Source organism: Narcine bancroftii, chromosome 1, assembly GCF_036971445.1.
Source record: "Narcine bancroftii isolate sNarBan1 chromosome 1, sNarBan1.hap1, whole genome shotgun sequence".
In the NCBI taxonomy this organism is placed as follows: Eukaryota; Metazoa; Chordata; class Chondrichthyes; order Torpediniformes; family Narcinidae; genus Narcine; species Narcine bancroftii.
Genome location: NC_091469.1, coordinates 11,310,174 through 11,382,262, shown reverse-complemented (window position 1 = coordinate 11,382,262; position 72,089 = coordinate 11,310,174). Strand labels below are relative to the sequence as shown.

Sequence of the window (72,089 nt, the reverse complement as noted above, 5' to 3'; positions counted from 1 at the left end):
ATCCAGATCTGTGGACTGGGCCACAAAAGGCTGAATTTTTACATCCATGTCCACATTAACCACAAACCGATACGGATGGAACTAGATGCCCCTTCTCGCTGCATTTGTGGCATTTAGCTTTTTTGAAATAGCAATTATTTGGACTGTAATTCATCTTCCCGCAGCAAAATCATTTTTGGCGGACAGATTCCAGGCGGGAAGAATCTTGGTGCCAAGATTTATTGATAGCCAAGTCTCTCTTCTCTGGCATACATCTGCATTGCTTGCTGCTGTCTCGGCGGCAGTAGCAATGTTTAACGCCAGTTCAATGTCAGATTTCGTGTTGCAATTAGTTTTTCTCAGGTAGTTTGTTCAACTAAACCCATTACTAATTGATCTCTTAATGCACTGTCTCTGAATTGTCCAAATGCACAGTATCGAGACAGGGTTTCCCTAATGCCCAGAACAATGAAGGAGCGCCTGCTACTGCACGCAAAGATGCTCTAAACCAGGGATGTCAAACTCAAATTCACAGAGGGCCAAAATTAAAAACTTGGACTAAGTCAAGGGCCGAACTAAATATTTATTGAAAATTTTCAACATCTGCATGTTTTCTTTTTCAACATATGTAATGTTAAACATTTCTTATTAAAATAAATGTTTAATAATAGTTTTGGATAAACTCTTTCTAGAAGCATTAACAAATGAGAAATAAAATATTCAATAAATAATATTTCTCTATAGAGGATTTGTCAAATGTTGCTAGTGTGCTGTCGAATAGTAAAATCTGAGGGCTATTGAGAATGTGGGAGAATAACATGATTCCTGAAACAATCAAATGGGTGACTGATTGTGGGCATGAACTCTAGCAGGGTTATTTGCCATGCCCTTTTTCCATTGGTACAGATATCCTTTGATTTACACACTTTTCAAGTTTTATGCCTAATGAGCTTGTATCCAGGTGCAGGACCATTTTTAACCAGGAATATATTTATCACTGTGACATGAAACTATTGGAAGATCGTTTTATCCTGAGATTAAAGTTCATAATCCTTACTCAGGCCTGCGTGCGGGAGGGCGGGGTTTGCGGGCGATCGGGTTGGACAACGACAGTGCGGGGGCATCGGCTCTCGCTGCAGGATGGCATCTCGGCGGATCAGCGGCCCCGTCACCGTGAGTCGCGGGTCAGCCTGCTGCAGAGAGGGGGAGTGGGCAACGGTCCTGGCGAGGTCAGGCCCCCCCTGAGTTTCTGCCGGACCCCCCTTGACCTGCTGAGTTTCTCCCGGACTCCCCTTGACCTGCTGAATTTCTCCCGGACCCTCCTTGACCTGCTGAGTTTCTCCCGGACCTCCCTTGACCTGCTGAATTTCTCCCGGATCCCCCTTTGACCTGCTGAGTTTCTACCGGACCCCCCTTGACCTGCTGAGTTTCTCCCGGACCTCCCTTGACCTGCTGAGTTTCTCCCGGACCCCCCTTGACCTGCTGAGTTTCTCCCAGACCCCCTCCCCTTGACCTTCTGAGTTTCTCCCGGACCCCTCCCCCTTTGACCTGCTGAGTTTCTCTCGGACCCCCCTTTGACCTGCTGAGTTTCTCCCGGATCCCCCTTTGACCTGCTGAGTTTCTCCTGGATCCTCCTTTGACCTGCTGAGTTTCTCCCGGACCCCCTTGACCTGCTGAGTTTCTCCCGGACCCCCTTTTCTTTCCGTGCCAGTGTCCCAGGACCTTTCCAGGGCAGTCTCCACACTCAGGACCGCACTGGGATCCCAGTCAGCGGTGGAGGAGCAGGTGAGCGCGGCTAATCCCGATCCAGCCCACGCCACTCCCGAGATTGGCGGGGGTTCCACCCTACCTGCCCGACCAGCCTCGCTCTCCACGTGTACTCCAGACACCCGCCGCTGGTCCGGTGGGAAGGCGCAGGGCGGCCGGCGGCTGGTGCCCCCATCGCCCGGCAGGGAGCCCCAATCTTCCCTCCGGCGTCCTGACTCCATCTGCAGCTCCAAGAAACGCTGTGCCACTGGGGTTTCAGGCACTGGGAAGCGGCCTTGGCTTCCCCTGACACCGACCAGGCCGCGCTGCGGTGGGGGGGTGGGCGGGGGGACACGACAGCATGTTTATAAAACCACCCACCATTACTTTTCAAGGACCAGGATTTTTCTCTCTCTCTCTCTCACCCTGGGACACAGCGGTTACTGTGCATGTGCTATACTGGCGCGGTGGCCAGCGGGCCACCTCTAATACATTTTTGATATGATCTTGCAGGCCAAATATAATTATATCACGGACCAAATTTGGCCCGCGGGCCAGAGTTTGACATGTGTGCTCTAAACAAACACCATCTTAAAAACTTACGGGGAAGGAAATACAAGTTTTTGGAAAGTGCAATGTACACTTTAAGTACAAGGATCAATTTAACCAGTTGCCCCTCTATATAGTGGATACCAAGGAGCCAGCATTGCTCGGTCACAATTGGTTCAGCAACCTTCAGCTGGATTGGCAAGAAACAGGGAAGATAATCAGCCAAAAGAACAAAAAAAAGTGGGATGAACACCTGCAGCAAACCACAGACCCCAAACTGACTTCAATTTTAAAACATTACGGGACAGTATTCGAAAATGGTTTGGGAAAAATTTGTGGAGTATGAGCCAAATTACACGTGAAACCCAAAGCAGAACCCAAATTTGCAAACGCAGAGCCGTACCTTTCCCAATAAAGGAAAAAAATCGAATCAGCACTTAAAAGAAAGAAGGGATATTTAAAAAAATCCAGTACTCCGAATGGGCAACCCCAATCATACCAGTACACAAGGTAAATGGAGAAATATGTATCTGCGGTGATTACTAAGGACCATCTATCAAGCACTACAAATTCCAGAACATCCCATTCCAAACATTAACTGGAGGACAAAAATTCACTAAATGGGACCTGTCACAGGCCTACCAATGGGTGGAGTTAGACTACAGCTCCCAGAAATATGTAACCATAAACACATTTGGGATTATTTGCAATATAATCGTATGCCATACAGAACATCAGCAGCACCAGACATATTCCAAGCAATTATGGACAAGTTACTGCAAGGACTCAACATAGGCCCCAAGCATCTAACTACCCTAGATATCGTTCTGAATTGACTACAACAGGCAAACGTCCGACTATGAAAAGACAAATGTGTTCATTGCACCATTGGTGACCTATTTAGGTTTCACCATCAATAAAGGGCCTATCTCATTGGCCTGGAGACTAGGTGGCGACCTGTTGGCGACTCGAGTCTCCGCTGGTTGCGGAGACTAGACGGGTCTTATGGGAGTCGCAGGAAATTCAAACATGTTCAATTTTTTTGGAGACTTTTTCCAATTTCCAGCAGGTCTCGGAGACGTTGCAGAGACTAATTTTGTCCGCGACTGGGGAGACTGAGGAGACAATGTGGCGACATCTCTGCAATGCTGCTTAACTTAGAGACCACATGACTGAGCGCGTACTGGCATCATCGAGACGCCTTCACTCCTGGTCCAAGTCACAGGTACATCTCGCTTAAGGCCTTCATCATCTGGTACTTGTTCCTGCTGCTGCTGCTGCTCCTTGTACTGCCTTGGAAGAGGCCCCACCATCTTGTCTTGCCAGGGGACAGCTCCAACTCCAGAGTAGTACTGTCCTTCCACCATGCCACCCAAGGGCAATGGGGGCCAGAAGGGCAAGAAGAAGGAGAATGAAGGAGTTGTAGCAGCTTCAGCGCAGTTTGTGGATGCTGAGGCAGCAGTTGATGCTAGAGAAGATGAGAAAGATGGTTCCAGCGGCGATCCAACTAGAAAACAATATGATTGGAAAGAAGGGCATCAAGAGGCAATGGCTGACTTCTGGGAGGATCATCCGAAATTTTACGATAAATTGCATGCAAGATACAAAGATAACCAACACAAGAAAGCAGCGGTTGAAACCTTGTTGATATGCAGAACATCTTCGAGGAGATCAAGAAGCCCCTACCTACATGTGAGTGTATATTTAAATTACATTGAATTTATCTTTAATTACATTAAGATAAATACATGCAAAAATATGTTAAAAATGTAGCGAAAGTAGTAGTGATGAATATGTCTAATATAATTGTTGTAATACTGTTATTTTTTCAGATGTACAGTTCCCAGCACACCTGCGGAATATGAGGACAAGATTCGACCAATACACAACTAAGAAGTCAGGGCAGCCTGCACATACCATCTCTGCCAAGGAAGCCTTCATTATAGAGAGGTACAAATTTCTGCGGAAATTGAGGGGTATAGGCATCTCGCGCACGAGACTCATTCAGTAAGTACAGACATGAATTGTATTTTTTTCTTATACCACATACAGTCCTGTGTTATGTGATGCAGAAGATCATTATTCATAATTACATTTTCCTATTTTCTTCTACAGTTTGGCAGAGGCCCCACTCCAGAGAAGAGGAGGATGATGATGATGTCATCAGTGTCGGGTCAAGTGTGGAATCTTCTTCGCCACCTGGACCAGGCACAAGCACCAGTTCTGCTACTACCACTTGCACCAAAGGATGGAGGCAGAAGAAGATGTGGAAGGAAAGCGGTGATGTCTCCAAGGCAGAGGTAACACCCATGCTAAGTGTATTGTCATCTTGTGTGAATTGACGTTCGGATTGCTTTTTTGGAAATGCCATGTTTATATATGATTTGCATTGTCATCTTCTTGCCATCTGATGCATCCCCCCATCCTTTTTTTTTGTACTCTGTTCCACCAGTTTAATCTAGCGTGTTGAACAGTACTGATGTCTTTGTCCACCTTTTTAAAATCTTCTTTCTCCATTTCCTTACACTTGACCTGTGTGTTGCAGCTTTTGGACAGAATCTTCTGGGGAACATCAACCAGCCTCTGTCAAACCACTAGAAGCGTGTCAAGGAATTTGTGAGATTCCTTGAAACAGAAATCCTCCAGGTCCCAAAGCATCAATTTAACAACTGTAGTCTGGAGGTCTTGTTCCTGGTCAGGAATTATCAGGTATGTAAAAAAAAATATGAAGGATTTGTGACTTTTGTGGAAAAAGTTCACAAGTTCACACTGCTTTTTTGAAAATGTCCTATTTCTATAGGATGTGTATTTCTTTTGTAGGCCCATGGTGGTCGTCAAGGGAACCAAGTCATGCAGAGCAGGATGAACCAGTCCATGGGAAGGTCCAACCAAGTGGAGTCTGGGGGAAGGTCCAACCAAATGCAGCCAGTGGGAAGGTCCAACCAAATGCAGCCAGTAGGAAGGTCCAACCAAATGCAGCCAGTAGGAAGGTCCAACCAAATGCAGCCAGTGTGAAGGTCCAACCAAATGCAGCCAGTGGGAAGGTCCAACCAATTGCAGCCAGTGGGAATGTCTATCCAAATGCAGCCAGTGGGAAGGCCCAGCCAAATGCAGCCAATGGGAAGGTCCAGCCAAATACAGCCAGTGCGAAGGTCCAACAAAATACAGCCAGTGGGAAGGTCCAACCAAATGCAGCCAGTGGGAAGGTCCAACCAAATGCAGGCAACAAGCCAGGGGATGCACCAGATGCAGTATGCGACACAAGTAAACCAACAGATAGGAAGGGAAGCATATTTTTTCAGTGATCCTAAAGTCACTACTATACATGTGAGTGGATATTTAAACTGCATTGAGTGACATTCTTCTTATAATACTGTTATTTTTTTAGATCCACAGTTATCTTTTTTTTCTTCCTCCTGCCATCCTCTTTATCTTCTAAAATTATGTTCCTTTTCCTACAGCCCATGTGTAATGGAGGATTAAAACCATGTACCCAGATGCTTTTTGCTTATGTGGAACTGACGACACTGGGTCCACACGCAGGTCACCTTACTTTCAGAACTAGCAGATGTAATTAAACTCAGCCATGGGGACTTATCTGAAGATACATTTTGAAATGGAATTCCACTGTGAGGCCCAGGGAAAGCAGTTGTCAAATGCAACACTCTGAAATTGACGAATTGGTCACAACCTGTCTTGCTCGAGAAGTTTTAATAAGTCTTTGTATCTACGAGATAAACCAGGAAATTATAACATCCTGGTTCCATAATAATTAATCTTCTAAATTGTAGAATGTAATGTTCAGTTTTGATTTTGACTGACAAATATTAGAAGGAGTAGGCGCATGATTAATTGTTTTTGGGGTATATAAGCCTGTGGTCCTGCTGCTGAAGTTTAGACTCTCCGAGGGGTGGGAACACCCCTTGTCAAGAAGGAAGAACAGCCAGAGTCCGAGCAACGTCCCGGTCGGGGCAGGTGTAGAAGCTGCTACCAGCGCCCTGACAACCTACTACAAGTGTGCAGTCGTTGCCTCGCTTCGGCAGTTGGGACCAGTCCAAGCGTTGATAAGTATAGTTGGGAAGGGCTTGCATATTGTAGTGTGAAATCAGCTTTTGAATTAGTAATAAACATTTGTATAAACTGAACTGCTCTCGGTGTGTGTGTCTATTTTCTTTCGGTAGCTCAAACTCTGTGACCAATCTAAAATGAACAAAATGAGAGGTATAAGTTTACCCAAGACAATTGGCGCTGCGAGCAGGATTGGTCTCAAGATGTTTCGCTGAAAGAAAGAGGTGAGCCCTGAGCAGTTCTTGATTCCTGGATGGACTTCCAAAGACGATGGGTTTGGCATGTTGGCCAATACCCTGTCTTTGTTGGGACCACCCATTAGTTGGGATGAGAGGTTAGACTCATCAAGTGCACCTCTGGGAGAGCGGGTTGCCACTCTCCTTCGAGAAAGTAAATTTCCTGATAAAAAGGGAACGCTGACGAATGGTTTTTGGTTGCTGGCCACAGCATTACACCACTCCGTTCAGCGTGAAGCAGAATTAATTCAAAGAGAAGTAGAATCTCAGTGCAAAAGAAAGCAATTAGAGGAGGAGCTAGAAGTCCTGCGACAATGCTGTTCCATGATGAGCGAGATTGTTCGCACCAGTCAGGACAGAGCCAAAGAGTGGGAAGATAAGCATGTCCAAATGATTTGCCGTAATATTAAACTCCGGCAGCAGCTCTGTGCAGATAAGGAAAGGCATGGAGTAGAACCCAATCCATATCGTATTCATGCCATGATAAGGAATGGTGACGATCCTGATGTAATTGAGGATTGGGATGGGAATATCTGGAATGACAATGGTAATAATGCAGATACTCCTCAGCATGTGTCTAACATACTACCCTCTCCATCTGCTGTTCACGCACGCCCTATAAGGCAGCAGATTTCCCAAACAGACAGAAGGGGGGATGATGTAAGGGTAGAGATGGAAGGGATAGATACCCCGGTTTCCCATGTGGACCCAGGGGAAAATACCCAAACCCCTGCTTATGCTCTATGGCCTACTCCCTCTGTTGGATGGCCTCCACCTCCTCCCCTAGACTGGGTGGAGGACCCTGTGAGCCAAAGTGGGAACAGGGGTCGGAAGGAGTCAATGATCCGTGATTTCTCTGTAAAAGAGCTGGCTGCCATTGGAGATCGATTTAGGCAAAAAGCAGAGGAACATCATTCCCAGCTGCTGAGTCCTCCTGGCCCAGCTGTGCTTTCTGCTCCCACTGCTGCTTCTATCAAGCTGGCTTCTCCTGCTCCAGTTACTCATGATGAGGTAAAACAATGGGTTAAACAGGCTCTTAAAGATAACAATAGCATGTGGTCCTGGAAGCCCCCGAACCCTTCTGAAGCCTGAAGGTGTGGGCAGGATTCCCGTGTCTACTCCATCCAGACACGGCGCACACACGGGGATCCGCAGCCCCACATACCGTTAACAATCCACTGGGGTGGGGGTAATGATCGCCAATACTTGGCTTTGGTCGACACCGGTGCAGAGCACTTGGTGATTCCTGGTAATCCCGACCTCTGGACTGGACCGGCCTTTCGAATAGAGGGGTTGGGAGGAGCGGTCACCCTGGCAAAGGAAATAAAAGTCTGTGCCATGGTGGGTGATAGCCCTTCCCCTGTCTGGTTACATGCCCTGGTGGCTGCTACTGACGAGCGTATCCTGGGTATTAATATGTTGGCCGGTATGGCCCTTAATACTAGCCAAGGGGGATTTGAATTTGGAATTCGAACTATTACAAAAAAACTAGTAGTGGGTCAGGCTAAGTGGGATCCTGTGATGGTGCCAGCCCCCATGAAACCAGTGTGCATTCCACAATGTCGTCTCCCTGGGGGGCAGGAAGAGTTTACTGCCACCATCGATGCTCTGCAAGAAGAAGGGGTAGTGAGGCCCGCAACGTCGCCCTTTAATAGCCCTGTTTGGCCGGTCCAGAAGCCGGACGGCTCCTGGAGAATGACAGTTGATTATCGTTTTTTGAACAAACATGCCCCACCACTTGCTTCAGCAGTTCCGGACATTGTCACCCTTATTGAAAACATTGCTACTGGGAACTCAGGAACATGGTATGCTGTCATTGATCTCGCTAACGCCTTCTTCAGTATTCTTATAGCTGAGGACTCACAGGATCAGTTCGCCTTTACCTGGAAGGGGCGCCAGTATACCTTCACCCACCTTCCAGTATCGCCTTCCCTCTCAATTCACCATTATATTGATGATGTGGCCTCCTGGAGCCTCTGGCAGAAACAAGAGGGTCGCCGAGTCCCACTGGGATTATGGTCATGTACCATGCCTGAGGCTGCCACTCGTTATTCTGTTTTTGAACAACAGTTACTAGCCTGTTACTGGGCCCTGCTAGAGACTGAAAGAATGACAGGTGATGCAGATGTTCAATTGCGACCTGCACTTCCTATAATGAATTGGGTCCTGGCTAATGATGCTAATCTAAAGATCGGGCGGGCTCAGCAGTCTTCTATTGTTAAATGGAAGTGGTATATTCAGAGTCGTGCGACCAGAGGGCCTGAAGGGGTGGGCCGCGTACATGAACAGGTGGCTTACCATCCCAGGTCAGGAACTCACTTATCGGAGGAGGGGGATGGTGGCTCCAGCCAGTATGCTGAGTTGAAGGCAGTCACTTTACCACTAGATCCCCATGATCACCCTCTTCGCCTGTTTACTGATTCCTGGGCTTTGGCTAATGGACTTGTTGTATGGATGCCTGATTTGCAAAAGAACAACTGGATGATATATGACCGCCCAGTATGGGGCAAAGAGTTGTGGCAGCTGTTGTGGGATGCTTCCCACCATCGTGAGATAACCGTTTATCACGTTGATGCCCATACCAATATGGCGACTAACATGGCTCAACATAATGCAGTAGCAGATCAGCTTGCCACTATCAGCTGTGCTGATACCGTCCCCCTGGCTCGATGGGCACATGAACAGAGTGGTCATTTGGGGGAGAAGGGATCAGCTATGTGGTCCCGTACACATGCTTTATCCGTCCATCAGGATGATGTCCGCATGGTCGTACGTACATGCCCAGAATGTCAGCTTGTGAAGTTCCATACCGTTCCACCTGGTTCGCATGGCCGAATAAAACAGGGTGCTCACTCAGCTGCGGTCTGGCAAATTGATTACATAGGCCCCATGCTAGACTGTATGGGTAAATATTACGTCATAGTAATGGTTGACACCTTTTCGGGCCTGGTTTTTACTTTTCCCACCAAGACGGCTGACCAAGCTAGCACTATCCAAGGACTAAACCATTTGATTTATCATTATGATGTTCCAGAGGAGATTCACTCTGATAATGGCTTGCACTTCTCCGGGAAAGCAATCTGTGATTGGGCAAATGACAACGGTATTTTATGGGTCCACCGAATTCCTTACTACCCGCAGGCTGCCGGGTTAGTTGAACAAATGAACGGCTTACTGAAGGAACAAATTTGTTTGTTAACACCACTGGGGAACCTGAAGGGGTGGTGCCATGTGCTGCAGCAGGCAGTTGACAATTTGAATCATCGCCCTTTAAAAGGAGGTACACCTTTCCACCGACTTCTTCACGCTCCTGAATTACAGCCTATTCCAGAGGAAAAACAGTCATTGCCCCCCATCCCCGAACTAGAGAATGTTGGACAAAAGGTATGGGTGGCACCACCAGGTAGTGGCCCTCCTGTAAAAGGGGAAATAATGACACCTGCCCAGGGTAACACTCGGTGGGTAGCTATTGAGGGACAGGATGATTTAGTCTGTTTAAACACTGAACGCTTATGGTATCGTGAGTGACATGTGTCAGGCTTCTTTGTTCCAGGTTCTCCATTTTACACTCCTGGTGATCTGGCTTAACAGCTGCTTTGATGCCAGCAATTGGATTTGTAATGTCGAGGATGTTCCGAGGGAGTTCCCCGTGGGAAACACGGTGCGATGCATTACACCAAGGAAGTCCTCGGTCACCAGCCTCAAGTGCAGCTTATATAAATATGTTATTGTTCAGCATGTTTCAAAATCTGTTCGTGAGCTCCAGTATCTGGGTATTGTGGCCAACAAGGATAATTTGAGCCTTGGTTGGAATCCTTTCTCATGGCTAACTGCTACATTTGGGGGAGTGGGCCACACTATCCTCTGTTGGTTGCTCGCGTCGTTGTTTATCTTTGTAATTGTTGTTTTGATTTCTCTTTTTTCGCTCCCTCTGTACTCAAATACTGGTTAGGCCTCGCAAATGACAGATTGTGACCAAGGGGTGGAATGTAATGGAGGATTAAAACCATGTACCCAGATGCTTTTTGCTTATGTGGAACTGACGACACTGGGTACACACGCAGGTCACCTTACTTTCAGAACTAGCAGATGTAATTAAACTCAGCCATGGGGACTTATCTGAAGAGACACTTTGAAATGGAATTCCACTGTGAGGCCCAGGGAAAGCAGTTGTCAAATGCAACACTCTGAAATTGACGAATTGGTCACAACCTGTCTTGCTCGAGAAGTTTTAATAAGTCTTTGTATCTACGAGATAAACCAGGAAATTATAACATCCTGGTTCCATAATAATTAATCTTCTAAATTGTAGAATGTAATGTTCAGTTTTGATTTTGACTGACAAATATTAGAAGGAGTAGGCGCATGATTAATTGTTTTTGGGGTATATAAGCCTGTGGTCCTGCTGCTGAAGTTTAGACTCTCCGAGGGGTGGGAACACCCCTTGTCAAGAAGGAAGAACAGCCAGAGTCCGAGCAACGTCCCGGTCGGGGGAGGTGTAGAAGCTGCTACCAGCACCCTGACAACCTACTACAAGTGTGCAGTCGTTGCCTCGCTTCGGCAGTTGGGACCAGTCCAAGCGTTGATAAGTATAGTTGGGAAGGGCTTGCATATTGTAGTGTGAAATCAGCTTTTGAATTAGTAATAAACATTTGTATAAACTGAACTGCTCTCAGTGTGTGTGTCTATTTTCTTTCAGTAGCTCAAACACTGTGACCAATCTAAAATGAACAAAATGAGAGGTATATGTTTACCCAAGACACCATGTTCCACCAGTCCTGGAAGAATGGACAGGACATTGCATCGTCTGGTGGCCGCACTGGGATGGTGATTTTCCCCCTCTACATGTGGGACAAGCAACCTGAGTGCACTGTTGAGTGGGGCTTTAAGCACCAGTATTGACTGTGAGGATTCATTCCAAGTTTCTGATACCACCTCCAGGTCCACCCTCACCTGACCCCCACCCCCTTAAAGCTTCATCTCCAACATCGTTCCCACAAATAAGACTTTCCAGGCACACAGAGGCTGAATAAATCGTAATGTGTGTGTAGAGAAAAGTCTGTATTTCCTTGCATGGAAATTTGCACCATGTTCAATGCATTGGAGAGAGTATCACTACCATTTTGCACTTGTGTACTGATGATCACAAAGATAAGCGCCGTTGTCATACCCACACTCCTGTTCGGCTCCGAATCCTGGGTCCTCTACCGGCATCACCTACGGCTCCTAGAACGCTTCCACCAGCGTGGTCTCCACTCCATCCTCAACATTCATTGGAGCGCTTTCATCCCTAACGTCGAAGTACTCGAGATGGCAGAGGTCGACAGCATCGAGTCCACGCTGCTGAAGATCCAGCTGCGCTGGGTGGGTCACGACTCCAGAATGGAGGACCATCGCCTTCCCAAGATCGTGTTATATGGTGAGCTCTCCACTGGCCACCGTGACAGAGGTGCACCAAAGAAAAGGTACAAGAACTGCCTAAAGAAATCTCTTGGTGCCTGCCACATTGACCACCGCCAGTGGGCTGATATCGCCTCAAACCGTGCATCTTGGCACCTCACAGTTTGGAGGGCAGCAACCTCCTTTGAAGAAGACCGCAGAGCCCACCTCACTGACAAAAGGCAAAGGAGGAAAAACCCAACACCCAACCCCAACCAACCAATTTTCCCCTGCAACCGCTGCAACCGTGTCTGCCTGTCCCGCATCGGACTTGTCAGCCACCAACGAGCCTGCAGCCCTCCATAAATCTTCGTCCGAGAAGCCAAGCCAAAGAAGAAGAGACTGATGTACCAAGTTTCTTGTGCCTTTATTGTCACATGAAAAATGTATTTGATATTTGCTGTACAAAGTTGTGTAGTTTTTATTATTTTTCACAATAATAAAAATACAAAGTTTAACTTTGAAATATGTTGTTTCATGCTACTTTTAATTTAACAATATTAAAGAATAAATTTATTATTTGCAATCAAATTTACAATTGAGAACAGTACAAGCAATATTTTACAAATGTAAACAGTACAGTTTACTTCAAAGCAATATATAAAAAATCCCAATAGAATTTCATACAGTTTGTGCAATGACACAATTCCATAGAGTACAGTATGCAGCATGGAAAATAGTCCTTCACTCCTGGTCCAAGTGAGGTACATCCCGGTCAAGGTCTTCATCATCTGCTACTTGTTCCTGCTGCTGCTGCTCCTTGTATTGCCTTGGAAGAGGCCCCACCATCTTGTCTTACCAGGGGACAGTTCCAACCCCAGAGTAGTACTGGGCCAGGTACACTCTCTGGTTCTTGGCAACAGACGGCATGTTACTTCCTCTTCTCTGCATCCCCTCCAACTGGTTGGTATGCTGTCTCCACTCTCCAGGAGCAACTTCATGGGTGTGTGGGTCCTCTCTGCCAGCTGAGAGTCTGAGGTCTGTCATCATGTTGTGGAGCGTACAGGCAGCAAGGACCACCTCTTCAAACGTCTGTGGGCACGTCATCATGGTGTGGAAGGATCTGAATCTGGAAAGATAAAAATAGAAGTAAAATTAAAGTCATTGTATTTTCTGTGTTTACAATCTGGCAAATATGACTGTCTGTGTGGCAGGAAAAAATAAATAAATAAAGTGCTGCACACCTGTTTGCCAAGATGCCAAAGCTGTTCTCCACAATAAGCCTGGACCTGGACAGCCTGTAGTTGAAGATTCTCTCTGCAAGGGTCATCTGGCGCTTGGAGTATGCCTTTATCATCCATGTCCTCAGGGCGAATACATCGTCACCAACCAAGAAGTAGGGGACATCTTGATCTCCACCAGGAAAGGGTTCAGGAGGTGACAGATTGGCTTGACTTTCATCCAGTGCCTTGAACAAACTGCAGTCCCTGAAGATGCCAGCACCTGAGTCAGCCCTAGGAGTCCCCATGTTGAGGTACATGAACTTATAGTCAGCATCTACCAACACCAGCAAGATGATGGAAAAGTAGCCTTTGTAGTTGTGGTTGACGCTGCCTGGCCCTGGAGGTTCAAGAATTCTGACATGCTTCCCATCCAGTGCACCACAGACGTGATGGAAGTTCCACTTTTCGGAAAAACCCTTGGCCACTTCCTTCCACTCCTCTGGTGCAGATGGACACTTGATGGCCTCCTCATGATACTCATCATAGATGGCTTGGCACACCTCTGGGACAATACTGACAATAGTGTGTGCAGCCACACGGAAGCCATAGGACAGGCTCTTGTAGGAGTTTCCTGAAGCAAGGAACTTCAGAGTGATGTGAACCTTCAAACCAGGGGGCAGGGCCTTCCTGAAGTTAGTGTTTTCTGGATCCTGGGAGTAAAGTGAGCCACCAGCTTCATGAACATCTCTGGATCCACCCTCAGGAAATTCTTGAAGGACCTCACATCCCCTTCTTCCAGATGTTTCATTAGCTTCTCATACCAGCCATGGTGTTGCCGTTGTAGGAGCCACTCTCGTACCCACACTGTCTTTGCCTTCCTGACACCCTTTCTGGCCCTAACCCTAGCCCTGGCCTTTGCCTTTTTCATGACCAGAGCTATCAGCACAAGGGCAAGGCCTCCTTCTGCTCATTCTCTAGGTAGAGATCCTGCTCCAACAGCATAACAGCCTCATTGCAGATGTCCATGGTGAGAGTTCTTGGCTGTCTGATGTCTGAAAAGTGAATGATAGATCTAGTTGTAGATCTAGATATATATAGACAGGGAGAAGTCACGGCGACATCTCTGCAACCTTGTAGAGACCCATGGTGACATCGCGGTGACGTTGTGGAGACATTGCTGGGACTGCCAGAGATGTCGTGGAGACATCGCCGCAACTGAAAAGACATCTCAGCGACGTCTCCACGATTTCCGGGCGAATTTGTTGTCACCTTGTCTGGAGATGTCTTGGACGTCGCCCTGTCATCACCTTGGTGAGAGTGCAAGCCATTTTTTGGTCTTCCGAGTTGCCATGATTGATCAGTCGCGGCGACGTCTCCGCCAATGAGATAGGCCCTTAAGGAAGGGATACAAATTGATAACAAGGGTACAGAAACTGTACAGAATGCTCCTTTCCTGAGTAACAAAACAGAACTACAATCATTTCTGGGTCTAGTAAACCATTATCGCCGACACATTCCAAACATGTCTGTTATGTAATCCCTTGAATGAACTACTGAAGAAGATTCAGAAATGGTACTGGAACACAGAAACCAAATGAGCTGTGGATGAACTAAAAATAATTTTAACAAGCAACAATGATGTCTTAATTCATTACAATCCAGACAAAGAACTAACACTGGCAGTAGATGCATCGCCCATGGGATTGGGCGCCGAACTGTCACAGAAAACTGAATAGGGAGAACAACCCATGGCATATGTCTCCCGATCACCAACTGCTTGTGAGCGAAATTATGCTCAATTACAAAGAGAAAGACTAGCCATCATCTTTGGGGTAAAAATATTTCACCAATACCTGTACGGACTTAAGTTTGCACTGGTGACAGACAACAAACCACTGAGTTGAATATTAGGTTCAAAAAAAAAGGAATATTGATAGTTGTGGCAACCCGAATTCAAAGGTGGGTGATGCTATTGGCAGCATACGATTTTGATTTAAAACACACACCAGTGCTACAGAATAATCACGTAGATGCCCTCTCCCATTTACCACTCCCAGATACGGAGCAGAACGAAACAATCGTAAAATGGACATCAGAAGCAACAGAAATAAATCAAAGCCAACTGAATCAACATCTGATAACAGCAAAGGGAATCAGTAAGGAAACCCAGAAAGATATAATACTGTCCAGAGTATTCTATTTCACAAACAATGGCTGGCCAGAAGATCTGGAGATGTCAGAAGAAATGAAACCCTATTACACCGAATGTGGCGAACTGTCCTTCCAAGAAGGATGCCTACTATGGCGAACCTGGACCACCATTCCCAAGAAGTGGCAGCAAATTGTCCTGGCCAAACTACACAATAACCATCCAGGGATAGTCTGTATGAAAGACTAGCCAAGATGTACATCTGGTAGTCTTCCATAGGGGAAGATACCGAGCACACAGTCAGAAGGTGCAGTACACGCCAGGAAGCACAACCAAAAGCAGCTCAGGTAGAAGCAAACCCATGGAAATTGCCATCACAACTGTGCCATTGGATCCACATAGACCGTTTGTAATCTGCATGAAAAAATGATTGTGGGTCAAACCATTTTTGCATCATATAGATTACTCATTGAAGTTGTCTCTGACAACGGCCCACATTTGATATCAGCAGAATTTAAAGCTTTCATGCGCAACAATAACATTCGCCACATACTGTCCGCATCAGACCAATGGAGAAGCAGAACATTTCATACAAACTTTCAAGAAAGCCATGAAAATGAGATGAAGTCCGGACTCTTCGTAGTCACTTAAGATCATTGATTTCCTGCTGAGTTACCGGAACACACCACACTCAGCCATCAAAAGAACATCGGCAGAGCCAAAGTTTGGGAGAAATCTAAGGACCAGACTATTGGCAATACATCCAAATATCAGCCTCAGCCTGCAACAGTCGGGTTCCGCTAAGAGAGACCCAAGATCGATTGAAGTGGAGGAACCAGTGTTGGTGCAAGACTACCGCATCCACAAAGCTCCATGGGTGCGGGGAGTAGTCCTAAAAAAAATCAGCCCATAATCATATCATATCCTAGTGGAGGACATGATATGAAAAAGACACATCGACCAACTAAGTTCAGTGGACGATGCAATGACACCCAAAGCCGGAAAGGATGGTGTGTTCAGTGAGGGCGCCAACCCAGCTACCAGTAGAAGTGTCTCCACCTCACGTCGACACAGACACAAAGAAGGGCTGAGACCACCGATCGAGGAGATACCATCAAGAAGGGCACCTGAAACTAGAGATCAGGCGAGCAGCCTGCTGGGTCTTCGCACCCCAACTCTGAAAAGACCGCCAAGATCATCTTCTCCACCGCCCAGTTATATCCTGACCAATGAACTAGAACAGATCATTCCTAGAGCTCCTTTACAACAACGAAGTGCCCCGACCGATACCACCCCTCTGTAGATCCAAACGAACAACACACCCACCGGAACGTTTTAAAGACTATGTATACTGGGTGGGGGAGGGGGAAGAATGTTGGATATGACATCATTACGTGTACGCAATGACGTGGAGAACTGATTTATACTGAACACTTCGTAGTAATGCTTGTATTATGTAATTAGTAAAAGAATTGAGTTAGTCTGCACTGACATTGTGGTGGTCATTATTCACAAAGGGAGGGGGGGGCCTCAAACATAACAACCCCCATACCAGGGTGTGTTGCAGCTGGTCAGCACAATTTTCACTATACATCTATCGAAGTTTTCCAAGGTTTACAACTTCATACAAAAGCTTTGCAAACACCTGAGAAAGTAGAAGTGCTGATGTGCTTTCTTCATGATGACATTGAGATGTTTGGTACAGGAAAGGCCCTCCAAGATAATGACTCCCAGGAGCTTAAATTTTCTCATCCTCCACTTCTAATCACCAAATATTCACTGGATCTTACACCTCTGGTTTTCTCTTCCTGAAGACTACAATCAATTCTTGATTTTGGTGACATTGAGTAAGAGGTTATTCTTAGTGCACCATTCAGCCAAGTTTTCAGTCTCCCTCCTGTATGCGGACTCATCGTGGCTTTTTATACAACTCATTACTGCGGTATCATCACCAAATTTGTAGATGTTGTACTGAGCCATGCAGTGATAGGTTTAATGTGGGTAGAGCAGGGGGGATATGAATGCAGCCCTGGTATTGATGGAGTTTGTGGAGGAGATGTTCTTCCCAATCCTCACTGATGAGGGTCTGGAGGAGAGGAAATCCAATTACACAGTGGGGTATTGAGGCCCAGGTCTTGGAGTTTGCTGATCAATTTGAATGGTGTTGGATGCTGAACTGTAGTCAATAAATGCATTTTTGATATTCAAGTGTTCCAGGGTTTTGTGTAGGGAAAGCTATTTTTATATCTTTCTTTTAAAAAATGCATTTGGATTTGGCAAAAAATACATTCTCATTGCTGAACTCCTGAAGTGCTTTCAATTTTTGGCGATCTTGCAGTACCATTCTACATATTGCAATTGACAATCAATTTCCATTTAATTCTTGACAGATCTATCGAATAAATGAACATTAAGGGTGATTCATACATAACAATTTACTAAAAATCCTATTTTCCTTTAATTATGTTGTTCATTTTCCAGGCTGGGAAAAATGTGATTCCCTGCAGAAACAAGCTGAATAGAAGAGCATTAATTTTTTGAATTATTTCATCTTGGATTGAATTTCAAGTCATTTAATTTGAAAGGACATATTTAGCTTTAATAATTGTTCTTTCTTGTTAAGAGATTGAATCCAACAGGCTGAGCACATTTCAGTGTAGCTTCCAGTCTGAAATAAATTGACCTATGTGGATTTTAAATGTTATCAGCCTTCCATTCAGATTTCTCTTCGCAAACTGTTCCATTTAATCAGACTTTTCTCATGTAATTTGTGTGTAATTTGGAAGAAATTACCGCTGGCAGAATAATTTCTAATTGAAGTAGCTCATTTTGAAACCAGGCATAATCCTTAATTATTTTAAAAAAAACTATGATACAAACAGGTAAAGTTGATAAGGCTTTCGATGTGAATTACATTGCCTTCAGTTGCAATGGTTGCAGATTGTTTAAAATTCAGACACTGCTTCAGAATAATGCCATGTTTATAAAAATGTTAGGAGGTTTGGTGGAAACATTTTATCAAAAAAAGTCAATATTTGAGTTAGCTTCACTTGTATGTAGTTTCATTTATTTTAATGTCACTATTTAAATGAAAGTTAATGTGCAGCCCAAATGTGTAGCCCAAATATCCTAATTAACTAACAAGTCCTGTATGTTTCAAGAGGAAACCCACGAAGACACAGAGAGAACTTACAAACTCCTTACAAACAATGCTGATTCAAATCCAGGTCAGTGCTGCTCTAATAGTGTCACGTTAACCATTACGCTAACTGTGCCATTCGATTAGATTATGCAACTTGTTTGTATCAGTTTTGGAAGTGCTATTAAAATATGGCTAATTGTTTTCAAAGTACATCTGAAAGTTTTAGTCAACTTTATAAAATAATATTATTAAAGGCCAACACATTTGAATGTAACTTGAAGGGAAGGGGAGAGAGAGAAAGGGGAAGGGGAGGGGAAGAGAAGAGCAGGTAAGCAAAAACTGGAAAAGTCAATGTTAATGTATCTGGCTGGACAGTCCACACCAGCTCTTCTCTTTCCCTCCCTTTCTCTTCTCCTTTCTAGTTCTCCCCCTCCCTTCACCGAGCCATCCCTCCTCCCCTTGATCTCTGCTGTCCCCTCCTTCCTTTCTCCACCAATCACCTCCTGCCTTACGACTACCCACTCTTTTGTTTGGATGCCTACCACATTTTCCCATACCTTGATGGAAGGCTCAAGCCCAAAATGTCAGTTATGTATTTTTACCTTTGCTATGTAAAGGACACTGCTTGACCTGCTGAGTTTCTCCAGCTTTGTGTGTTTTTACTTCAAGCACAGTGTCTACAGATCTTCATGTTTTACTACTCCTGTTAGTAGTTGTATAATCTCAGGGGAGAACAGTGCTGCAGGACCAGAGAGCAAGAATAAAATGTGAAATCATTAAAAAGAATCAAAATGATGAAATCTCAAGAAAATAACAACAAAAAATTAAAGTAGCATCACCTGTAATTGTCATATTAAATGCCAGTTAGATGATTGAAACCAAGGCTTCCCAAGTTTTTCACAGAAGTTACATCAATCAGAGGATATTGATTTGAAGACGGGTTTTTGCACCTCTTATTCTCATTAGGTAATTTGTTCCTTCAACTTGCCATCAGATGGAGGAAAAACCCAACACCCAATCCCTACACACCAATTTTCCCTTGGAACCGCTGCAACCGAGCCTGCCTGTCCCACATCGGACTTGTCAGTCACCAACGAGCCTGCAGCAGACGTGGACATTACCCCTCCATAAATCTTCGTCCGCGAAGCCAAGCCAAAGAAAAGAAAGATGGAGTACTTAACTAATTATTGAAGATTGGTGTTTTCTTTTTTTTTGAGAGCCAAGAGCACTCTTGTTCCAAAAAAAAATCATTTGTGGGATAGCATAAACTGTAAAAATTGAATTCTTTGTTGAAGGAGAAAAGAGGAAAACAGCCTGCAGTAAAATTATTCTCCAAAGGTATAATTGATCGCTTTAAAGAGTGGCTGTGATGATCACTTACAGACAAAGGTGACATCTTTGAGATTATTAAAAAAAGTACCATGTAATTTTAAAAATATAGAAAAGTTTAATAACGAATAACTTTGAATAGGTCTAGGCTACATTATCCAAATATATAAGTGAATATTGCAGACTGACAGTTTGGGGGGACTTGCTTTCTTTTCTGAAAATGTATTAAAGCTTATCTACCCCTTCACGTGTACATAAAAGTTCCCATGACTCTTTATTGCAAGAGACACAAGAATGCATTCTTTCCAATATTTATCCCTGAATCTACAGAACTAAAAAAAAAATATTGTAATGCTTTGGGATATCCTTGAGAAAGGTGCTAAGTACATTCAATCATTGTTTAACCATCTCCATTGGGTTTGCACCATAAATTATTTGTTCAAGTACAGCGAAGCAGTGGTTCTCAACCTTTTGTTTCCACTCACATGCCACTTTAAGTATTCCCTATGCCATAGGTGCTCTGTGATTAGTAAGGGATTGCTTAAGGTGGATGGAAAGAGAAAGTTTGAAAACCATTGTTTTAATTGTACCTCATTGACTCTTTATGTGCATGGTTTCAGAACTCCAAAGGAAATGGGCCAATGACAATTTTTCTCAAGCAAAATATTTCAGTAACAATTAGGACCAGAGCAGTGATTCTCAACCTTCCCTTCCCACTCACATACCACTTTAAGCAATCCCTTACTAATCACAGAGCACCGAAGGCATAAGAATTACTTAAAGTGGTATGTGAGTGGAAAGAAAAAGGTTGAGAACCACTGAGCTAATGTTATAGTGGGAAATATTTTTAGGGTCCAGTCTCTTGTATCTTTGCAAAGGGTAATAACTTTAAAGGATCCCCAAGATGATTACCTATTGGTAAAGCCAAGTTACTGCTCTTGAATCAAACTCAAGAGCCGAATCAATTAGTAAAATCCGAATGCTTGAATTATTCAGCAGGTTAGGGAGCATTTTGTGGAAAGAGAAACCAAGTCAATGATTTTTCATTAAAACTAAATAATCTTAGCTTCCTTTGGCAACTTGCAATCCATATGTTATTGTTGCCTTCTCAGGACAAGGGAGAGACAAAGATGAGGAGAATGATTTGCGAAAATTGAGAAGTTACCTTTCAGATGCTGATAATTTTTTTTAATGCACTACACTAAATAAATTAGACAGTCTGTTCTTTTCCATTTCACACACTGTGCATTATTTCTGGAATTTTACGCAGTTAGTTTAAAAAAAATGGGAATAATGTGAAAAATGTTGACTCCTATTAAGATGCAGCTACACATAATGTTCTATAATTTTTTGTTGATGGAGCATCACTGGGTAATTCAGTATTTAGCATTTATCCCAAATTGTCCTTCCAAAGTTAGTGGTGAACTGCTTTTTTGAAGTGTTGCAGCCCTTCTGGTGAACATATTCCCACTGTATTATTAAAGAGAGAATTCAAGGGCTTAGACTCGGCAACAAAGAAGAGATTGTGATATACAGTATTTCTCAGCCATGATGATGTATAACCTGCAGGAGAAGCTGAGTGTGCTAGTGCATTGCCTCTTGCCTTTATCTCCCTTGGTGACTGATTCATTTTGTTGATGGTACACATGTATCTGTTGTGTCCTCTTGATGGAGGGAAGGAATATTAAGATAGGGGATGTGGATGGTTCTTTGTTCTGAATAGTGTTAAATAAGGAAGTCTTCAGATGCTGGGGTTGAGTGCAGTACACAAAAGCACTGGAGAAACTCAGCTGATCATGCAGCATCCAAAGGAAGTAAAAGGTAAACAATGTTTTGGGCATAGGCCCTGTCCACAGGAAGTAAAGAGTAACCAACATGACTATAGCATGTTTGTATCTTGCATTGTTCTAACTGTGTTGCATTGTTCAGACTGACCCCTTAAACTCATATTCCACTTTAACCAATCCCTTTGCCATAGGTGCTCTGTGATTAGTAAGGGATCGCTTAAGGTGGTATGTGAGTGGAAAGAAAAAGTTTGAAAACCACTGTTTTAATCGTACCTAATTGACTTGTTATGTGCACAGTTTCATAACTCCAAAGGAAATGGGCCAATGACAACTTTTCTCAAACAAAATATTTCAATAACAATTGAGTCTGGAGTAGTGGTTCTCAACTTTCCTTTCCACTCACATACTACCTTAAGCAATCCCTTAATAATCACTGAGCACCGATGGCAAAGAGATTGCTTAAGGTGGAATGTGGGGGACAGTTTGAAAACCACTGTTCTAAATACAGATAGTATCAAATTTCTTTTAGAAACAGACAAATTACTAGGAGTAGGGAACCTGGCTCCACCATTCAATTACATCCTGTATTCCCACCTACCCAAGGTCACCTTTCAACCCATTGCTTATAAGGAACTTGTCTACATCACTCTTTGAATATCATTGAGGTAATGTTGTCACTGATCTGTGAGGAGGAGAGTTTTAAAGACTCAGAGGCCACCAAGAAAATACATCTTTATTGGAGATCACTAATTTTTAAAAATTATGACCCCCAGATCTAGATTGTTCCCCAAGAGGAAACTTCTCCACATCAAGTTTATTCAGAACCAATGAGTGTGGCTGGAGCCACACTCATCCGAGCAAGTGGGAAGTATTCTGCCATAACGTATTCCATCTGTGTAGATGGAGGAAAGGCCTTGAGGTGTCTGTTGGTGAGTCATTCGCCACAGTATACTTGATTTGCTATGGCTAGTGCAGTTGGGTTCTGCTCCATGGTGACCTTAGGATGTTGATGGTAATTCAATTGAATATCAAGGGTACGTGATCAGATGAGGTGGGAAATTAGATTAGCAGTCAGGGAGAGGTAATGATAATGGGGCTATCTATAAGGAGATGTTTTGAGTGAGAGCTCAGATGTGGGGTAAACATGTAACTCAATGAGACGACCCAAAGCATGTTCCTTGCTGCAGACTTAACACCCAGGAAGCTGATTGGACAGTTCATTGTTAGCACACAATGAGTTAATTATTTTTTTAAAATTTAGAGATATAGCATGATAACGGGGCCTTCTGGCCCATGAGCCTGTGCGGCCCAAATACACTCATGTGACCAATTAACCTATTAACTCCATACATCCCTGGAACATGGAGGAAACCCACACAGACACAGGGAGAACATACAAACTCCTTACAGACAGTGGTAGGGCTTCCCTTTTATGAAATCTATCCAGTGGTGAGTGTTTGCATGGTCTGTGTTTCTGGTGATGTTGAACAAAAAGAAGCACTGATCCATCAGTTCAGAGAGGGTAATGGGGAGTTAATCAGTATGGAGGATTCTTTACCCAAGCTTTCCTTGATAATGTAATACACTATAGTGCTTCTCAACCAAAACAAGACTGGGTATAAATCAATTATCCTAAAAAGCAAAAACACAGTGGTGTCCTGTAGGAAGGGACTGCCCATAGATCCTGCACCCCCATTCAAGTATGTGACCACAAAGTTTGTCAAGATCTCAAGACTTGAATGGGGTGCAGAATTGAAGGGCATTGCTGTGTTGTGTCTGCTGGACTGTTTTCCCGACCAGTGGAGTAGAACATCAGTGAGGGAATGCTGCTACTTGCACATTACAGGCTGCATGAGAATGTGCTGAGGGATGGGTTGAGGCTTGGAGTAGCCAATATGAGGATGTTGTGACGAAGGACCACAGTCTAAACTCTTTCCATCACTGGGCATTGAAGGGTTGTGAGACTGAGGGGAAATCCCTCAAACAACAAGGTAATAGAATGGTAATAGAGAGCAACTATGTACAATAATGTGAACGTATAGACATGAAACTAAGGGTGAAAAGAGGCTGAACAGCTTTCTTTTTTTAAACAATTAGTTGTGAATAAAGTCTATCTTTGGGGGTAAAAAAACAATATGCTCAGGAATGAGTGACATTGGAAGAGCTGGGACTGACAACAAGTTATGATTCTAGGGATGACTAATGCCAGGCCATTGCTGGACTAGTCTGTGAGTCAGTTCAGCTATTCTTTTTAAGCTGCTGTGTCTGACTAGATGACCAAATAAATAATTTGAAATGATTTTTTTTTGTCTTCTGTGCCATGTGAATGTTTGTGGTACATGTGCATTCTATCTGCAGAATTGACTGAGATCTCCTCACAAAAATCTCTTTTAGCTTATGGCAGGAGAACATGATGAGGTGAGAAATTATTGTCACATACATAAGTATAAAGTACAGATGGGCCAAGTTTTTTTACTTGCTGCAGCCATACAGCCACCAACTACAATAGAATATATTAAATTACCACAATCTGCCAAGGCATAAAAAGATAATAAAAATATAAGGATAGATAAAGCAGTTGAAATCAGTGCAAGTTTCAGTAGTGCAGACAGATCTTTCAGTGGTCCCAGTGTAGTTTGTGGTTAGGATAGTAGGGAAGTTTAAGAGCCTGATAGCTGTTGTAGAAATAAAAAACTATTCTTGAACCTAGAGGCATACGCTTCTGTATCTTCTGCCTGAATATAACTGTGAGGTGGGGTAATAGGATTCTTTATGATGTTGGCTACCTTCTTGAGGCAGCACCTCAGATCGATGTCTTCAGTGAATGGGAGATCAGTGCCTGTGATAGACTTGGCTAAATAGTGTTAACAGACATAAAAAAATGTTGGATAACCCAGTAAGGAGTCAAGGATCATTAATGAAGCTGTCAACAAGCAGCTAAATGACAGTTAAATCATAAGATGCAAAAATAATTTGGAAAATTTAAGCAATTTTATACAACAAACATTGTCAACAGATGTATGTGATGTGATAGGCATGGGGTTAGACTGCAAATCCCTACTCTCCTCGAAAAAGTCAAGAAAAATGACTTAAAAAAGGTTGAAGAAGATAAAAAAAATGAGGAAAGGGTGGAAAGTAATTTAAAATGGCACCAAAGTAAGAAAAAAACAGCTGTAACTACACAAGAAGCTGAACAAAAAAAAGAACAAGATAAGGAAGTCAGGCCTACCTTGAATAAGGATCCTGGGGGGGGGGGGGGGGTTGTGGCAAGATGGCGTAGAAGAAAGACATGTGTTCCACCTTTCCCCAGCTAGATTTTTAAATACCCGACTTTAAAAAGTATAAAAGTGGTTAAAAATAGTATTTATATTTCTTTGAATAACAGTGATTCATCATGGCTACTAATGTGAAGAAATCTAAAACTCAATTTCAGTAGAAATTACCATATAAAAGAATAGACAATTTGAGGACTACCTGCACAGCTGAATCCACGGACTTGTTGTTGGGAGTCTCCAAACCCCAGAGGATTCCTGCCCGTTCAAGTTTGACTTTGGCGCCGATCCTAAAGTCACAAGATGACACCGGCATTTCAGTGAGTTTGGCTGTAGCCGACCCGTGTGCACATGAAGCCAACAAAAGGGCTCGTGAGCCCATGACATTGGGGTGTGGCCCGGGGATGCGCAGTGTAGCGTTGGAGGACGCGTCTGGCGGTTTTGCTGGGCATGCGCGGAGCATCCCAGGTCCGGGACCTTTTGGAAAAAGAATGGGCTGTGGGGGAGTCCGAGCACCAGCGTCGGGTGTCCAGACCTGTAGCCGCACAGTCAGAGGACCTATGGTGACTGAAGGTGAAGACGAATTTGCCCAGGAGGAGGAGCCTGTACTTATAGAAGGTAGACCTCAAAAAGTGGTTATGAAATCTGGATTACACTCAGTGTTCACTGTTTTGGAAGGGATTGCTTTTCAAATGGATAATATGTCAAAACAAATGTTAACTCAAATAACCCAGGGAGTTATGGATATGAAAATAAAAATGAATACTTTGTGTGAAGAAATGACAATTATGAAACAAGAAATGACTGTAGTTAAGAGTGATATTAATAGATGTATAAAATCTGTTGATATTGTACAAGATAATTAAAAAAAAAATTGGAACAGCTTTTTCTGAATGTCAAAACAAGTGGAACGTAATAAAGAAAAAAATGGAAAAAATGGAAGGTTCTTTTGTAGATTGGGGGATTCAAAGAAGGAATTTATTGAAGAAGATTGATTCTTTGGAAAATCAAAGCCAGAGAAATAATGTGAAAATAGTTGGTCTTCCAGAGGACTTTGAAGGTTCTGACCCAATAAAAAATTTTAAACATTGGATCCCACAGGTATTGGGTAAAGAGTTTTTTCCTGAAGGTTTGGAACTGGATCGGGTCCATAGAGCATTGAAGAAAAAACCACTTCCTGGACAAACACCGAGGGCGGTCTTTATTTATTGTTGGAAGTATCAAGATAGAGAAATGATTTTACGAATGGTGGTACAGAAAGCGCGACAGAGTCAATCCCCGCTGATGATTCAAAACAATAGTGTTTTTTATGCTGATTTGAGTCAAGAGGTTATTAGAAGATGACGGAATTTAATTTGGCTAAAGATGTTTTATGGCGAAAAGGCTATAAGTTTGCTTTGCGTTATCCAGCAATTTTGAAGGTTTTTAATGGAAACTTTCAATCTCAATTTTTTTAAAACAATCACGAAGCCTTGGTTCTTGCTAATTCATTGCCAGAACTGTGAAGAAATGGCTGGTCTTCACCATTGTCTCCTAAGAGGAGGGTAAATGGAAATGGAAATGGGAATGGGAATGGGTTTGGAAAGAATGTTAAAAATGGAAAGAAAGAAGAACTGACACAAAGTCTTCTTGACATTGAGGATCCGGAACAATCATTAGGTTGAATATATTTACTATATTTGATTGTTTTTAATTACATAATAAATATGTATCTGGCTGGGGAGGTGGATGACACTGAAAGCTTTGACTGTCATCTACCACTAGTGGGTTTTCCACACTCAGTTTTTTAGGGTGTTACTACCTTTTGGGTGGTTTTTATTTTTTGGGTTTTTTTTTTAATTTAAAATTTTCTTTGTTTATTGAGGGGTGGTTTTGTGTTTTCTTTTTTTTGGTGTTTTTGATGAATTATAAATGGGAGCGTTATTTTATAAAGTGTAAATATATTAGTAGTTAGTAAAAATGTCTACTTTGAATTTTGCAACTTTTAATGTTCAGGGATTAAATAATCCAGTTAAGTGAAAGAGGGTATTGGCTTATATTAAAAAAAATGAAAATTGATATTGCCTTTTTACAAGAAACACATTTGACCAAAAAGGGACATTTGAAACTGAAAGGAGATTGGGTTGGACATATGTTTTTTTCTTCTTTTAATTCTAAGGCAAGAGGGGTGGCGATTTTGATTCATAAAAATTTATCATTTGAATTGGAATCTTCAGAGGGAAATGTAGGTAGAGTTTTATGGGTGAATTGTAAAATCTTTGCTGAATCCTGAACTTTGCTTAATCTTTATTCACCTAATGTAGACGATGTTTATTTCAGAAGCTTTTTTATTATTAATTCAAGCTAATGAAAATAGCTTTGGGGAGATTTTAATTGTGTTTTGGAACCTTTATTGGGTAGAAACTGAAGAGTATAAGGAAATAAAAAAGAGCAATATAGATCAAAGCATTGATGAAGGATTTAAATCTGGTAGATATTTGGAGAAAGGTTGATCCTACAGAGGAAGATTTTTCTTTTTATTCATCACGACATGATTAATTTTCTAGGATTGATTTTTTTGGTATCAACACACCTACAGGGTAGAGTATTGCAAGCTGAATATAAAAGTTGAGTTCTATCTGACCATTAAAATTATTACAAAATTAAAGTGTACAAATAAAATTAAATATTTGGGTGTGTTTGTAGGTGTTAATTATCAGTCATTATGTCAGTTAAATTATGTGCCTATATTAAAACAGATTAAAACAGATTTGATTAAGTGGAAAGATCTTCCATTAACTTTGATTGGAAGGGTCAATTGTATTAAAATGAATATTTTCCCTCAAATTCAATATTTATTTCAGTCAATACCTTGTTTACTTTCAAAGGTTTTTTTTTATCAGGATTTAAATAAGGTAGTGTGGGAGTTTTTATGGAAAGGTAAATTAGCTCAAGTGGCATTGTATAAACTTACATGGAAATATGCTGTTCCGGATATGATTTAGTGGACTTCAGTTACCACATTTTCAAAATTATTATGAAGCAGCCCATTTGAAGTTTATTAGCAGGTTGATGGATTTAGATTATCCTCCTAGCTGGGATAAGGTGGAAATGGCATGTATTTCTGAGGTTAAGGTAAATTAATTTATATTTCGTTGGAATTTGAATTTGTTACAGGAATATAATATGCTGGTATTGAAACATTGTTAAAGATCTGGGTTTTAAAAAAAATAGGACTTTGGGATCAAAAGATAATTATCAATTTTAATTCCATTGCATAATAATCACCTTATTCCTTTTTCAATGTTTAATAATTATTTAAAAAGTTGGGATTTTAAGGGATAAAGACAATACAGAATTGTTTTGAAGAGGGACAGTTTCTTTCTTTTAATCAATTGAGAGAAAGATTTGATATATCTGTAAATTCTTTGTTTGTGCATTACCAACTTAGAGCTTTGCTAAAGGATAATTATGGTAGAGAGATGAATTTACCCACTTTGTCGAGATTTGAGTCTTTGATTTCCTCTGTACCAAAGAAGGGTTATATTTTGGTTATGTATAATTTGTTACAAGATAATATGGATAAACCGGACTTGGAAAAATCTAAACTTAAATGAGAGAGTGATTTAGTGTATATTTTTCCTGAAGATGATTGGGCGGATATGTGTCAGGACAATGTAATCAAATTCATAAATGTAAGATATGGAATGGTTAATTATAATTTTTTACATCAATTATATTTGACTCCAGAGAAATTGAAAAAATATGGGTTTAATAACTCAGATTTATGTTTTTGATATGATTCATGTATTGGAACTTTTCTACATGCTGTTTGGACTTGTGTTAAAGTTCAACCATTTTGGCAAGTAGTTTTGGAAAAATTGTATAACTTTACATTCCATTAGATCCAATGATTTTTTGTTGGGAAATTTGATTTCGTTGAGGGGATTAGGTTTGGATAAAATTCAAATTGCTTTTGTACATTTGGTGTTGTCAGTAGCATGTAAATGTGTGCGAGTACTTGGAAAGATAATACAGAGATTAATATACTATGTTGGCATAATGAATTGAAAGCTTGTATTGTTATGGAAAAAATTACTTATAATTTTCATGATAATTGTTCCCTTTTTGTTAGTAAATGGTCTCCGTATTTGAAATATATGCATTTAGATATACTTTGAATTGTTTTCAACATTTATAATTTTTTAAATTATATATATCATTTATATTTTTGGCTCCCCTTAAGGGAGTTGGCTGAAGGGGTGGGAGGGCAGATTTGGGATTAATTTTGTAAAATCAATTTTTGATTATTGGATTGTATGCTATGTTTTTTAAATCTTTAAATAAAGTTTGAAAAAATAATAAGTTACACTTCTAAAATAAAGAAATATTGAAATTAGAGAAAGAATAATATGTGCAAAAATTAAATGGGCTTAATTCCAATTATTCTGATGTGTTTCTGATGTAATAGGGAAATACCTTTGTAAAGGTGGAAGGGATCTGGAAAGATTTGAGTATATTACTAGGACAAATTATGAAGAGAAAGATACAAAAAGATCCAAGAATATTTCTACTTGGAAATATATATGAAACAGGTATAAAATTGAAGTCGGATAAATATCAAGAAACATTTTTGAATGTAGCAATAGCGACAGCAAAGAAATGTGTTGCAATAACATGGAAAATGGAGAAATTTGTAACAATAGACAGATGGAATACTGAAATGCAAAATTGTTTTCCATTAGAAAAAATTACTTACAGTTTAAGGAATCAGATTGGGAGTTTTTATAAGATTTGGCAATCGTACATGAATTTCGTGAATAAAAGTCCCATCCACATCATCCACCTTACTAGTCCCTCTCAGCTAATAATTAATAAAAGATAGTTAGTAAATATTAATTATGATAATAATAATTAAAGTATAGATTTAGGTGTTTTCTTTTATCTTTTCTTTTTTCCTTCTTTCTTTGGGGGTAGGGGAGGGGGGTTGGGAGAAAATAGAAAAATTTATTGTATCATTTTTTATTATGTTGTTACATTGAGTTAATGTTTGCATTGACGTAAATGATAAATAAAATTTTAAAAGAAGATGTATGAGAGCATGTTCAATATCAACAATCTTTATTGCAAATTGACCACTGACCTATCATTGACCCGATATGCTTGAAAATAGAATGTTAATATGTCAGAATATCTCTGTTCCACTATTCCCTCTCCAAATCCTCTCAAAGTGTGGCAAGCCCCAGAATCTGATGAAAAATAATTCAGAGTGCATCCTGCAGTGAAATGCCTGGAACGAGAACTCTCATACTGTATCTGTTCACAACATCAGCAGCAAAGCTGTTGAAGCATTAGCGTACAGCAGGTGGCAGTATAAACAAAGCTGAGAAACTGTTACTCGATAACATTTAACACTGAGCCTTCTTTCTTCTTTGGCTTGGCTTCGCGGACGAAGATTTATGGAGGGGGTAAAAAGTCCACGTCAGCTGCAGGCTCGTTTGTGGCTGACCAGTCCGATGCGGGACAGGCAGACACGATTGCAGCGGTTGCAAGGGAAAATTGGTTGGTTGGGGTTGGGTGTTGGCACTGAGCCAAAGAAAGAGATATTGGATGGATGAGGACAAGCGAGGTCAAAAAGTTAGGTTGTGAGCAGACTATAAATGAGAGAATGACCGAATGGCAGAGCCACATTGTGTTTAATAACACATTTGCAAATCTTCAGCACTGCTGCTGGCAAGTGGGACTGGTCAAGATTAACCCATTGCTTAAGATAAGTGAAAGTGAAAACTAGAATCTGTAAATCAGAAAACTTGACATCAACCGTTGGGAAAATGCTGGAACCCACTGTTAAGGAAGTGATAAAGATGAACCTAAAAATCCATCAACATGGATTTGTGAAAGGGCATTCAGAGTTCATCTGGGGTGCAACCAGCAGAATAAATGAGAGTGAGCCAGTTGTATATTTGCACTGTAAGAAAACCCTTCAACAAGATATTACACTAGAAAGTACTTAACAATACACATATACTGTCAGGTATTGAATTGTTTATTGCACATGTACCAAAGTACATGAAAAACTTTAGGTGTTACCCAGATACCCCAATCTATACATTATGCAAATAGTTATGCAAAATGTAAGGGATAATATTACAATAAAACAAAAGGGCAGGGCTGGGGTTAAAGACTCAGTATAAGTTCAGTGAAACAGTGCACGGCATCATTTTTTACTAATGGAGTCTGATAAACAGCAGGAAAGAAACTGTCCTTGAATCTTGTGGTGCATGTTTTCAAGATGGTATATCTGCTTGACTGAGGTGGAGGGGGTGGGGGGGGGGGGTGGAGAGAGTCTGACCAGGATGGAAAGTGTCCCTCAATATGATGTTGGCTGCTTCCCTGAGGCAGTGGGAGGTGAAGATAGAGTCAGTGGAAGGGAGGTTAGTTCGCATGATGCCCTGAGCTGTGTTCACAATTCTCAATGGCTTCTTGAGTTCTTGGGCAGAGCAGTTCCTGTCCCAAGCTGTGAGACATATGATCAGGATATGTACTATGGGGGATGTATAAAAACTGGGAAGGGATAATGGGGATTTCTTGAATTTCCTTAGGCTGCTTAGAAACCAGTGATGTTGGTGCACTTTCTTGGATATAGTGTCAACATGGTTGGGTCAGGGTAGGTTGTTTATTTCTAAAAATCAGAAGCTTTCCATATCAGTATTGTTTTGTGTGCGGCATGTCATGCCTTATAACAATGATGGTTGATGAAAGCAGGGTGGTGGATGTTGACTTCTAGATGGACATTTGGAATGCATTTGACAAAGTCCCTCATGGTATGCTGACTCAGGAGGTAATTGATAATTTGGATTCTGAATTGGCTTGCCTAAAGAAGGCAGAGGGTAGTGGTGGAAGAATGTTACTCTTGTTGGAGATCCATGACCAGTGGTGTTCTGCGGGATCAGTGCTGGGTTCTTTCTTTTATGTGATTTATAAAAGAATTGGATGAAAAAATAGGTTAGGAAGTTTCCAGATGTCACAAAGATTGGTGGAGGTTTTGACAGTGTAGTGTATATCAAAGGATACAGTGGGGTAGAAACAGTTACAGACATGGGCAGAGAAATAGCAGATGGAGTTTAATTCAATGACTTTGAGGTGATGAACTTTTGTAGAAAGTAAAGAGAAAGTATTTAATTAATGCAGGACTCTCAACAGCATTGATGTTCAGGGGGATCTGGGGGCGGGGGTCCAAGCCCATCATTCTCTACATGTGGTCATGCAATAGAGAGGGTTGTAAAGAAGGTTTATGACATGCTGGACTTCATTGGCATTGAGTACCAGGATAAGGAAGATAGATTGTAATTTCTTTGCAATTTGGGACACCCATTGCAGGAAAGTTGCAGAGGTTTAGAAGAGATTTACCAGGATGCTGTCTGGATTAGAGGATATGAGCGCAAGAGAAAGTTGGATAAACTTGGGTTATTTTCTCTGGAGTGTAGGAAACTGAGGGGATACCTGATAGAAGTTTATAAAATTGTAAGAGTCAGAAAGTTTTTTCTCCAGGGTAAATATGTCCAAAAAAACTAGAGGACATGCTTATGAGGTGAGAGAGGCAATGTTTGAAGGAGATGTGTGGGGCAAGCTTTTTTTTAAACACTGAAAGTAGTAGATGGTCTGGACTGCCAGGGTAATCGCGGAAGCAGATATAATAGTTCTGTTTAAGAGACTTTTAGGTAGACATGTGAAGGTGTCAGGAAAGCACAAAAGTCTGCATACTCTGTGGTTGTAGTAAAAACACAGAGATGCTGAAGGTGCTCAGCAGGTCTCGCAGCATCCAGAGGAGGTAAAGATATATCATTGACGTTTTGTGCCTGAGCCTTTCCTCAAGGTGCTCAAGCCTGAAACATCGCTAATATATCTTTACCTCCAATGGACACAGTGACACTGGCTGGGTTCCTCCAGCATCTCTCTGTTATGTGAATATGCGGGATGTGTTTCATGTGCAGGCAGGAGAGATTTAGTTTAATTTGGCTTTGGTTCAGTGCTGACATTGTGGGTAGAAGGAGCTCTGCAAATATTGTAGTCTCTGTGTTCTTTCTCCACTTCAGCACCATGGATACAGATGGGTGTGTGCTCCAATCTGCTTCCTGAAATTGATGAACAGTTCCTTCATTTTGCAGGTGCTTGTCCTGACACCATACCACTATCAGTCAATCTCAATTTTTTTTTGGCTATGGCCCCCATAGAACTCCGCTTAAAGTTTGTGGGCCACCTTTCCTGTGATACAGTTGAGTTTACATACATTAACTTACATCTCTCCTACTGCCCCTAAGAAGTGTGCTGTGGCCTCAGGAGAGGAGGTGGGGTGGTGGTGGTGGTGGTGGTGGGGGGGGGGGGCATATGAACCCCCTTGAGAATGGCTGCACAAGATTCTCTATCACCTTTGGCTTATTGTTTGAGTAGAAGATTAGTTAATGAACCAAAAAAAACAAAATTAGAGCGTAGGAATAAACAGACCACATTTGGGCTCACTTTAAATGGTGGGATGCTGGATCCCAGATATTAACAACCTATATTAATAATTTGAATGAATTATCAGGTGTAATATATCCAAGTTTGCCTTTGGTACCAATTGGGTTGGCAGTGTGGACCAGCAAGATCTCAGCAGCATATAGACAGGGTAAATGAATGGACAAGGACAGAGCATGTGAAAAATAATGTGACTTCCACTTTGAAAGAAAAGTAAATGGAGGGATAATACTTTTAAATGGTGAGGTATTGAATACCCTACTTTCCTATACTTGAATAGGAAGTTAATGGCAGGTTCGGCAAACAGTTATGAAGAGTAATCATTTGTTTGTCTTTATTGTTGGAAGATTGAGTACAGGAGTACTCAATAATTCAATAATGTTTTGCTGTAGTTATGAAAGGTCTTGTTGAGAACAGATCTGGAATATTATGTACAGATCTGTTGCTCTGCCATGGCGGGAGTAGAGTGAAGATTCACCAGATTGATAACTGGAACAGCAGATTTGACTTGTGAGAACCGATTAAGCAGATTGAGTGTTCCTGTCTTATGTGGCTCTGGTGTGAATGTCCATAATTTCAAAGTGAAGAGTTGGCCAATCAATGCCGAGATGAGAAGAAATTTCTCTGGGCAGATACATTTCAAAGCAGCCATCCGTGCTGATGATACTTCATTATCAGTGCCGTACTGTTTCTGCAATAACAATGTAAGATAATTTGCTTTTATTATTATAACTTATCTCACAGTATTTAAGAAGCTCATGGACCAATGTTATTAAATGGATTACGCAGAAGGTAGTGAGTGTGTGGAATGGGCTGCAAGAGCAGGTGGTTGAAGCAGGTACTATTGCAATGTTTAAGAAAAATAAATTGAGAGATACTTGGATAGGATGGGTTTAGAAGGGATATGGGCCAAATACAGGCAGGTAGCACATTTTGGTTGGCGTGTGCAAGTTCTACACTCGATGACTGAATCTATAGTCATGGTGGCCTGATAGCTTGTTTGCTCCTGACTCTAAGATGTATGGATTTGGCAAATCAGTACTTACTGAAGCTGTAACAGGCACAACGATTGTTTAGAGTGTATCAGATATAGAAAAAATTCGATGAAAGTGTGGAAAATAGCCCTGAAATTGAATTGCAGAAATGAATCATAATCTTTCATGACCTATGATGGCTGTCAGTGGATATAACTTGCATAGTTGTGAAACAGCTGTCACGGAACAGCACGGAGTACCAGTGGAACTGGAAAATTTAGTGCTGCTGAGGTGATCTTAAAAAGGCAATTAAAGACAGACAATAATTAAAGAGAAATGCCAAGGCTTGAAAAATTACCTGGTATTCAGTGGGGAAAAGCAATCATTTTTTTTAATGAAATGAGAGGTGAACCCACTGGCTTGGGATTCGGTGTTACACTGTTAGTGTAGTGTTCTTTACTATGTATTGCCTTGGGCTGATTGTCGTTACCACTATGCAATGTATTTTAACAACACTTTTCATCCTCTCATGCCTGTGTTTATAAAATGACTGTGAATAATTATTATGTCTTATGTATTTATCATCTCTTTTAATTTAATTCAATTAGTTTACTATTATAATTTTTCTTTATAGTACCTTGTGGCTATCGGCCACCTCAAGTGGAAGAAACATGCTGAGTCGAGTTTCAAACCAACTGATTTACTGATTCAAACTCGCGCGCTTAAAAAGGTCCATGCTGGTCTCAGCGCTCTTGCGGGGTGGAAGTGACATCAACTTCCTGTCCATTGTTTTGCCCAGCACTGAGAGCTCCCAAGTATGTCTCTGAGGACTCGACCGTAACTGCTGGCATTGGCTTGCCTGCCGCGTGGGTTAGCCACAACAACCTGTTTGGCATTCAGCAAGTAAGAATTTCAAACATATGTACATTGTACAATGTGTATGACAAAAATAAATCATTTATACATAAAGCACTTATGTAATCTGTTTACAAACATCCATTGCAGGTGGAAAATTCAGATATTCACAGTTTCATGGTTGTTTGAGCATTAGTTTTGATGTATTTTGTTTCTTCGATGTACATATTAAATGATAGGGCACAGAGGGGTGTGATAGTACAGAAGGATCTTGAAGTACAGATACATAATTTCCTGAAAGTGGTATCACAGGTAGATAGGGTCATAAAGAGAGAATGTGGCACACTGGCCTTCATAAATCAATATATTGAGTAAAAACACAAAATGCGGGAGAACTCAGCAGATCAAACAATGTCCTTTCTGTAGCAAAGGCAAAAAAACATAACCGACATTGAGCCCTTCATCAAAGTATAGGAGTTGGGATGTTATGGTGAAGTTTTTTAAGACATAGTGAGGCCAAATTTGGAGTATTGTGCGCAGTTTTGGCCACCTAACACAGGAAATATATCAATAAGATAAAAAGAGTGGAGAGAAGATTTACAAAGATGTTTCCGGGACTTGAAGAACTGAGTTACAGGGAAAGGTTAAACATGTTACAACTTTATTCCCCGAATCAGAGACCAAAGAGGGGAGATTTAATAGGGGGTATACAAAATTATGATGGGTATAGATTGAGTAAATGCAAGTAGGCTTTTTCCATTGAGGTTACATCAGATACAAACCAGAGGACATAGGTTAAGGGTGAAAGGATAGATGTTTAGGGGAACATTAGATGGGAGTGTGGAATGAGCTGCCAGCTGAAGTGGTGAATGCGGGCTCTATTTTAACATTTAAGAAGAATTTGGACAGGTACATGGATGGGAGAAGTATGAAGCGATATGGACTGGGTGCAGGTCAATGGGACTGGGCAGAATATTGTAATATTTTGGCACAGACTAGCAGGGCCAAAGGGTCTGTTTTATGTGCTGTAATGTTCTATGATTCTAAAGAATGACCTCCCCTGGCATTTGAATAGCAGCCATAATCTGTCATAGAATAAACAGTCAGTGAGTAAAGCGTAATCACAAACCATGCAAGGATGTGGCAACTTAAGTCCAAGAAGGCTCCTGGACTGCCCTAACTGTTCTCTTGCCATCTCTAGTTCTTGGAGTGATATTGGATCTGTGAGTCTTGCCTGTGGAGCCTAATAGAAGTTGTTGAGTTAAGCTATTCCATCTGTTTTTTGGCATTGTGCTAGGCATTGGAGAAAGGATAGTCAATGTGTCAAGATGCATCTGTCATTCGGCAAGAGAATGGTTTGCTCCAATCCCATTGCAGCCATGTGCCTACAATCTACAACACACAAAAAATGCTGGAGAAACTCAGCAGGTTACACGGCAGTCAACATTTCTGGCCTGGGCCCTTCTTCAGGAATGTGGAAAAAAAGATAATTGCCTGAATAAAAGGATGGGAGATGGAAAAGTTGCACAGTGGTGGTGGGGGTGGAGATTACAGGCAAACAAGTAAGAGGTAATGGATGGATACAGATGGGAGGGTAGAAGGGAATGAAGCTGAGCAGTTATAGGGGAGAGGCGTATGGCTAAGAAGGATACCTCTCCAATAGGAGAAGGAAGGAAAGAAGACGGGAACTGGAAAAGGGGAGACAAAAGGGTTGAGAGAATGAGGTAGTCTGGGGGAGGGGGTTAACAGAAATTGAAGTTGATATTGAAGTCTATTTGGAAGCTGCTGATACAGAATATAGGATGTTGATAATGATCTGGATGATAATGTGGTAAATTGGATCAGCAAGTTTGCAGAATGGAGTTGAGGTATAATGATATTAATTTTCCTTCTTACTACCTTTTATTTTCTTATTTTTATTATAATTTTTTATTTTATATGTACAAACATTTCTCATTAAATTTACACAGTGGTCTTTTCTCCCTTTTTTCCCCTTTCCCTCCCTCCCCTCTACCCATCCCCCTCCAAAACCCATAAATATTCAACATATACAATACAATAAAAACAAAAAACAATATTTTCACACAAAGGAAAATAAACAAGAAAAATGCGTCATCTATCTATTACACACTGAATCTAGTCATTTTGTCTTATCATTTTCATTCTCATTTTAGGGGATGGAGGTTATAGGCAAGCTCTCCCTGAACCATGTACGGTTCCCAAATTTGTTCAAACATTGTGACATTATTTTTTAAATTATATGTTATTTTTTCCAGTGGAATACATTTATTCATTTCCATGTACCATTGGTGTATACTCATGCTCTCTTCCATTTTCCAAATTGACATACATTTTTTTGCTATCGCTAAGGCTATCATAATGAATTTTTTTTGCACTTTATCCAATTTGAGGCCTAATTCTCTACTTCCTATGTTACTTAAAAGAAATATCTCTGGTTTTTTTGGTATGTAATTTTTTGTAATTTTATTTAGTATCTGATTTAATTCATCCCAAAACATATTTACTTTCGTACATGCCCAAGTTGCACGTAATGTTGTTCCCATTTCCTTCTTATAGCGAAAACATCTATCCGATAATGTTGAATCCCATTTTTAAAATTTTTGAGGAGTGATATATTCCCTGTGTAACCAATTTTACTGTATCATGTGTAACTTTGTGTTTATTGTATTCTTCATAGTTCCAAAACATAACTTTTCCCATACTTAATTTTTTATCTTTATGTTTAGATCCTTTTCCCACTTTTGCTTAGGTTTATAGTTTATTTCATTTTCCTTATCTTGCAGCTTAATGTACATGTTGGTTATAAATCTTTTAATTATCATTGTGTCTGTAATCACGTATCCCAAGCTGCTTCCTTCAGGTAATCTCAAGCTGTTTCCTTTATCCTTTAAATAAACTTTCAATTATGATATGCAAACATTGTACCATGAGTTATTCCATATTTGTACTTCAACTGTTGAAATGTTAATAAATTATTTCCCAAAAAAACTATTTTCTATTCTTTTGATTCCTTTTCTCTCCCATTCTTTAAAGGAAAGGTTGTCTATTGTAAAAGGGATTAGCAGATTTTGCATCAATAGTAATTTTGGTATTTGATAATTTGTTTTTTCCCTTTCTAAGTGGATCTTCTTTCATATATTAAGTAAATGATGCAGTACTGGTGAGTTTTTATATTGCACCAGTTTTTCATCCCGCTTATAAAGTATATATTCCTGTACCTTCTCCCCTATTTTATCTAGCTCTATCTTAGTCCAGTCTGGTTTTTCCCTTGTCTGGTAAAAATCTGATAAATACCTTAATTGTGCAGCTCTATAATAATTTCTAAAATTTGTTAACTGCAAACCACCTGGATTATACCTTTCTGCTAATTTATCTAACACTAGCCTTGGATTCCTCCCTTTCCACAAGAATTTCCTTATTATTCTCTTTAGTTCCTTAAAGAATTTTTCTGTTAAAGGAATTGGTAATGTTTGCAATAAGTATTGTATCCTTGGGAACACATTCATTTTAATGCAATTTACCCTCCCTATCAACGTTAGTGGTAATTCTTTCCAATGTTCTAAGTCTTCCTGCAATTTCTTTATTAGTGGCTGATAATTTGTACAAGTGGCTTAAGTTATTATCTAACCTGATACCTAGGTATCGGATTGCTTGTGGTTGGCATTTAAATGGTAATTCTTTTTCAAATTCTGTATAGGGTGCGTTACTCATTGGCATCACTTCACTTTTATTTGCGTTGATCTTGTACCCCGATATTTCTCCATATTCCTTCAATTTCTTATGTAATTCTTTTACTGATACCTCTGGTTCTGTTAGGTATACTATGATGTCATCTGCAAATAAGCTGATTTTAAGCTCCTTCTCCTTCTCCTTTATATTTTCTTATATTTTCTATTCTTATCAGTTCTGCCAAAGGTTCTATTGTGAAGGTGAACAATGAGGGGGATAGTGGACATCCCTGTCTAGTTGACCTACTTAATTTAAAGTGACTTGATACATATCCATTTACTGTTACCTTCCCAATAGTCCATTATGCAGTGCTTTAATCCAATTAATATATTTTTCTGGTAGACTGAACTTCTGTAATACTCTGTCAAAGTCTTTTTCTGTGTCTAGAGCAACAGCCACTGTTAGTTTCTTATTTTCTTGAACTGTGTGGATTAGATTAATAAGTTTGCAGACATTGTCCGCTTTTCGTCTTTTCTTAATAAATCCAGTTTGATCTTGATTTACTATTTCAGGTACACAATCGGCCAATCTGTTTGCTAATAATTTAGCTATTATTTATAGTCTTGAGTTAAGTAGAGATATTGGTCTATATGATGCTGGTGTTAATGGATCCTTCCCTGTCTTTGGTATTACTGTAATTATTGCTGTCTTCCATGAATCTGGCAAGTTTTGTGTTTCTTCTATCTGGTTCATTATTTCCAGGAGAGGAGGAACTAATAACTCTTTAAATGTTTTATAAAATTTCATTGGAAATCCATCCTTTCCTGGTGTTTTATTATTCGGCAGCTTTTTTAATATATCCTGTACTTCCTCTATTTCAAATGGTTTTATCAGTTTGTTTTGTTCCTCTTCTTGCAATTTCGGCAGTTCAATTTTAGCTAAAAATTCCTCTATTTTATCATCTTTCCCCTCGTTCTCAGTTTGATACAATTGTTCATAAAGTTCCTTAAAATTTTCTTTAATCTCTGTTGGATTATATGTAATTTGTTTGTCCTTTTTCCTTGATGCCAGTATCGTTCTTTTAGTTTGTTCTGTTTTAAGTTGCTTGGCTAATATTTTATGTAGTTTTTATTTCTCCCAGTTTGTAATACTGTTGCTTTGTTTTCATTATGTTCTTCTCCACCAATTTGTAATGTTTTGTATTTAATTTTTTTGTCCACCAATTCTCTCTTTTTCGTTATATCATCCCTTTTTACTAATTCCTTTTTTGTACTTACTATCTCCCTTTCCAACTACTCTATATCCCGATTGTAATTTTTTTTCATCTTAGTCACATAACTTATTATCTGCCCTCTAATGAAGGTTTTAATTGCATCCCATAATATAAATTTGTCTTTCACTGATCCTGTGTTTATTTCAAAATATGTTTTAATTTGGCATTCAATAAACTCCCTAAATTCCTGTCTTTTAAGTAGCATGGAGTTTAACCTCCATCTATATGTTCTTGGTGGGATGTCCTCCAGTTCCAATAATAGGGCCTTACCTGCACGAAGGAACAGGATGCTGTGGTAGTGAGGAGCGCCCGACCCTCGAGGTCATTGCTAATAATAGGGGTGAATGATCTGATAACAATCTAGCTTTATACTCAGTTTTTCTAACTCTCCCTTGCATATGGGCTGAGAACAAAAACATATCATCCTTGAGTAAGTTTTGTTCCTACTCAAATAATATGAAAATTCCTTCTCTCTTGGGTGTTGCCTCCTCCATATATCCATAAGTTTCATTTCCTGCAATGATTTAACCATAAATTTGGCTACTTTATTCTTTTTACTTGACTTTTGTCCAGTTTTATCCAACATTGGGTCCTAATTAAGGTTAAAATCCCCTCCTCCTATCAATATATTTCCTTGTGTGTCTGCAATCTTCAAAAAAAATATCCTGCATAAACCTTTGATCCTCCTCGTTAGGTGCATATATATTGAGCAGATTCCAAAATTCTGAGTATATCTGACACTTTATCATTGCATACCTCCCTGCCGGATCTATTATTTCCTCCTCTATTTTGATTGGTACATTTTTGTTAACTAGTATGGCTACACCTCGAGCTTTTGAATTATAGGATGCTGCTATTACGTGTCCTACCCAGTCTCTCTTTAGTTTGTTATGTTCCGCCTCAGTTAGATGTGTTTCCTGCACAAATGCTATATCTATTTTTTCCTTCTTCAATAAATTTAGTCGCCTCTTCCTTTTAATTTGGTTATGTATTACATTAATGTTTTTAGTCATGTAATTCAACATGACCATCTTATATCTTGCATACACCTCTTTTCCACTTCTTTGCCACCTCCATCCCCCTTTTCCGCATTTTCATCTCTTAGTTTTCTCTTATTACACTTAATGTACAACAACACATTTAAGACATAAAGTACCCCCACAGTTCCCACACCCACTAATACCTTAACCCCAAAAGTTCTCCCCCCTCTCTGAGTTGCCCCATATCCCTTGCCGGGCAACCTCAACTCCCCTTTTCATTTGGATTGCGATCTCGTTCGCAGCATCAACTGATTTTGCAGTGATGGTTATTCTCCCTCTACCCAGCCCTCTCCAGAAAACACTTTTTTTAAACACATATAACAAAGCTCTCTCTCTTCATTTTCCCCCTTATTCCCTTCCTTCCCTTCTCTTTTCCCTCTTTAGTTCTTTACATATACATTGTTTTTACATCTTTATATATACTTTATCTCCGTTCTTCATTCTTGTAACATCTCTTTATCTCTTCTCCTGTCCTGCAAATGTTCTGTGAATTCTTGCGCTTTCTCTGGATCCGAGAACAGTCTGTTTTGATCCCCGGGTATAAATATTTTAAGCACGGCTGGATGTCTTAATATGAATTTGTAACCTTTTTTCCATAAAGTTGATTTCGCTGTATTAAATTCCTTCCTCCTCTTTAAGAGTTCAAAACTTATGTCTGGGTAAAAAAATATTTTTTGACCCTTGTATTCCAATGGTTTATTATCTTCTCTAATTTTATTCCTTGCCCGTTCCAGTATATTTTCTCTTGTCGTTTATCTCAAAAATTTTACTAAGATGGATCTTGGTTTTTGATGTGTCTGTGGTTTCCGAGCTAATGTTCTGTTAGCCCTTTCTATTTCCTGCATTTCTGTCATTCCCAGGACCTTTGGGATCCATCCTTTTATAAGTTCCTTCATGTCTGTGCCTTCTTCACCCTCCTTCAGGCCCACTATTTTTATGTTGTTTCGCCTACAATAATTTTCCAATATATAAATTTTCTGAGATAACAACTCTTGTGTCTCTTTAATTTTTTTGTCACTTTCTTCCAATTTTTCTCTTAAGTAATTCACTTCCATTTCTACAGCCGTTTCCCGCTCTTCCACATTCTCTACTCTTTTCCCTATTTCTGTCATTACCAGTTCTAACTTTTGCATTTTCTCTTCTGTTCTTTTAATTTTCCTTTTAATTGCATTAAACTCTAGTGACCTCATTTGTTCTTCAAAAAAACTATCTATATTCTGTTCATCAGTGTTACCTTTTATTTCTCTTTGTCCATCAGTTTTACCTTCTATTTCTCTGTGAAGATCATGGTCTTCTTCTTCCTCTTCTTCTGTGTCTGCTTGTTGTGTCTTCTTCTCTTCTTTGTATCTGTGTCTCTTCTGTTTTTCCTGCTGAGCTGCTTGTATCTCTTTGTTGGGCCTCTTATTGCTGGGCCTCTTTTTTCTGGTCCTCCCCTCCTGGGGCTGCTCGTCTGTTGTGCTTCCTGACGTTGGTCTTCTTGTCTGTTTCATCATTCCCTCTTCTGCTGTCTTCCTTGTCCTCCAGCTGAGAGCCCTGGTATCAGATGTCCCTCAGCTGCTCACTCTGTGTCAGCCTGCTCCTCTGCTGAGTCCCCCTCCTGCCGGTGTCCTCTTTCTCCTTTGATTGCGCACTTTTGTTTGGCTCCGAGAGCCACTTTTGTAGTGCACCGGCTGGTGGGTCACAACTTCGCAGGGCAGGCCCTGACCTCGAGGGTCGGGCGCTCCTCACTACCACAGCATCCTGTTCCTTTGTGCAGGTAAGGCCTTCTTCTTTCTTCTCTGGTGACTTTTCTTTTTTTCCAGTTGTTTTTACTTTCTCCTTCTTGGATCCATCTTCTTTCTCTTCTCTGTATCTTGATCTTCTATTTCTTATATTCTATTTTTGTTATGCTTTGCTTTTTCCTAACTTTTTTCCTATTTTCCTGGAGAGGGCTGGTTTGCCCGACCGGCCACTACTCCATCACGTGACTCCTCCCCCTACCTTTTACTTTCTATGGACGCTGCATGACCTGCTGAGTTTCTCCATCACTTTTGTGCACAACACTGGACCCTAGCACCTGCAGATTTTTTTTGTTACCTGTAACCGGCACATTCACTGTTCTGAGGGAGTGAATAAAGTGAGATATCCATGATCTGTTTGGCCTGATCCAAAAATAGATCAGACTGACCCTTTCCCTGGACATTCCATGCTATTAAAACTGCATGGTTCAATTCTTTTTTGAGACCTTTTCCCATTTCTCTCTGCTCATTGGTTCTTCATGAAACACCAAGTATTGACTCCTCTATGAAATGGTAAAAAATGGTAGCAGCGAGGGAATAAATTGCGGTACATCCACACCGGCTTCGCTCTGAATTTGGTTGTGGGTCTATAATTTTCAAGTTAGAATAGTTTTCTTGAGTGAAATCTCCATCCTTTTTTGTACTTAATACAAAATTACTGTATGTTATACTTATTTATTTATTTGTAAACCCAATGGGATGCAGCAGCAAAGTTCAAACTAATTGTGGAATCAGCAGGAAACCATTCTCCTTCTCTCTTTCTGTGAGGGGTGCTGGGCAACACTAATGACGACTCTTGGCAGCCAGAAGTTAATTTTGTATAATATTACATCTTCTGGAGCGCTTACATCCCTAACGTCGAAGTACTCGAGATGGCAGAGGTCGACAGCATCGAGTCCACGCTGCTGAAGATCCAGCTGCGCTGGATGGGTCACGTCTCCAGAATGGAGGACCATCGCCTTCCCAAGATCGTGTTATATGGCGAGCTCTCCACTGGCCACCGTGACAGAGGTGCACCAAAGAAAAGGTACAAGGACTGCCTAAAGAAATCTCTTGGTGCCTGCCACATTGACCACCGCCAGTGGGCTGATAACGCCTCAAACCGTGCATCTTGGCACCTCACAGTTTGGCGGGCAGCAACCTCCTTTGAAGAAGACCGCAGAGCCCACCTCACTGACAAAAGGCAAAGGAGGAAAAACCCAACACCCAACCCCAACCAACCAATTTTCCCCTGCAACCGCTGCAATTGTGTCTGCCTGTCCCGCATCGGACTTGTCAGCCACAAACGAGCCTGCAGCTGACGTGGACTTTTTACCCCCTCCATAAATCTTCGTCCGCGAAGCCAAGCCAAAGAAAGAAGACATCTTCTGTACTATTACATGACAGTAAAGGAATTTTGAATTAACTGATTAGTTATGCGAGTTCTTTTTGAAGGTGTTTTCCAATTCCCATCTCTCCACAGTTTTTCCATTATCATAAAATGTATTTTCAAATATACAGGAGCCCCTTCTGAAATGCAATGGCTTCTATCTCAAATCAATGCAAATTTATGTATAACTGTGTAAAAAGATCTCACCTTGTGTATTTTTTTTTTCCTGACAGGTTACCTAATGGAAACACTTCATGATTTTGAACATTACTATCGAACCTTCTCTTTAAATTGCTCTGCTCAGTGGAGGATATTGCCAGTTTCTTTGTTCTCTCAGTGTGCCTGATATTCACAATCTCTGGGAGTGCTACAATAAGTTGCTCTTCCTCTCTGAGGCAGACAGAAGATTGAATTCAGCGATCAGTAGAGGTGAGGGGACAGAGTAAAACTACATTATAAATTCAAAGAATATGGCCCACAAACTACTTGACCCTGAAACTTTGTGGACCTTCCAAAATGATGGAGAGGATTACTTTGGAGAACAGTTGCAGTGAATTACTTGGCTTGTTCTTGGACTAATTACCCATGTACCTCTGGATGTTTTTTGAGTAGATAATTTCCCTTAAAATACAGCAGTGATTTTTGCAGTAGTGAAAGAACCTGTAATTACATGTTAGCTGAATAATTTGCTGCTACTGTTCATTTAAATGAGGGCATTGGTTTTGCAGTGAATGTCTTTTCTGAAAACCCTATATCAGCAGAATGCTCTTTGGAGTTATAAAGAAATAAGGTTGCAGGATTTGCAATTACACTGTGATAATTACATAGCGGTGACTTTAATTTGAATTATAACAAAATCTGATTCCTTTATGCATGCAAAATGATAATTTACAATTCATACTGGCTAAATGCAAAGCTCATTTTACTGTCTAAATGTTCTTTGAATTGGCAGATATTCATAATCATGGCTCAGGATGATCAGAAACTTGGAGCTAATTTTCACAGGCTTTACAAGGGGCCTTAATTTCCAATCAACTTTTGATTTTGTTCTTCCCTTCACGTTATTTTATCTCCTACCTTTCAGCAGATGGACAGTTTCCAGTGGGAGAGTGGTTTAATCTCAGGTCATTTTCTAGAAATAGAGGTGTACACTGTATTGAGAGTTGAGGTTGATGTACTTGACAGGTACTTGCCTCATACAGCACAGAAATAGGCCCTTCGGCCCTCCATGCTAATGGAGGCCATCATGTCCCCATCTATGCTAATAAAACAATACTGGAGAAACTCAGCAGGTCAAATAGTATGCTTTATATAAAGTACACTGTTTGACTTGCTGAGTTTCTCCAGCATTGTGTTTTTACTTCAATCACAGTGTCTTCAGATTTTCATGTTTCGCTCCTATCTATGCTAATGCCTTTGACGGGGAGGAAATAAGGCATCCTTACCCAGTTTAGCCTAAATGCCATTTCAGACTGGAAGCAATGTGGTTGACACTTAACAATCAAATTAATGAGTCTTGTAAGCTACTCAGTGATATTCTATGTAACTATTGAGTTAAAGAGAAAAAGAAGCAAACTGTTTTGTAGAGTAGAAATATGAAAATACAGACTGCTCTGGATTTGGGTCGGTCCAGATTTTTGGATTTTATGGATTCTCGGGCATTACTTTTAAAATGTGTTAGTGTAACACTGTTACAGCACCAGCGACCTGGGTTCTGGCACTGTCTGTAAGGAGTTTATACATCTTTCCCATGTCAACATGGGTTTTGTCCGGGTGCTCTTGTTTCCATCCACCCTTCAAAACATACCAGGGGTTGTAGGTCAATTGAGTGTAATTGGGCAGCATGTGGGCCAAAAGGGCCTGTTACCATGCTGTATGTCTAAATAAATTTAAATAAAGAAGAGATGAACAGGTGAATTCTGATAGTTTATTCAATGCCAAATACAGCATTCTTCATTTATCAAAACAAACAATTTTAAAGAAAAATAAAGGTAAAAATTCCATAATTGTCACATAACACTGCATTTAGAATGTAACATACATGAAATTCTTTTTAACTTTTGTTCTTCGTAAGGCAGACAGAGAGTCGGCACTTGTCCAGTGTCCCTCACAGAAACCTACAGTACCTAGTGCTCCTAAGCGGTCTCCCCTCCAAGTACTAACCAAGCCTGAGCCTGCTTAACTTACGAGATCAGACAATCTCAGGATTATTCAGGCTATTAGGCCTAAACGGTTGCTTGTTGCTGCTGTGCATTTGTGGCCCTTGCACATGCATGCACGCACACAAAAGCCCACTAAATTCATCGGCAACCCGAGCTCCAGATACAAATATCTGACACAAACAGGCAGCTTCAGCACCCATGATCCTTTTGGAGCCCTTCTTACTCAAAGAACCCTCTTGAAACCTGATTCCGATACTTGGTCACCATGAGCCGGTCTCTAGCCATCTGCAGCCCTAGTGAGTCCCTTCTCTACAAGTTGCCCGCAGCCTGTGAGCACCTTGCTAGCTTGCTGCCATGGTCACCTTTCCAGTAGGGTTATCATCTCTGATCCTCTTTTTCAATGAGGTTGTTCCCCGCCCCCCCCCACCACCTGTTTCTGGTGCTTTGCGCCTGACCTTTGCAAACTCCCATGGCCACTGCTGAGTACAGACCTCTACAATAGCAGGATTTTACTTATAAATACTGTTGGCCCTTTAAAAGGCCGTATAAGCCTGTACAGAGTTGCTGGTATTAGTATCAGGCATCTGAACCCTGTGGAGCAGCACTAAGCCTCCACTCTCCCAGGCTGCACCAGTGGCAGCCTTACTGTTACAGCATCTCTGTTACCTATACTGTGTTCCAAACTAGCTCAATCACAAAAGTTTGGAGGTAGCTAGCTGGTGCATTTTCTTGGCCATTGCATTAATGTGGGTGGACCCGGACAGGTCACTGGAGATGTTCACCCTGATTATCTTAAAGCTATTAATTAGCTCCATCTCAGTGATGTTGGTGCAGACTAGGGAGTGAGCTCTGCCCCTCTTCTGGATGTCTATGATCAACTTCTTGGACTTTCTGACCTTAAGAAAGAGGCTGTTGTTCTGGCACCAAGCCACTAGTCCCTCTATCTCTCTACTGTACCCTGATTCATCATTGTGAGAAATCCCGTCCATGATGAGGGAGTCACATGCAAATTTATAGATGAGTGTACAGGGAGCAACTTAGAGGACTGAGTACACAGCCTTATGGGACCCAGTGTTGAGGATGATCATGGAGAAGGTACTGTCACCAATCCTCACTGATTGTGTTCTGTGGGATAGGAAATCGTGGATCCAATTGCAGAGAGCGGTGCTGAGGCCAAGGCCATGGAACTTGAGGATGAGTTCGTTTAGAACTATTGTGCTCTAGGCTGAGCTATAGTTGATGAATAGTAGTCTAATGTAGGTGTTCTCCTTGTCCAGATGTTCCAAGATGGAGTGTAGGGTCAGGGTGATGGCATCTGCTGGGGACCTGTTTCATGGCTGGGAGGATGAAGTTGATATGAGCCATGACCAACCTCTCAAAACACTTCATGATGGTGGATGTCAGAGCCATTGGCTGCAGGTCATTTAGACCGATCACTGCATTGTTCTTCAGCACCAGGATGACAGTGGCCTTCTTGAAGTAGCTGGGTCCTTCAGCCCATTGGAGAGAGAGAGGTTGAAGGTGCCTGTGAATACTCCAACCAGTTGGACTACACAGGCATAGAGGATACATTCAGGGACTCCATCTGGTCCAGTCACTTTCCACGGGCTCAGTCTCGAGAAGGCCGATCTGACATCTGCAGTGGTGGGTCTGCTCAAGGTAGGGGAGGCTCTCTGGCCAGCATGAAGCAAGTGTAGAATGCATTGACCTCATCGGGGTGGGGGGGTGGGGTGGGGGAGAATGTGCTGTTGTTTGCTACACTGTCCAGTTTCTCTTGATTGCCCATGATTGCGTGCTTGCTCTGTCATAAGAACCTCAGCAGAATGATGCCATTTTTTTCTCTGACAGAATGCTTTAGGTTCCAATTCCACATATTCCTTGTTCTTCCTGAGGTTGTGAAATGCGTCATAGAAAATGCTGTCTTTTTTTCTGTCCCGTAAGTCGACTATTGACATCAGAAAAGCATTGAAGCTCACTTGGTATTGGTACTGCCAAGGTTATTATGTAAAATATCTGTAAATGAAATGGCAAGAGAGTGACTAAAAAAAAACAGATTGGATGGTGGAAATCTAAATTTAAAACATAAAATGCCGGAGAAACACAGCAGGTTAGTCGTCACCTTTATTTATCGTTCATTACCATGCTCACACGATAAAGTCGAGATAGTGTTTCTCCAGCACCATAGAGCATATTTACATATGTTAATATGTTAGAATACGTTAAACACAGTGAAATATTAAAATATTAAGATGTATACAGTAAAAGTCCACAGTACAGTATTCACATATGTTCTGGAAATTCAGGAGCCTGATGGCTTGGGGGGAAACCTCCTACCAGATGGCAGAAGGGAGAACAGTTTACATGAGGGGTGTGTGGAGTCCTTCACAATGTTTACTGCCTTTCACCTGCATTGTGTGTTGTAGATGTTCCTCATGGCAGGAAGAGCCCCCAATGATCTTTTTCGCCGATTTCACTATCCTCTGCAGGGTCTTGAGGTCTAAGGTGGTACAGCTTCCAAACCAGGGAGTGATGCAGTTGCACAGGATGCTCTCAATACATTCTCTGTAGAATATAGTGAGGATGGAGGGTGGGAGATGAACTTTCCTCAGCCCTCGCAGGAAGTAGAGACTCTTCTGGGCTTTCTTGACTATATCAAACTGCATCTGTAGAGAGAGAACAGTTAGCATTTCAAGTTGATCAGCTTTCATGAGAATAGTTTTATGATGCAAAATTTCAGCAGAAGGAAGTTTATAATTTTAAGGTGCTACCAACAGGCAGCTGGATTGGTTGGGCACATGCCATTTAAATATTTTAACACAGAGAAGTAAAAAATCATCTTTTTTTAAAACATCAATTAGTGATAAAATAATGTAAATTTAAGGTTTTGAAGGTGGCACGACTGGTTTGAAACACGTTGACCAAACCACCATTCTGCACGATATAAATTGTTGCTTAGATAATGTATCAAGGATATGATTGTGTTGGAGGAAGGGCAGAAAAACCTTAGTGGAATAGAGTCACAATCACACAGCATAGAAAAAGGCCCTTTGGCCCAACTTTCCCATGTTGACCAAAATATTCCACCCACAGTAGTCCCTCTTGCCTACGTTTGGCCCATATCCCTCTGAAGCCATCCTATCCATGCATCTGTCCAGTTACTTTTCTTAAACATTGCAATAGTATCTGCCTCAATGACCACCTCTGGAAGGCCATTCCATACACCCACTACCCTCTGTGTGAAATTCTCCCCTCCATCCATGATCTCTAGTTACTGATTTTCCCCTACTCTGGTTAAAAGACTCTGCATTCACCCAATATATTCTCATGATTTTGTCTCTTTCCATGGAATCGCTCCTCATCCTCCTGCTCTCCATGGAACAAAGCCCTAGCCAGCTCAATCTCTCCCTATAGCTCAGGCCTCCAAGTCCTGGGAATATCTTCATAAATCTTCTCTGCACCCTCTCAAACTTGACAGCATCTTTCCTATTGCACAGTGACTAAAACAGAACATAATACTTACCAATGTCTATACAACTGTAACATGACCTCCCTCCTTCTATGCTCAGTACTCTGATAAAGGCCAAAGTGCCAAAAGCCTTTATGAACACCTTATGTACCAGTGACACCATTTTCAAGGTTCTAGGTAACTACTCTGAGCTCTCTATGCCCTACCACACTTCCCATATCCCTATCATTCTCTGTATAGGCCTTAGCCTATAGACTTCCCAAAATGCAACAGCTCACATTTCTCTGTATTAAATTCCATCAACCATTCCTCTGGCCAACTGCTCAATTGATCAAGATCCTGCTGCAATCTTTGGCAGCCATCTTTGCTATTGACAATACCAGACACTTACATAGCTGCAGCCAAGACGAGGAGAACCCTATCCAAGGTGAACCCACACAAGTCAGTGGAATCAGATAACCTACCTGGTTGGGTACTGAAGGAATGTGCATACCAATGGACAGAGGACTTCATGGACATCTTCAACATCTTGCTATAGCAGTCCATCATTCCTGCAGGGTTCAAGACAACCACCATCATCCCAGTACCCAAGAGGGTGACAATAAAAGGTCTCAATGACTACTGCTCTTTGTCACTGACTTCCACTATTATGAAATGCTTCTAGTGTCAGGTGATGGAATGCACCAAAGCACACCTCCCAGAAATGCTGGACTCATTTCAATTCAACTATAGACTGTTCCACAGACGATGCTATTGCCTTTTCCCTTCACTCCGTCCTGACCCATCTGGAGAATGGTACCTCATAAGCCAGGCTGCTGTTCATTGACCTGCTCGGCATTTAATACGATTATTCCTTAGAAGCTAATGGAGAAGCTATCCTCGCTAGGACTCAACTGTAACTGGATCCTAGAGTTCCTAATGGAAAGACCACAGTCTGGGTTGGTAGCAGAACATCAAGCATTGGTACACTCAGCACTGGTGCACCTCAGGGCTGTGTGCTCACTCTACTGACCCATGGCTGCTTCGCCAGATCCAGCTCCAACAGTGTCATCAAATTTGCAGATGACGCAACAGTAGTTGGGCCTCATCACCAACAACGATGAGTCACACTACAGAGAAAAGGTGGAAAATCTCATGAAACTAAGTTTCATTGTGGACCAGGTGAAGCAGATGATTGTGAACTTCAGGAGGACCAGGAATGACCATGCTCCACTACACATCAACAACTCTGTAGCAGAGAGAGTGGAGAGTTCTTTGGAGTTTAGTTAACTAGTAACCTATTGTAGACATGCAACATCTCCTCTCTTGTCAGGAAGGTGTAACAGCAACTGCACTTCCTGAGAAGACTCAAGCAGGCAAGGCTACCGATCACCATTATGTCAACATTCAGTAGGAGATCTATTGAGACTGTCCTGGCCGGCTGCACCACAGTGTGATACAGTTGCTGCAGAAAAATGGATTGGAGGTCAATCCACAGGACCATAAGAGCGGTAGAGAGGATCACTAGAGTCTCCCTCCCCTCCTCTGATGTGATCTACCAGGATAATTGTCTGAAGAGGGCGCGCAAAATTATTGAGGCCCCTTCCACCCTGCACCCAGCATCTTTCAGCTGCTCCCATCAGGGAAGTGACACAGGTGTAACAAAGCCAGCACCATTAGGCTAAGGAGTAGCATGGACAGTGAGAATGCTGAATGATCAAAGGAACTGCTCACACTAACCATCCAAGTCTCTCACATTTGTGAAAAACTATTTATTTATTTCTGTTGTGTGTTATGTCTGATTGTATGTCTCCGTGTTTTTCCACCAAGGACCAGAGAACACTATTTCATTGGGTTGTACTTGTACAATCAGATGACAATAATCATTATACCATGCATGTTTTCATCTGAATTATTGATGTAGATGTCAAACAGCAAGTGGGCCCAGCATCAAACCCTATGTGGCACACCACTAGTTACAGGCCTACAGTTCAAGAAACAACTTTCCACTAGTACCTCTGCTTTCTGACATGAAGCCAATTTTCCACCTAATGTTCAGGAAGATGAGAAACCTCCATTATAGGGATAAATTAGAAAATTATTGAATTGTTCTCTAAGAAGAAGTAGAATAATTATTAGGTGCAACTGTTCAGAATTATCAAAGATTTAGAGAAGGTGAATAATGAAAGACATTTTCCATTGGCAGGAGAAAGAACAAAAGAGCACAGATATCATAAGATTTAGGCAAAAGAACCAAGAGTGGCAAGAGGATAAACTTTCCACAGTGAATAATTTTGATGTAGGATTAAATTTCCTGAGATGGGAGTTAATCATGTGTTTTAAAAGGGATTTGATATCTGTGGGCGGAAAAAAGAGATTGTAGGGTGCCAGAAATGGGACTGTGGAATAAGGCTGGCTGGATTCCTCGTAAAGAAAGCCAGCAGGGCTTGATGGGCTGAATAGTCTCCTTTCACACTGAAACACTGCTATTAATTCTAATGCTGTTGCTCACACTGAACAGCTGAAGTGGCTGATCAAGTAATCCTTTTCAGTATATGTAGACTTCCTTTTGCAATCTGATTATGATTGAATGCTTAATTGTACAAGGTATGTGTCCCACACCTACCCTGTTTCTTCACCATCGTACAATTTGGCAGCACTTTCATTTTTAAACATATTAATTAAAATAAATTAAATGAAGACTGAGGAGGACAGTACTTGGCTTTGAGTTAACATCGCATGATGGACAAATGAAGGGTTGTCAGCAACTCTTTTAATTCTTTGGGAAAAAACATCAGATATCTGACAAAATGCAGGCTTGAAACATATTTATTAAACTATTCTGACCACTGTAAAGAGATTATTCCTTCTGTCATGTTGGCACGTGAGGAATTTCTGGGGAGGTGTCAACTTTCCGTCTATATTAGAGCAACAATGTCTTTGGTCTTTGGCTTGGCTTCGTGGATGAAGATTTATGGAGGGGTATGTCCACGTAGAAAGTAGGGAAAAACATTTTGCCACTATTAGTAATGCTTTGATCACCAATATCTGTTGTTTGTGTTTTTGTATTTTATGTGTGTGAGTACAGATGTACTCACTTAGTAGTGAGCTGGCATGAGACGTACTGATTGAATTATTTGTCAACAGCCAGGACTTTCTGTGTGATGGCTGTCATCAAACCTTCACAACTATACTGGAAACAGTGGTGTTAAGTGGAGTTTACTTTACTTTTTCAGCATCTCACCATAAGTGGAGTTGGAACTACTGAAAAAGGTGCTATTACTTTGGAGTTGACTCTACCCATGGGACCTGATTCATCTCCAAGGCGAGAGACAGCCAAGTGCTGACATTTGGTGAAAATATCCTTAAGTAAATGATTTAGCTGCCCCAGATGGACTTCAGTAAGCAAATGATGGGTGGTCATCTACTTTGGATGCAGTGAATATAGATCAGAATACTTTCCAAATGGCATGAAGCTAGGAGCTGCAGTGAGAGCTTTAAGATACCCAAGTACGGAAATCAAATAGATTCAATAATTCATTAGTCAATGGAATCTTGACCTGTATTTCCAGTGAACAGGAATAAGGGATCAGAAGATGTATTACAGCTGCAGAAAGACCTGCTTAGACCCTGTCAAGTGTGCTGTATTCTGAGCACTGATTCCCATCAGGTATGTTGGCCAAACAGAGGATGTTAGCAGGGTCATCAATTGAAAGGGTTACGTTTTGAGGTGGCTGTATATGCTAAGTTCTGCTCAACATAGACCATGAGGTGAGGCATACAAGTTGATTATGGGAATAGTCAGACAGGAATATTTCCCAGGGCAAACGATGTAACATTTAAAGTTGAACAAGGTGATGAGAGGCTAGATTAGAAGGCACAAATTTACAAATTATGGTTGAAATCTAGAATTACTACCCCTATTTTGGATGTTTTTGACCATGCTAAATGTGCTTCAACAGGTTTCTTTGTCCTTCATTGACACTGGCATGAGGGAAAAAATATCTGAGGTGATAGGGGGAGGGAAGAGCTCTCTGAATGGAGAGGAAAGGCTGTGGAGAGTTGGAAAAAAGGTGATGGAGGGATGGGTAAGATGACGGCAAACCACTTCATTTCTGCGGACCACTCACACGCTGACATGTCTGTCCATGGAATCATGCACTGCCAAACCAGGGCCACTGGTAAATTGGAGGTGCAACACCTAATATTCCGTATGAGCACTCTCCAACCTGATGGCATTAACATTGAATTCTCTTGCTTCTATGAGACACACCCCTCTCTTGACCATGCCTTTGTCTCTTTTGCTCTCCCCCCCACCCACCATTTTATTCAGGCATCTGTCTGCTTTTTGCTCATACCTTGGTGGCGTTCGTTATGTATCTTTATCTTTGCTACATAAAGAACACTGCATGACTTGCTGAGTTTCTCCAGCATTTTTGTGTAAATAATAGATTCACAGTTGAAGAACTAAAAGGATAAAGGTTTAATTACAGAGCACCAAACTCTCCATATCAACACTTCCTGAGCTCTTCATAAACAACAGGTACTTTTGAAGTAATACACAACCAGACTATATGTTCCTTGGATCTGTGGCATGTTGTCTGTGTGTCTTTCTGGATTAACCACTACGCCAACTGTGCAGGTTGGTGAGTAAATTGGATGCTGTGAATTGGCTCTAGTGCATCAGTGAGAAGTAGAATCAGAGGGTGATGTGAGGAGAATGAAACATGTGATGTGTGCTGTGTGCATGAGATCTGCAGAGCTTGGGTGGGCTGAGAGCCCACTCAAGGAGACTCAAGGAGATACTGCAGGGGTGTGGAGGACAATGCTCCTGCTTTTCAAGGTGGTGCCCTTCCAGCTGTCAGTCATACAGTCTTACAGCACAAAAATAGGGCTCTTTGTCCCAACATCTTGACCAAGTTGACATAACCTGCCACAAAACCAAATCTGGTGGAGTGGGGGACAGCAAAGCTTTACTCCCAGATGAACTCAATGCCTTCTATGTGATTTGATACAAGAACAAGGAAAAGCCACAGTGCACCCCCATGTCCCCCTAATGATCTTCTACTCTCAGTATCTGAGAATGATATGCATTCTTCCAGGAGAGAGAATCCAAGGAAAGCATCCAATCTGGATGGAGTACCTGGCTGAGCACTGAAAACCTGTGCTGACCAACTTGCCAATTTATTCACAGATATCTTCAACACCTTACTTTGATTGGGCATGGTACCCACTTGTTTGAAGCAGGCCTCAATCCTACCTATGCCTGAGAAGAGTGCAGTAATTTGCCTAAATGACGACCAACCAGTGGCACTTGCATCCACAGTGATGAAATGTTTTGAGAGGCTGCTTTTGAAGTATGGCATCTCCTGTCTGAATGGTGACGTGGATCAATTCTAATTTGCCTACTGCAGCAATAGGTCGATGGCAGTTGCCATCTCACTGCCTCTACAAAGTCCTGGAACATCTGGACAGCGAAGACGCACCATCATCTTCCCCTCAAAACTGATCACCAAACTCCAAGGTCTGGGCCTCAAAACCCCACTGTTTAATTTGATCCTGGATTTCCTCACTTCCAGACCATTATTAGAGAGGATTAGTAAGAACATCTCCTCCACAATCTTAATCAGTATCAGAGTACCACATGACTGCATTCTTCGCCCCCTGCTCTACTTGCTTTATATCTATGACTTTGAAAGGTGTATAAGTGTCACAAGAATTATACTACCAGGTTCAGGAACAATTGCTACCCCTCCACCATTTGACTTCTAAACAGAAAACTCAATTAGTGACTTATTTAAGGGCTTCATCTTTGGACATTATTAATTATTTAATATTTATTTTCAGTGCTGCACATTTCTCTCTTCTGTATATGTATCTTTTCTTGAGTATAATTATTTGCATTACTCATAGGTAGAAGTTCTGCCTGGCCTGCAGGAGAAAGAGCGTCAGGGTTGTATATGATCTCATGGTGCACAGTGCTTCACAGAAGTGTTGGTTTGGATGTCTCCAGAATGGGATTGAGTTTAGATAACACGACGTTGCAGTTTGACACAATTTCTGTCACTGGATTGAGCTTGGGGTCATTTTTACCATGTCGCACACATCAGTTAGCATGCTTCTGATGGTTAAATCAAGACAAATAAATAATAGCAACACAAGCTGGCATGAATGCAGGAACTTCCAGCTTTATCAAGGTGCATAATGTGCAAGGCCCCCAGCTCTCTGGAGTTTCTAATCTCACTTAGCTTGTCCATATCCTTTTGTACCCTCTTTATATCCCTTGATACCCACAATTCAGTGTCTTCAAAAAACTTGAAAACATGATATTTCCTTCCGGCAGTTACTAAAGGTCATGAAAAGCCTGAAGCTTCTGCAGCCACAACGAGCCTCAGATTGGATTTTCTCTCTTCTGAGCTACTACTGCTCTTCCCACTCCCACCCAATCCCATTTTCATCCCCTTTCCCATGCATCCCCACCCATTCGCAATCCTCTCCCTCTCTAGTTATATCCTCTTTCACTTGGGTTGTCAACAGAAAAACACAAAAACTGCAGGGGCTGATATTTTGAGTGAACAAAGAGAAAGAGGAAGGACTTCGTAGGCATGACAACGCCCATGGAAAGAGTTTGTGGGCTTGGCAACATGAGCTTTGGAAATATCCATGACAAGTGAACAAATAAAAATGGGGACACACAGAACTTCTTGTCTACAAAGGCGATCCTGAGTTCCCGGTTGATGCCATTTCAGCTCCCAAGTTAAGTCAAGTTTATTGTCATCTTCTTTGGCTTGGCTTCGCGGACGAAGATTTATGGAGGGGTAAATGTCCACGTCAGCTGCAGGCTCGTTTGTGGCTGACAAGTCCGATGCGGGACAGGCAGACACGGTTGCAGCGGTTGCAGGGGAAAATTTGTTGGTTGGGGTTGGATGTTGGGTTTTTCCTCCTTTGTCTTTTGTCAATGAGGTGGGCTCTGCGGTCTTCTTCAAAGGAGGTTGCTGCCCGCCGAACTGTGAGGCGCCAAGATGCACGGTTTGAGGCGATATCAGCTCACTGGCGGTGGTCAATGTGGCAGGCACCAAGAGATTTCTTTAGGCAGTCCTTGTACCTCTTCTTTGGTGCACCTCTGACACGATGGCCAGTGGAGAGCTCGCCATATAACACGATCTTGGGAAGGCGATGGTCCTCCATTCTGGAGACGTGACCTACCCAGCGCAGTTGGATCTTCAACAGCGTGGATTCAATGCTGTCGGCCTTTGCCATCTCGAGTACTTCGATGTTAAGGATGAAGTCGCTCCAATGAATGTTGAGGATGGAGCGGAGACAACGCTGGTGGAAGCGTTCTAGGAGCCGTGGGTGATGCCGGTAGAGGACCCATGATTCGGAGCCGAACAGGAGTGTGGGTTAAGACAACGGCTCTGTATATGCTTATCTTTGTGAGGTTTTTCAGTTGGTTGTTTTTCCAGACTCTTTTGTGTAGTCTTCCAAAGGCGCTATTTGCCTTGGCGAGTCTGTTGTCTATCTCGTTGTCGATCCTTGCATCTGAAGAAATGGTGCAGCCGAGATAGGTAAACTGGTTGACCGTTTTGAGTTTTGTGTGCCCGATGGAGATGTTGGGGGGCTGGTAGTCATGGTGGGGAGCTGGCTGATGGAGGACCTCAGTTTTCTTCAGGCTGACTTCCAGGCCAAACATTTTGGCAGTTTCCGCAAAACAGGACGTCAAGCGCTGAAGAGCTGGCTCTGAATGGACAACTAAAGCGGCATCATCTGCAAAGAGTAGGTCACGGACAAGTTGCTCTGTGTCTTGGTGTGAGCTTGTAGGCGCTTCAGATTGAAGAGACTGCCATCCGTGCGGTACCAGATGTAAACAGCGTCTTCATTGTTGAGGTCTTTCATGGCTTGGTTCAGCATCATGCTGAAGAAGATTAAAAAGAGGGTTGGTGAGTGAACGCAGCCTTGCTTCATGCCATTGTCATCTAACTGTACAAGTATAACCCGAACAAAACAGTGTTCTCCGGTCCTCGGTGCAAAACATGCAGACAGACAACCAGACTTAACTCACATGCAGACAAATAATACCTATGCAGGACAAATATTTTGTTGATACAAATTTTGTTTTGTACATATGAGATTTTCAAATGGTTAGGGTGAACGGTTCCTTTGGTCATTCATCATTCTTACAGCCCGTGGGGGAAAAAAAGTGTTCCTCAGCCAAGTGGTGCTGGCTCGGTCACTCCTGTACCTCTCCCCTTCTTATTCCCACCCCAACTTCCCATTCTTGGTCTTCTCCACTGCCTGAGTGAGTCCCAAGATAGACTGGAGGAACACCCACCTCATGTTTGCTTGGATATTCTACAGCCCAATGGTATGGACATTAGACATAAGAGCATAGAACATGCTCAGTGCAGGTCATTTGATCTTCAATTGTGTGTTGACATACATTAACCTACTCAACAAATGAAACCTTCCCAACCTCACAATATCTCTATTGTGCCAGCCTCCCCCACAACCCCTGGCAATGAATTCCAGGCACCCACTGCTTTCTGTGTAAAATATTTACCCTTGATGTCTCGCCTAAACTTTCCTCCCCTCACCTTGTACAGGTGAGCTCTGGTGTTTGCTACTGTTGCCCCTGTAAAAATTTTTACAATTTCAGGTCGTGAATTCCCTCTCTCTTTTCTGAGCTACTTCCATTCTTCTCACTCCTTCCCAATCCATTTTGGTTCCCTTTACCACCCACCCAAACTAGATCTGCCCATTCTCATCCCCCTCCCTCTCTCATTCCACCCAGCCACATGCTCCCCACAGAATTCTTTCCCTATTCCTCTCCACTCTACCTTGTGTCCATCTGGTCTGTCCTTGCTCAACGTCTCTTCCCAAATGGCTCTCATTATAGCTAAACACTACTGAACTCAGCAGGTCAAGTAGCAATGGTGGGAGAAAAGGAATTGTCGTTTCGAGGCAGAACCCATTATCATTGCATCATAATTATCAACTCCCCTTCTCAGAATCTAGCACCAGCTGCCTTCATCTCCACTTATCACCTTGAGAAATTCATCTTCCACCTGACCCCTTTGTTTCTCTTGCCTCTCTCTCCCCCTTTGTTTGTCAGCCTCTGTCCATCATCTTTCACCTCTCCCTTGTCCACCAATCGCCACTGGCCCCTTTTTGACCCCTTCTCATTGTACTGGCTCTCTCTTCTCCACTGTCTCGGACAATGATGCTGCTCTGCAGAGTTCCTCCAGCAGACTGGTGGTAGCTGAAACAAAAATGAGAGTCTACTTAAGGACACTGACACCGACCGCTTAATTCAGTGACTCAAACAGATATCTCTTGCTTAAATGTCCTGCTCTTTCCCTGTTCTTAATGATACTGGTAATAGCTAAATTAAATTTCTGTGCTTTCAGTAATAAGGGATGAGTAGTGCATAGATCACAGCCTAAGGCCAGAGTAAAATGTAGTGATATTGTAACAAAATCATTATTTTAAATCAAAATAATTGGGTAATACTAAAACTGAACATTTATTTTAGCCAGGTTTTATGTTGTGGTGCACAGTGGGAAGTCAATTAATCTGAAATGGGTTTTTAGAGCTAAATAGATTAGGGGTTCCTTACAGGGGCTAATTAAAGAAATTTTGACTGGTTCAGTGATTTTTTGTTAAAGATTAATTTAATGAACCAAACATGAAGCCTATGTTTTCTCAGAATGTGTCCTTCTGAGGGTTTGTTTGACTAACTGTTAAAGTTTGATCTAACCTGTCAATTTTATTTACTTGCCAGTACTAAACTTTGGATGGTTGATTTTCTAATTCTTGGTCTTCTGAGAGTGAGGAATGAGACAAACCATCCGCAGAGCAGCATTAGTGATCATACGACAGGATGTGACTCTTAGAGTCTAACCCACTACCTGACCCTCCGTCTGACCTCCAAACGTCTGTCTGACCCTCTAACCCTCTGTCTGACACTCCGTCTGACCCTCCATCTGACCCCCAACCCTCTCCTGACTCTCAATCTCACCTTCTGTCTGACACTTTGTCTGACCCTCCATCTGACTCTCTGTCTGACCCTCAATCTGACCTTCCCTCTGACGCTCCTGTTATATGTGGATTGTGGAAGATCTCCCTGTCTGGAACCTAATCTGAAGTCATATCATCTGCCAATCAAGGTTGGACCCTGCCCACCCATTAATGCACAACTTACATCTCATCATTGGTCAGACGCCCAGCTCAGAACCATATAAATTCTAATAGATGCTACCTCTTTCTGATCCTTGGTCCTGACTACGAACGTTGCTCTACGCCAGGTCGCTTAACTGGACATTTCTGGAGGAGTCATTGGTAAGGTGTGCACTGCACTTCAAGTGGGACCGTAGTATTATTTGGCAGTACTTAGCACTGAGTACACCCCCGTCCCCACCTCCATTGGTACAGGGAACCTCGAGTGTGCATTTAAGTCCCTGCCTTAGTAGAGTGTGTTAATAACCATATATTTCTTAACATTAAGCCACACCCCAAGATACAGGGATTGGGAGTGTCTTCTGAAGTCTGTCTGTGAGTGTGTACACGTGCAGGAGAGTGTGATAGGGTAAGCAGCCACCGGTATCAATGTGTCTGCTTACACCATTATAGTATTTAAGTCTTGTATCATGTAGTAGAGGATAGCCGGTCACCGGTATCAGAGTCCAAACTGGATCTGATGTGAATGTCTATATTGACTTATTGAGTAGTTTGAGTGATTATGCACGATTTGATATCTTCTCCTGTTTGATTCCCATGCATACAGTAAAGCTACCTTTTTTGACATGTGTCCAGACTCTTCTCTGTGAACCCACCAAACCTGGTACTATTCACAACACACTTCTGTCTGATTTGTTGTCTGACCCTCTGACCCTACATCTGACGCTCCCTCTGATCCTCCCTCTGACTTTCCAAGTCAAACTCTCCAAGATGCAACAAAATATTTGATACTGTTGTAGAGAAACGATATTGTGTGGCGGCGCACTTTCTCATGGCGAACTGGCTCCCCGTGTAATGCCAAGTGGTGGGGCAGCCAAGGGAAGATGGCGCTGTCAGGGTTTCCCTGCCTCATTTCTCCTGCCCAACATGTGCCTGGGGCAGTGATCATGACATCACAATGCACGAGGTGACTGAGCTCATGCTGCCCTTAAAAGGGCGTGCACTGAATTTGAATAAAACACAGTCATTCAGTGTAGTGACTGAGTCTTTCTTGGGTGTGTCCAGTGCTACATTGGTGACCCCGTTGAGCCCAGACTCCTCTCTGGTCTCAAGAATATGGATCTGGCAGAGATCAACACCGTTGCCATCAAACTGACCCCTTCTGGACCCATCGCCCGCGTACATGGTTCGGGCAGGCGGAGGTGCAGTTTCAACTGAGGAACATTTCAGCAGATGCCACGATGTTCTACCATGTCATGAGTGTGCTGGATGAAGAAATGGCAGCCATGGTGGACGATCTAATACACAACCCACCGGCCGAGGGTAAATATCCTGCCCTCCTTGGCACTTTTGGGCTCTCCCCTCAGCAGTGTGCCTCCAGGCTCCTGCACCTCAATGGGCTTGGGGGCCACACACCATCGACCCTAATGGACGAGATGCTGGCACTGGTGGAGGATCACAAACCTTCTTTCCTATTCCATCAGATCTTCCTCAAGCAGATGCCTGTGGACATCCAACTACTCCTGGCAGATGAGGACTTCATGAATCCACACCGATCGCAGCCTGAGTGGACACCCTTTGGTGCACTAAGAGGGAGAATGAAGCAGTCCTCAGTCAGGCTGCATGACCAAGAGCCAGCCGGCTGCAACACTTCCCCAAGCACAAGCCGGAGGAGCACCATTCCACCTGGTGCTTTTACCATCAGTACTGGGCAGCGCAAGCTCGTAAGTGCCAACAACCATGTGACTACCAGGGGAAATGACCTGGCCAGCCACTGTTGATGGCTGCAAATGCTGGCCACGTGGACAGCCTTCTTCACATTACTGACAAGTCCACCAGCTGACATTTCCTGGTGGACACAGTAGCGGAGCTGAGCATCCTACCCCCCTCCACCCTCGAGACACGTAACCGATCTCATGGTCCATCCCTGCGGCCAGCCAAAGTTTCTGCCATCAAGACCTTCGGTACCCGCAGGGCGCAGATCCAGATCAGGAAAGGCAAATTCCACTGGAAGTTCGCATTAGCCTCAGTGGGTACTGCGTTGCTAGGGGATGACTTCTTGAGGACACACGGACTGTTGGTCGACATGAAGGGCAAGAGGCTGGTCAATGCTCACACATTCTATTTGGTGCACCTGGATGGCACAAACGCCTGCAGGCCCGAGATCGCCGTCATTGCCACTTCCAGGGATGAATGTTTGAACATACTCTATGAGTTCCCCGCCATTCTTCAACTACGATTCAACGCCACCTTACCCCAGCATGGGGTATACCACCATATCTCCATGCAGGGCTCCCACTGCACGCCAAGCCCAGACAATTTCTGCCCGAGAAGCTGCAGCTGGCAAAGGAGGAGTTTTCCCAGCTGTAGGAGTTGGGAATTGTCCGTCACTTGGACAGTGCCTGGGCATCCTCTCTCCACATGGCCCCCACATCCTCCGGGGGCTGGAGACCCTGCAGCGATTACTGGCGTTTGAACAATGCAACCACACCAGACAGGTACCCGGTTCCACACATTCAAGACTTCTCAGCCAATCTCCCCGCCGCACAACTCTTCTCCAAGGTCAATCTGGTGTGGGGGTATCATCAGATCCTGGTCCATCCAAGGACTTCGGCAAGAAGGCAATCATCACCCACTCTGGCCTCTTTGAATTCCTGCATATCCCTTTTGGACTCAAGAACACGGCCCAGACTTTTCAGCGCCTCATGGACGCAGTGGGTAGGGACTTCAACTTTATGTTTATCTACCTGGATGATATCCTTATCACCAGCCACAACCGCGAAAAGAACAAGGTCCACCTCCATACCCTGTTTGCCCGACTGGTGGAATTTGGCCTCACAGTCAATGTGGCCAAGTGCCAGTTCGGCAAGCAGTTGCTGCAGTTCCTGGGGCACACCATTTCGGCAGCAAGTGCTACCCCGGCTCCAGAGAAGGTCATGGCCTTCCAGCAGTTCCCCAAGCCAACCATCCTCAAGGGCCTGCAGGAGTTCATGGAAATGGCAAATTTTTATCATTGGTTCATCACCGGCACCGCCTGCACCATGCGACCACTGTTCGCATTGATCACCACTAAAGAGAAAGTCCTGACCTGGTCGGAGGAGGCAGAGACTGCTTTTGCTGCAACAAAGGGGCCCCTTGCCAATGCAACTCTCTTGGTGCACCCACGCCCGGAGGCACACACGGTGCTCTTGGTAGATGCCTCAGCCATGGCGGTAGGGGGTGTACTCAAGCAGTAGCTCAATGGACAGTGGCGCCCACTGGCCTTCTTTAGCAAACAGCTGCTCCTGCTGGAGCTCAAGTACAGTGCTTTCGACCGGGAGCTCCTGGTGCTGTACCTGGCCATCCGGCACTTTCGATACTTTCTGGAGGGCAGGCCCTTCACAGTGTTCACGGACCACAAGCCCCTTACTCGTGATGGCCAAAATTCATGGTTGGCTTGCCAGCAGCACCACCTCTCCTACGTGTCGGAGTTCACCACCAACATCCGGCACAGGGCAGGCAAAGACAACGTCGTGGTGGATGCGCTCTCTTGTCCGGCAATCAACGCTCTCACCCCCAGCCTTGACTACACACAGTTGGCACAGGCCCAGAGCTGAACTCAGTGGAATTCGTATTTGTTCAGCACGGCCCACATACAGCACCTTTACAATGCCCGTACGAAGGTCCATACAAGGTCTTCCAGAGGTCCAGCAGGTCTTTCACTTTGGACGTAGGGGGTAAAGACGAACTTTTCACCGTGGACCATTTAAAGGTGTCGTACGTGGACCCATCATGGCCAGTGCAGACAGCCATGCCAAAAGGCTGGGACCTCCTGCCCAATCGGCGGGATGCATAGCTGGTTCTGGGGAGGGGGGGTTGTGTGGCGGCGCACTCTCTCATGGCGAACCAGCCCTGCATGTAACACCACATGGTGGGGCAGCCATGGGAAGATGACGCTCTCAGGGTTTCTCCCTGCCTCAAGTCTCCTGCCCAGCGTGTGCCTGGGGCAGCGATTATGATGTCACACAATGCACGAGGTGACTGAGCTCATGCTGCCCTTAAAAGGGCTCGCGCTGAATTTGAATAAAAAACAGTCATTAATGACTTTCAATGTGGTGGCTGAGTCTTTCTTGGCTGTGTCCAACACTACAATTGATTATTTTCCAGCCAAATGTATCCTATGTAAATTGCTCACCATCTACCATAAAGTTATAGTTATCATTCCAATCTTTTTTCTTGAGGAGCTTTCAAAATTTCCAGTGAAGTCAGTGAACAGTTTTCCTTAGAGCCAGAGGCTGGCACCAACATCCCCAGCTTGTAGCTTGCTTCACTGTTGTCCTGGAATTCCTCACTCTCTCTAGACCATGGGGTGAAGAACCACTTGATGAACTGGAGATGTATTTTATCTTAAGTTTACGTTTATTTGTCACATCATTCCCAGTCCAGTGAGAAGGGTTCTTTGCAAACAGTATAACAGGTTAGCTCCATTCTTAAAGATGAAGAGCTTAGTTTACAGAGCATAGAGATATCATGAAATAAAAGTTCAATTAGGTCCTATTGAGGACAGCATGAGAGTACATTGACAAAGGGCTCAGATCCGAAATATTGTTTGCGCTTTGCTTTCTATTGATGCTGTGTGGCTTGCTGAGTTTCTCCAATTTTGTGCATTCAGTGAGAGTATTGTTATGGAGTTCATTCAGGAGCCTGATGACTGTGGGGTAGAAAATGACTTTAAGCCTGTTGGAGTGTGCTTTCACACTCCTGAGGTTTGCCCTTGTTGAGAGGAGAAGAGAGTGAGCCCAGGGTGAGATGAATCATTCTGTACGTTGGCTTCCTTTTGTAGATGTAGATGGTCCATGGAAGGGAGATCAGTTTGCGTGGTTCTGAGCTATGTTCATTACCTTCTTCTTCAGTAGATCAGTTCCCATCCAACACTGTGATATATCCATCAAGCATGCTTTTGAAGTGAAATTGATGAAGAACAGAGGTTCATGCAGAACTTCCTCTGTCTGCTGAGAAAGTAAAGTCCAAGCAGATAAATCGGCAGTGTGATCAGTAAGTATTCTTTTGGAGCTCAGCTAGTGACTATGGGAGCAAGAGACAGAGCAAGCAGGTTCCAAGCAGATAAATCGGCAGTGTGATCAGTAAGTGTTCTTATGCATTTCTTATGGACACTTAGTTCTAGCAAAAAGAGGGGAAGCACAAGCAGAGTGGCCAATGAAGAGCGGCCAGTGTTTGAGTGGTTCGGGTTAGGAGTGGGACTTTGGGGCTTTGGCTAGAGAGGCTTCGGTGAACAGAGGCTGAGGGGAAGTTGCAGGAGTTGAGGCAAGGTAAAGATGGGCTTTTTTAGCTTTTTTTCCTCCTATTTCATAGATAGTGGGAATGGCAGCCAGGGTAAGGATATGCTCCTGTTGCAGAATGTGGATTGAAAGGGAAGCCAGATGACTTTATTTGCTGGAAGTGCATTCTTCTGCAGCTCCTGACAAGCCAAGTTAAGGAATTGGAGCTGTAGTTGGATGAACTCCGGATCATTTGGGAGGCAGAGGGGGTGATAGGCAAAAGGTACAAGGATGCTGTCACACCTAAGATGCAGGAGGAAGGTAGGTGGGTGACAGTCAGGAGAGGGAAAGTGAACAGGCAGGCAGTGCAGAGCACCCCTGTGGCTGTTCCCCTCAATAATAAGTATACCATTTTGGATACTGTTGGAAATGACCTACCAGTGACAAGCCACAAAAATCGGGCCTCTGGCACAGAGTCTGGCCATGTGGTTAAGAAGGGAAGGGAGAATAAGATGTGAGCTGTAGTGATAGAGGATTCTATAGTTAGGGGGACAAACAAAAGGTTCTGAGGTAGAGATTGAGTATCCCTGGTGCCAGAGTTCAAGATATCTCAGATCAAATTCATGCCATTCTCATGAGGGCGCATGAGCAGTCAGATGTCATGGTCCATGAAGGGACCAATGACGAGAGTAGGAAGGGTGTGGAGGACCTGCAAGTGGAGTTCAAGGAGTTAGGCACTAGGTTGAAGGACAGAACCCCCAGGGTTGTGATCTCAGGATTGCTACCTGTGCTGTTGAGGTTAGAAACAGGAGAAGGATAATGCAACTTAACATGTGGTTAAAGACATGGTGCAGGAGGGAGGACTTCAGGTTTCTGGATTGCTGGGCTATCTTCCAGGGAAGGTGAGACTTGTTTCAACGGAATGGTTTGCATCTGAACTGGAGGTGAACTAATACCCTTGTGGGAGGGATTACAAACTCAAAAACCTTAATAATATTAATAAAGGAACAGCAATAGAAAATTCACCAATGGTAAATTCAAAATAATGTTTTTTATTAAACTATCAATAACATAACATTTCTTACTTATCTCTAAACTTAATTCTAAATTTAACATAACTATGCACAAATGTGAATGTATTAAAGTCTAAAACTATTTCAGTTTAAACTTGTTGGAAAAGTCATTTTTAAAGTTCAGTTTCAAACTTCTTGTTGAACTTCAAGATCTTTTTAAATTGTGGTTCAGAAGTAATTATAAAGCACTTTTAAACATTATGTCTTTAAACTCACAAGTCTCTTGATGAGCTGCCTTTCAGAGAGTGAGTCTTCATGATGAGTTATTTCTTAAACAGGAGTGACCATCTTCTGGGTGCAAATGAGGCTGCCTCTCTTTTCTTAAAAGAGCTGTCGGAAGTGGTTTTACTTATTTAAAAGTCATTTATGTTGTGTATCTCCTATGATAAGAATAATATAATATATAACAGCATCTCTCTCTCGAGATTATTGCATCAATCCTGTCTTTCCAGGACATAATTTCTTCAGTCTTCAGTTTTCTGTCTTCAGTCTTCTGATTCAAAATGTCTCTCTGCCTTCAATAAATGGTTCTCTGACTTCATGTGACATGACATCACCACAGTTGTAGTTTCATTTCTGCAAAACCTTTTGCTTTTTCCAAACCACTTACATCTATAACATCATTTGATCTCACCCCTCTTTCAAGAGGCTTAAGTAGTGATGGCAATTTAAGTGATGGCGACTTCTCAGGTGCATTATTTCAATGCAAGTATGAAAGGCAGATCAATTTAGACTGTGGATTGGCATGTGAAATTATGACATTATGGCCATTGGTGAAATTTGCTTTCAGGAGGGGCAGGACTGGCAACTCAATGTTCTGGGCTTCTGTTGTTTTCTTTATTGAACTCAAACCTTTTTGGGGGAGAGGTATGTGTTCATTATGGTTTCATAGGAACCATAACAGCTAATATGGAGACTCATGAAGACTGCGGGTCTTGGAATCAAGAGCAACAATGCCACCTGTGGGGGATAAAAAGAGTGGGTGATGTCTGGATCAGAATCCTTCACCAAAACTTGATGTTGCTCGACCCACTGAGATCCCCCAGCAGATGGTTTTATTCCTATGTCTCTTTTCCTGTAGTCCCCTCTCCTTTCCTCCAGTTCTGCATTCACAGAGCCACCCTCCTTCCCCTGATCAATTCTCACCATTCCTTTTTTGTCCTCCTATTCATGCCCACTGGTGGCCTTTTTCCTGTTGGCCTGTACTTCACCCCCTGCCCTTTCTTCCCTCTTCCCCATTCCCAGTCTTCTTATTCAGGCGCCTGCTTGCGTTTTAGGTCTCAGGCCCTAAATGCTGGTTATGTTTATTTTTTTTTAACCTCCTATAGATGCTACATGACATGCTGAGTTCTTCCAGCATTTTTGTGGTTTTTCCCATTATTCTTGCTGTTTGTTACATATATGAATGATTTGGAGATAAATGTAGGGGAGGGGGGTACGATGAGTAATCTTGCAGGTGACATGAAATGTATTGGTGCTGTTGATTTTGACGAGGGTGGTATAGCTGACAGGACAATATTTATCAGTTGATAAGATGGACAGAGCAATGACAATGGAATTTCACCTTGATAGGTGTAAGGTGATGAACTTTGGGAGGATTAATAAAAGCTGGATGCACAATGATTAATGGAGCCCTAAGAATTATTAGGGAACACTGTGGAGACCGAGTCCAAGGATCCCTGAAAGTGCAGGGCAGGTAGATAAGGGTGGTGAAGGAGGAGTATTGGACACCTGCCTTCATTTGCCAAGGCACAGAATACAAAAATAAAGAGGTTCTGGTACAAGTTTAGAAAAATGTTGATTAGGTTAGGAGTCACCATGCCTCAGGAGAGTTGTGTTTGCACTGGAGAAAATTGTGCAAAGATTCACCAAACTGTTGCCTGGGATGGCTCCCTTTCCTTCTATGGTGAAACCAGTTGTGTATGTAAATATCTTGACCTTATATGTTCGACCCTGCTCTCACTGGCTGGCTTGTGACTCCTCCCCTTTATTCCCCATAAAGACTGTCATGCCACAACCCTGCCCCTAGTTCGAGCCCACATCAGTGTGAACCAGCAACTCAAGAGATGATGTCCATCTCTAGCCAATAAAAGCCTTCAGTTCCGGTACTTCAGTCTTTGGGTTAATTGATCGTGCACCGCCTTCCCTATTATTGTACCTATACACCTTTCAGGCTCCTGATCTCCAGTGCAGAGTTGCCAGTGGATCGTGAATAAACTAAATGGTAAATAAATGTATTGTTACTGCACTGCAAAGCAATCCTTGCTTTATTTCAACTTGATTAGCAATTGTCATTAATATTAAAATATTCCACATTGATATATAAGTGGGACAGATGGCGTCATCCCTTGAGGGCAATGATTTCTCTGCCAGGTGCATTGTTGAAATAGGATACTGGACAGCTCATCTTGAAATTAATGAGCTCAATAATATTAGTGCTTTTCTCAGGCCATTCAATGAAAATATCCTGAGAAATGTAATGGTGTCGTGCAAATTCTTCAGGGGCAAAAGCAATCCCAAGTTAGGGAGGATGCTCTGTGACAGAGTGCATATGTAGTAAAAGCTAAAAAAACAAATGTAGATATGGCCTGGGATTGATCCTTTCCTTTCACAGTGTTAATGGGGCCTGCCACCTGACTGTGGTTCATTGCACTATTTGGGCTACCTTCAGAGCTGAGAGGCAGCTGGCAGAGGGCAGTATTGTGCACCAACAAGAAAGGGTCAGGGTTACATTGGCTATCTTGGTGGCATGGTATGGGTTGAGAATTTTAACCCTTGGCTCACTCAAAGGAAACCTTTGGCAGAACTGCTACCTTTAGGAAGGCCAGCAACTATCTCCAAAGGGCAGGGTGATTTAAATGAACTCTTTCCTGAATGCAGAGTGGTTCCCGCAGATTTACCACAACCCAGAAGTCCATTGCTCACCCCTCCCCCACCCCCAGGCCCTGTTACAGTTGCCTCCCCTCCCCTCTTTCCCTACTGTTTGTCACCTCCCACAATTAGCCAGAATGGTCTACTTTGAATGAGCTGCCTGAACATTTCCAGCAGGTTTTTGCAGTTCATGAGGGAGTATCAATTATTCCTAAGATGGGGACCTCCTGTTGAGAGCTTGGGTCAATGTGGTATCCACAGATAATTCCGAAGAGAAACAGTGATGTTTATCACCTATTAAACCATAGACAGGGAAAAGCTGATATCATTAAGATAATCAGGAAACACTGAATTGGAAAATAAGTTGTTCTGCAAATCAGCGGAAAAGATGTTATTTGATAGAATGAGCTGTAGATCTTACTGAATTATAGAAAAGTTACAGCATAAAAATGGGCATTTCCAATCCAACACTTTCCCCACCCCCCTGTCTCGTTTCCTCTAGCTCCCCACCCCTTTCCTTCTCTCTCCTATCAGAGTGCTGTCCTCTCCCCTATTGCTTCTCAGTTTTTCTCTTTTCTTCCCTCCCACCTGTCTCCACCTGTGATCTCTAACCTGTTTGCCTGTGCTACTCCACTTGCCCCTTTCTCCCTCTTCCCCCTCCTCACCCCTCTTCCCATCTTTTTATTCGGACCTGCCTGCTGATACGCATTACTTGATGAAGGGCTCAGGCCTGAATTGCTGGTTACCCTTTACTTCCTGTGAATTTTGTGTGACCTGCTGAGTTTCTCCAGCACGTCTGTGTGATGCACTAGAGTAACCCAGCCAGTCGACACCATAATGCCTGGAAAAGCAGCAATCCTCTGGCCCAGCTCATCTGGAATTTATGCTTCAGCATTTAAGGTTCTCTCAAAAAAGATGACAATCAACCTGTGTCTTTTATTATCCCTCATGTGCTTCAAATGCAACCTTAAGGATGATGTGATACATTGACGTGTCAGTGTGTACATATAGGATGAAGTGTGTGAGTGGCCAGGCTGAGATACCCATCGATTTATTCTGTAATAGTCGCCATACTACGGAGGGAAATGAACAATGGCAGAAGAATGGCTGGATACCATGTGCATGGACAGTCATACTTCCCTGTTTGACATGGGAGAGAAGGACTCATGCAAAACACGATCTGCTGGAGGATCACAGCAGGCTGACCAGGTCCATGGTCGAAAAAGAATGGTGAATGTTTTGAGCTGAAACCCTTCATCAGGACTTGGTGTTGATCTTATAGTGGAGCAACTGAACCAATTTATACAACTGGCCCAGAAATCAACCATCAAACCTTAACATTTAACATGCTTTTCTCACAGATTGGGTGACCGTTTCACTGAACACCTAAGCTCTGTTTGTGGGTCTAAGCTTGAGTTTCCTGGAGCTAACCATTTTTACTCCCCAACCATTCCTACCATGACATGTCTGTCCTTGTTCTCATCCATTGTCAGGTGAGGCCAAATGAAAATTTAAACAAAACATCATATTTCTTTGGATTACATGAAAATTAAAATTTCCAACTTGAGATAACTCCCACTTCCATCTGATTCCAGTGTTTCCAACACTTCTTTACTGCCCTTGTTCTTTTTTCCTCACTCTAATCCCCCCTTTTCTAATGGTCTCTTCCTCCACCTGTTTATCCACTTTCTATCCTATATCTGTTCACCTCAGCCCCTCCCTCAGGTTCTTTCCACCTAATATCACCACCTTCTCTCTCTGGTCTCCAGGAAGGATCAGACCTGAAATGCTGACTGACCATTTCCCTCCATGGATGCTGTCTGACTTGCTGAATTCCTCCAGTCAATCTTGGCCTCCTCACAATTCCAGCATCTGTAGATTTTGTCTTTCTTTATTTTTCTTTAACAACGGACCCCAGGATAACAAAGGAGGATTTCCTTTCTCAGCTCCCAGGGAGAGTTTGCACATGAATCAGTAATACCTTTTCCAGTATTTCACTGAAACTTCGTGAAACTTTATGGACTACCCTCTTTCCCTTGTGCTATAATCTCCAACTCAGTCACTGTGCTGTGCCTGAAGTTCAGCAGGGATCATTGATCATTCACATTTAACTCTTACGTTGGTGATGTGGGAAGGCCCAATCTTCTAGGACTGCTTATTTTTGACTACTTTGCCAAAGTATGCCAGAGTGTCTCAGTTCAAACACTCAGCCCAAAATTTCAGAAGGATTTTGGTGTGAACACCAGCCAGGGTGTGAGCGTGTGATTTGGAATGACACCAGAACCAATGGAGCCAAGGACTGGGTATGAAATCAGAGATAAAGCAGCACCTGCAGAAAAGATCAGATGTCTTCTTGAACCTGTGGATTTGTTGTTCATTTTAAAAATGCTTTATCATTCTCATTGAACCCATTACTTCATCCAAAACCTCAGGGCTGACTGACCTGTTACCACACACCTGAATCACAATGCTGACTGACCTGTTACCACACACCTGAAGCATAGTGCTAACACACCTGTTAACACACACAAGACCACAGTGCTAACTCATCTGTAGCCATACAGCTGGACCACAGTGCTAACTTATTTGTTGCCACACACCTGAACCACAGTGCTAATTCACCTGTTACCATGCACTTGAACCACAGTGCTAACTCAACCATGACCAGGCATGTGAATCTCTGTGCTAACTGAAGATCAACCTCCATTAAATGCATTTTGACAGCTGGAATAGATAGAAACTTTTTTTGAAAAGTTTATTTAAAATTTTGCAA

At 42.4% G+C, this 72,089-nt stretch overlaps 1 protein-coding gene across 2 annotated transcripts; it reads right to left on the bottom strand.

Annotated features, from left to right (window-relative positions):
* Positions 1–47,083: 47,083 nt before the first annotated feature.
* On the bottom strand, positions 47,084–64,080 carry LOC138755097 (uncharacterized). 2 transcript variants are annotated; one of them, XM_069920397.1, is made up of 4 exons: positions 60,731–64,080; positions 59,072–59,197; positions 48,902–49,159; positions 47,084–48,509 (listed from the first exon to the last, which is right to left on the bottom strand). In XM_069920397.1, the coding sequence occupies exons 1-4, from the start codon at positions 60,740–60,742 to the stop codon at positions 48,402–48,404; spliced, it is 504 nt and encodes a 167-aa protein (XP_069776498.1). In that variant the 5' UTR covers positions 60,743–64,080; the 3' UTR covers positions 47,084–48,401. The 2 variants fall into 2 exon arrangements, with proteins under 2 accessions (XP_069776498.1, XP_069776493.1); XM_069920392.1 differs by having other exon boundaries at positions 60,941–64,080.
* Between the last annotated feature and the right edge of the window lie 8,009 nt (positions 64,081–72,089).

Excerpts from the sequence above, each read along its gene's own strand:
- LOC138755097 (XM_069920392.1), bottom strand. The coding sequence starts at position 61,063 with ATGATCACTGCCCCAGGCACATGTTGGGCAGGAGAAATGAGGCAGGGA. Across the intron at positions 49,160-59,071 it reads GATTGGTGGACAAGGGAGAG|ATGCAGTTTGATATAGTCAA; the intron begins GTGAAAGATGAT and ends CTCTCTCTACAG. Across the intron at positions 48,510-48,901 it reads ATCTACAACACACAATGCAG|ATATTTTACATAATAACCTT; the intron begins GTGAAAGGCAGT and ends TTTCATTTACAG.